The following is a 60948-nucleotide window of genomic DNA, read 5'->3' as shown; positions in this document are numbered from 1 at the left end:
AGACAGCTGCCATTCATTGTAGGGCACAAGGACTATTTACATATGTCAAGAGCATTTTAATGGAAAACAAAGAGGTATAGTTAGCTCTATCCCACTTCCCTAAATGTCAGTCTGGAAGTGTCATTCAGATGAATAAAAGTCAGAAACAAGAGTTTACTTCAGGGGTGGGGAGCATCCAGAATTTGCAAGATTTACTCCCATCAGCCCCAGTCAGCCTGGCCAATAGTCAAAGATGTAGTCCAGTAAGGTAGTCCAGGCTTCCTAGCAATGGTTTACATTGACATCCGAACACTGTGATCTTTTGGCAGAATTAATGGTAACCCTATGTGCTCCAGTACCTACATAAGTAGCTCTGCCTCTTGGAGTGTTATCAGTTCTCCTGCTTCAGATGTTAGGCGCTAAATGGCTCCTTAAACCAAGGTTACAGTCGCCAAAACAGAATGCCTAGTTGCCATTTTTGGACCAGACGAAATTCATTCTGCTTGTGCAGAGAAAATATAATGGATAGAGTTCTACAGGATGTGTTGCTAGTGTCTGAAAATAGTCAAGATCCAAGGATCCCCAGGCATGCACCTCAGCATGGTAGAGACATCAGGAGCTATCCAGGCATCTTCTCTTGGGTGCAAGTGGCCAGTAGCCAGGTACAAAATGCGCCTGGAGAATTTCTAATGCTGAACTTGGGTAAGCTTTTTATAAATGCCAATTTATTTATTATGTTTATTTCCCATATCTCATCCAAGGAGCTAAAGATTCTCCCCTGCTTCATTTTACTTTCACAAACCTCTGAGTTACTTTAGGCTGAAAAAACAGTAGGTTGTCCATTGTCACCCAGTAAACTTTATGGCTGGGTTGACATTTGAACTCAGCAATGTCTCCCTGTTGCTAGTCAAACACTCTACTAATGTCATTAGGGTCAACTAAAAATATCACAATACAGTGAACAAGCTTTTGAAGTTCCCAGAACCACCTTACTACGTAGTGGTGTTTTATTTACCTCTAAGGATGGTAAAGGTAAAGGTAAAGGTACCCCTGCCCGTACGGGCCAGTCTTGACAGACTCTGGGGTTGTGCGCCCATCTCACTTAAGAGGCCAGGGGCCAGCGCTGTCCGGAGACACTTCCGGGTCACGTGGCCAGCGTGACAAAGCTGCATCTGGCGAGCCAGAGCCGCACACGGAAACGCCGTTTACCTTCCCGCTGGTAAGCGGTCCCTATTTATCTACCCGGAGGTGCTTTCGAACTGCTAGGTTGGCAGGCGCTGGGACCGAGCAGCGGGAGCACACCCCGCCGCAGGGATTCGAACCACCGACCTTTCGATCGGCAAGCCCTAGGCGCTGAGGCTTTAACCCACAGCGCCACCTGCGCCCCCCTAATGATGGTATTATTCTATAATTCCTTTGGGCTGTTCCAGAATAAATTAACACAACTACTTACTACAAGTTAACTCTGAATTAAGTTCCACTGATTTAATTTGGGTTAACTCTGCAGCATTTATCTTGGGGACTGGTGTCTGTGATCTAGTACCCAACCCTGTTGGTGCCACTTAGCAACAATTTGCACTGATCCCAAGACAGCATTATAAAGCTAAAACCATTAGAGATCTTGGCTACAGCTCGTGGTTAGTAAGAAGAGCTCACCTGTGATGGTCATTTCAATCAACATGCTAACCCTGGAGTTGTCATGATCCATGGCATGGGCATAGTCAGGATTTTTTTTTGGGGGGGGGGCAGGCCTTATTGGTCAGTTAGTTAAGTATTTTTATTTAATTGATGGGGGTCTGCTGCCTACTCAGCTACACCCATGGGCCATGGTGACTTCCGGAAGTTGCTGGACTCCAACTCCCCTCTTCCCTAATCACTGGTCATTCTGGCTGGAACTGAAGGGAGCTGGAGTCCAGCAATATCTGAAGGGCATCACATTCTCTACCCATGTGGACAGTGCATGCGAGGAGGCAGCACAAACGGCAGGGAGCAGCAAAGTAGCTAGAGCACTCCTCGCACGCCATAGCTAGCCTTGTCCTGTCCTGCAACCCAGGCTACTGAATTTCAGAGTGACACAAAGCAAGTAACTGGTCTCTGTGCTGAAACATTACATATGCATCGAACTGTAGTAAAAAAACTAGGGCAACATCCTTAACGTAGACAGTCTACAAGATAACCATGTCTAGCCACAACGTCGCAGGCATTAAACTGAAGGCAGTGTGACACCGACGGCAGCCACGTGGCTTCCGCTTTGAATCCCAGCCCTTTTTTAAAAAAATGGAAAGGCGCATGCGCAGAAAGAACGCAAGCGTCGCCCTCCCCCCCTCGTTTCTAAGAGGGGCAATTTAAAGGGCCAGCCAAACCCACTTAAAAAAGTAAATTTAATAAAAACTTAAAAAATGCCGGGGGCGGGAGAGGATCAACAAGTAAAAGGATGGTGGCTTGTTGAGAATATGTGAGGCAAGAGATCAATTCAACGGGGGCGAGCTATCCAGGCAGCCGGCATAGCGCGCCCGATGGTTTTTGCGACTCACAGCCAGGCTTGGGGGTCAAAAGTGAGGCGGGCGGCTGCGGCTGCTCGAGACAAGCCCCTTCTCCGTCCCTGGCGCGCGCGCAACAACCTTTTCTTCCGGGGTGGTGGGGAGGGGAGAAAAGGAGCCACAATTCGGATTTCCACCATGGAGCTGCCGGTGACTGATCTCAGGGAGGGCAGTTGCGGCGGCAAGGGCTCGGAGGCGCCTCGGGAGCGACGCCCGCCGGTGTCTGTGGCGGCGGTGCTCCCCGCCGGAGGAAGCGGGGAGCGCCTGGGCGGCTGCACTCCGAAGCAGTTCTGCGCTCTGCTGGGGAGGCCGCTTGTTAGTTACACGGTGCGAGCCATGGAAAGGTAAATAGCCGCCGCCGCCGCCGCCGCCTCCTCTTCCCTCACGCCAGCCTGACTTAGCGCGGCCAACGGCTTTTCCCCTTCACCCACGCATGCGCACACGCTCTCCAGGGCTGACAGGAATGGCGCGCTTACTTCACCCGCCCCCCCGCCTTCTGAGAGAAATAATAATTGTCAATGTGTAAAATACAAAGCAAGCAGTGTGGGTGTATGAGGGAACCCCCCCCCCCAAATATCGCATTTGGGCAACGTTGGGGTCGGTCACAATAAGGGTTTTTGCCAAAAATGCGGGTCATAGTCATGGCAACAGCACTTCACGCATCTGAGATTTTGAACACGACGCAGCTCTGCCTGGAAGCTTACAATTTTACCTCCTTATAAATATTTTAAAAGGAAGGGGAGTCAGAAAATCAAATTCAGCTCTGTATTATCTGCACACGTGAAAAGACCTATTGATTTCACGAGAATTCGCTTTCAGAGTCGTGCTTACTTACCTGCTGAATACAGGGGTGTTTATTCTGATTAAACACTAGGAGTTTTGCAGCCTTGATTCCACGGCTTTATTGCTAAGATGAGGGAGATGTTCAAAGGCAAGAAGTTGGCTCAGCTCACAAGCCCCACCTGCTTGGATCCCTTGTCCTATGGAGCCTCAGCTAGTAAAAAGTATTTGCAGTTCTGAGTGCTCATGATCACTAATGGAAGCTTAAACATGTGTTGTACTTATTTATCTTACACTTACACCCCACCTTTTTTCTAAGGAGTACATGTTGACTTGGAGGTCCCACTAACTTCAGGGAAGCTCTTACTGTATTTTGAACTGCAGCTCTGGAATTTGATCCTATGCAGCTGGGTACACCTAAGCTGCTTGAAATGAGTAGGCTTTTTCAAAGTATTCACAGGTTTGGTCTGTAAATGATCTTGAGTACAGTATGTAGCTGTCTATATCCCAGGTCATTTCATATTCTAGGTAATTCCAAATCCTAAAGTTGTAGGTTTGATGGGAAGAAAAGAAAAATCATTGCAAGTGATGTGGTTTTTTTTTTAATTAAAAAAATTGAATTGGAATTAGGGTAATTTACACTGGAAATTTTTATGATGTCCTAGGGAGTAATCTAATTTAGCATAACTGTGTTTAGTAAATGAAGCTAGTGGCATTGCCTAATATTTACTTGTAGTTGTAGTTGACATCTATTTACTGTTACTAATGAAATTATGAAATGGAAAAAATTATGTGGGGAAAATATGGCACTGAAACCCCTACATCAGTAATTGTAAGCATGTAAATAATGTGATGAACGGGGCCATAACTCTTTGGTAGATCACATATTTTGCATTCACTGGGTCACAAGTCCTTCTCCCTGTCAAGTCCTGGTATGGCTGGAAAAAGAGGCCTGCCTGAAAAGTTAGAGAGACACTGTCAGAGCCCACAAAGAATAGACTCCATGCTGTTGTACTCTTTAACTCCACAGTTAATATTTTGGAATAGCTACCGTCCCCATCCTGTATTTCCCAGCTATTCATGGCAGGCCTTTATTGCTCCAGCTCCTCCAACTGTCATTTTTCCGAACTGTCAGAAATGCTGATGTCAAAGCCTATACCCAGTTGGTGCAAACGGAGCCATACAGTCATGGGGCAGTACTTTAGTCTGGACTGCTTTCAATTATGGATACCATAAAATTTGGACTGCCATGGGTGAATATATAAAATAGGAAGGTATCACTTGGATACATTATTGTGATTGGCATTAAATCTGTTCCATGGCCCTGATTACTTACAAGCATCTCCCCACTTACCTGTGTTCTGCTTGCACGGTGCTGGGAAATAAATAAATAAAATCATACTTTACCAGGAAGTGGTGGGAGAGAGCTGGAGAGTCCTCGCAGCTTACAAGGAGACCCTCCCCAGAACCTGAAGAGGGCGGAGGAAGCCCCAAAGAGACCTGTGGCACAGTGGGGTTTTGTTTACCTAATAGCTGACATGTGGGGTAGCACAGCAGCAGCCACCGCTGCCACTTTCCTGTGTGTCCTCCAACCTCCAGCTGGTCCCAGAGCTTCTACTATAGATATTTTGGTCTGGGTTGGAGAGGGAACTGGAGAGCAGAAAAAATAGACGTTTAGAGACTTTTTAGAGGGTGCTCTGCACTTTATGCAATTTTATTTACGCTTGTGGGTGAAGGATCATAACCCCTGCATAAGTGAGGGGACGCCTGTACTCTAGACTCTAGAGTATTCCATTGAGAATCAAGCCTACCCCTGTTTTGTATAGCTTTTCTCTTTATCTGCATAATCCAGTCCAGGGTTCTTAGCCCCACTAGGGCAATAGTCTTTCACTAGCTGGTCAGGACTCAAAGCTGGATTGTATCCTGACCTAAGGTGGATCAGCCCAGTGGCATTACAGCATTACTTGCATATGGAGGTAAATTAAGGATCAGTGCTGTACTGCATGTATGGGCTAATGGAGCTTCTGAGTCTGAAAAGGTTGAACATTCTGCATGAGAGTCTGTTGGAAAGGAACTGGTTTATATGTGACTGAGGCCATGCATGCTGAAAATAGATTCCAGGACTGAGCCTGAAATAACATTGACTTAGGTTAAGTTTATTGTGTTTTGAAACAACGCAGTGCATGCTTACTACCCCATCTGTTGAATTCAATCTTGCCTTCTCATGTTCATTTTTAATAACATTCTTTCTGTCCCAGTTGTGTCCCATTTATGTTGCCTACCACCTTTTGTGGCTTGCCCTTAGCTTTTGTTGTTCCTCATAGACTGAATGTGTTGTCTTAATAGTTTGGCAGGTGCATAAATTGTTTTTTTTAAAAATTTTATTGTTTATTAAACTTTTACAAAATACATTAAACAGAAAAAAGGAAACATCAACACGCACTTTAACAGACGAATACCAAATAAAAAAGAGAAAAGAAAAAAACCAGATTCAATAAAAAGGAAGAGAGAAGAATCACAAAGGAAAAAAGAAAAAAAAGAAAACAGAAAAAAGAACAGAATCAGCGTTACCATGTTTCGCCATACAACAAACAAATTTACATACACTAGACCTCCGTCCAACTCGGTTTAGATTAGAAAAAACTTATAATCTTACTGCAGTTACAATTTTACTAGTCCCGTACATCGCAGGTGTTAAATACCGTCTATTGTGACATTAGTAGTTCCCAGATTGACTTCAATATAGCTTAAATATTTATTCCATTCGTTTTTTAATTTTGCGTTATTTTGATGCCTAATTCTTTGTGTCAGTCTCGCTAGCTCTATATATTGAAACAGTCTCATTTGCCATTCTCTGACCGAGGGGGTGTTGGGAGTTTTCCAGTTTTGCGCTAATAAGATCCTAGCCGCCACCGTGGCATACTGGAAAAATGTTTGGTCCTCACTTTTAATCTCCTCTCCAATCATACCTAAGAGGAACGCCTCTGGTTTTTTAGGGAAATTATATTTCAATATTTTCTTTAACTCCTCATAGATTTATCCCCAGAATCTTTTCACCACATCACAGGTCCACCACATATGGAAGAAGTTTCCTACCTTGGTTTTACATCTCCAGCAGGTGTTGTCTCCGATTTTGTACATCTTCCCCAGTTTTGCCGGGGTGATGTACCAGCGATACATCATTTTTTCCAAATTTTCTCGGAGAGCGGCACAAGCAGTGAACTTCATACCCTTCATCCAAAGTTTCAGCCATCTGTCATATTCCAGATTATAACCAAGGTCTCTGTCCCATTTAACCATCACTCCTTTCACTTTTTCATCTTTAGTTTCCCAGTCCAGCAGTTGTTTATACATTTTGGAAAGAAGTTTAGTGTTGCTTTCTAAAATTTCCACCTGGTATTTCGACTTTTTTTCACTCATCCCTAATTTTTTGTGTTCTTGCCACAGAGCGTTGATTTGGTGGAATTGCATCCAACCGTTTAACTTATCCTTCACCTCTTCATACGGTCTAACTTTCCACCCTCCTTCTGTTTTAACTAGGAGGTCTTCATATGTCCATCTTTCACCTGTCAAATTTAGTTTTTTTATTCTTATAATGTCAATTGGTGAGAGCCACCAGGGCGTGCCTTTTTCAATCAGGTTCTTATTTCTATTCCAGACTTCGAGTAACAAACCTCTAATAATATGGTTAGAGAAGCCTCTGTGGACCTTTCCTTTCTCCTGCCATAAATAGGCATGCCAGCCAAACCTATTGTTAAAGCCCTCCAGGTCTAATAAATCTGTGTTCTTTAGAGTGGCCCAGTCCTTTATCCAACAAAGACAGACTGCCTCATAATAAAGCCTTATGTTCGGAACTGCGAAGCCCCCTCTTTCTCTTAAATCCGTAAGGAGTTTAAACTTAATTCTGGCCCTTTTCCCTTGCCATATAAATTTAGCTAAATTTTTTTGCCAGTTTTTAAAGCATGTTATACCTCTAATTACGGGGATATTCTGAAATAGAAATAACAATCTTGGAAGGATACTCATCTTGATCACTGGCAGGTGCATAAATTGTAATTTTGCACACCACTACCCTGTGTTTGATTGTGAAGAATGATTTGGTCAGTGACCTTTTTGCCATGTGCAAATGTGCAGAAAGGAAAATGACTTGGATATTTGAAGAATGGTTGGGAACGGAGCGATGCTGTCACCCACACAAAATCAACATATTGGTTTAAACTGACTGTGATGAACCCCTGCAAGTGTTCCCTATTACATGCCAATGGAGCCTGAGGAATAGATTTATCACCATTCTCTCCAACAAAACCCTGTGGTGGTAGTGGTGGAAAAACTAGTGTGTGTGGTTAACACTGACTAATATTCCATTATCTCTAATTAATGCATATGAATGAGCATTGTTTTGGCACCCCAACTTATGCTCATTCATTCTTAGCTGTCTTAGCCCCCTACTTGTGCCACCCTGCATGTCCCTTCTCTCTTTCCATCTGTATTGGGTCTTTCCAAGAAGCCTTCCCTGACCCCATCCTGGGTGGGTTGCTTTCATTCTTTACAGATGCCAGAGGATTACTGTGTCTTGCTTTGAGCTTTGGCAGCACTTTATACAGTGTCATGCTAACAATTTAATTGGCTCCTGCCTCAATCTCTGGGACTCATCAGCAGCTAGTACCCTTCTTAGAAAACATATGAAAAGACCCCCCACTCCAATCATTTGTGGCTTCCTTGCTTTCCAGTATATTCTAATTGCAGACTTTCTTCCCTTTTCAATAGCTCTTTGATGGCATATTGCCCCAAACAGGCATCATCTAGTCCTTGGTCAAATTTAAAAAGGTGTCTTTAGCTGGAAAGATCAAATATCCCATCACCCCTGAAAGGGTACCAAGTGATGTACCCTTTCTGAGAGCTGGCGTCTTCTAAAATAAGGGACATCTGGAAAACATTTCAGCACAAAGTTGCAAGTTCCATTATGTTCCAGAATCTTTTTTTCTTTTCAAGGAGTTATGACCCATGATTAGCTTTGTGATATATTTGGATCTACGTCTTGATGAAGTCTGCTAAAAGACAGAAATTGATTCCATCTATTACTTTTTGCTTCTTTGAATGAAGTTATCTGCTTCATCGTCTTGATAAAACTAGTTCATGAATTCTTTCATGAGCACCACACACTGTATTCTTCCGTCTATTTCATAAGTGAAGCGAGCACAGAGTAGTACTGTATTGGGTTAAAAAATAAAAATATTGTTTGTGCTATATTCTGCCTTTTGACCTGCTTTCCAGAGCTTAATATACTCCTTAATATAAAACATTCAATTTAGCTTCTGTTTCAAAATAGAATGCATTCTGAAAACATGCAAATGTTTTGATACATTTTAAAGGAAAACTAACTATTTTTTTATAAATATTCTCTTTTAGTGTAATTTTTGAGCTTGCATTTTGGTAGAAATAACATCTACTTAGAAGTTCAGCTCTATCCAGTGGTGGTTTTACCTTGGTGAAAAGTACTTCAGCTCATGCACGGTCCCAGTTTTCACCAATCCCCGTTACCCACCTAAGGCTTCCTAAAAATATGTTTCTGAGGGTTGGGTACCATCTGGAACAGCATGGGTTATGGCACTGGCAGGAGATTTCTGCTGAAAATGGGTTCTGTGAATGAAAACACTTTCCAGTACGGCAAACTCACTGGGAAGAAGGATTAATTGTTAAATCACCCTGGGAGCTGTTGCTGTGTGAGGGAAATAGGGGTCTCCTAACATGGTTGGCGCTGTGGGTTAAACCACAGAGCCTAGGACTTGCTGATCAGAAGGTCAGCGGTTCGAATCCCTGTGACAGGGTGAGCTCCCGTTGCTCAGTCCCTGCTCCTGCCACCCTAGCAGTTTGAAAGCACGTCAAAGTGCAAGTAGATAAATAGGTACTGCTCTGGTGGGAAGGTAAACGGCGTTTCCGTGCGCTGCTCTGGTTCGCCAGAAGCGGCTTAGTCTTGCTGGCCACATGACCCGGAAGCTGTACGCCGGCTCCCTCGGCCAATAAAGCAAGATGAGCAGCGCAACCCTAGAGTCAGCCATGACTGGACCTAATGATCAGGGGTCCCTTTACCTTTAACACCTCTTAGTACCCGTAGCAAACATTAAGTTCCCAGAATTGTTGGGGGGAAAGCTATGGCTATATAAAGTGATATCTCATTCTTCTTTGGTGATCACTCATAGCCGTGTAAGATTGTCTTCCATGAAAACAGTGACTGTGGAGGCCAATTCTGGATCCACACGTCCTTCCACAGTGGGGACATAGTTTTCTGGGTGGGAGTTGATCATGGTGAGGGTTTGCCAAATGTGCCTTCCTCTTAGCTCATTTCTCCTTATCACCCTGAGTTCGTGCATCTTCAAGGTCCACAACAGCTTTGGTAAAGGCTGTTCTCCAATTGAACACTCACAGGCCAGTGTTTCCCAGTTGTTGGTGTTTAAACAATACAGTGGTACCTCGGGTTAAGTACTTAATTCATTCTGGAGGTCCGTTCTTAATCTGAAGCACCACTTTAGCTAATGGGGCCTCCTGCTGCTGCTGCTGCTGCTGCGCCACTGGAGCACGATTTCTGTTCTCTTCCTGAAGCAAAGTTCTTAACCCGAGGTACTATTTTTGGCTTAGCGGAGTCTGTAACCTGAAGCGTTTGTAACCTGAAGCGTATGTAACCCGAGGTACCACTGTACTATATTTTTTTATTAGATTTGCCTTGAGAGAGTCTTTAAACCTCTTTTGTTGACCACCAGCATTACACTTTCCATTCTTAAGTTGGGAATAGAGTAGCTGCTTACGAAGACAGTAATCAGGCATCTGAACAACATGACCAGTCCAACTAAGTTGATGTTGAAGAATCATTGCTTTGACACTGGTGATCTTTGTTTCTTCCAGTACACGGACATTAGTTCACCTATCTGCCCCAGTGATGTGTAAATTTTTTCAGAGATACCGTTGATTGAATTGTTCAAGGATTTAATTATTTAAAGTGGTATGATACTGCTTTAAATGTATAGTGCAGATGGGGTCATAGTTGGCAAATTCACTACAGGTTTCCCTAAGGCCATACCCTATTATACCCCAGTCATAATAGGAGAGAATCTTCTTATGCCTCTAGTAAATAGTATATGTCTAAGAATATTTTGTGTCTTAACAAATAGATTGCAGTTGTGAGTAAATTCTGGTCACAAAGTTGGTTATTTAGTTGAGTAAATGAGAAGATTTATGATTCGATGATCTAATGTAGAAGTTTCTGTTGGGTAAAACATAGTTCACTATTGTTCTGAACAGGTGAATTGTGTCTTGCTTTTTTTGCTAGTGTTCCTAAATGGCCAACAAGTAAAATTAAAGAAACTCTGAAATATACTTTTACCATTTTTTTTTACATATTTAGAAAAAAAAATACTCAAATATTTAGACATGTGCATTAAATAATTTTATTCAATGCCTTATAGAATCAGCTGGATATCTGATATTGTTGTGGTGGTGTCTCCGGAGAACGTTGAAGTAATGAAGTCTATTATAAAAAAATATGGTCACAAACGAACAACAGTAGCCGAAGGTGGAATGACTCGTCATAGATCGATCTTCAATGGATTGAAAAAATTTGCAGGGAGCCACCTTCTCAGTTCACCACTTCAGAAACCAGAAGTAGTAATAATCCATGATGCTGTGAGACCATTTGTTGAGGAGGACATACTTTTTAAAGTAGTTATGGCTGCCAAAGAGCATGGGGTAAGTACTGTAAAATCACAGAACTCTAATGCTGAGATAGTAGGTGGTAACACAGAGACAACTAACAGTGCTCTGAGTTTGGATGATCTCAGTGATCAGACTGCGATATAAGGGCTCAGGCACTTCATAAGGTATCCTGGACCCAGGTTTTAAGGGTTTTCAGTATCCTGAACCTGGCGTGGTAGGATAGGATAGGTAGGATAGAGACAGCAAGTATAGATTTTCTAGGAGAGATGTCACATGCTTTTACCATCTGACCTCACCAGCAGCCTAGCTCCTGCCTTCTGTGCCAGCTGGAGCTTCCAGACTAGGCTAAAGGGCAAAGAGCACATTACAGTAACCCAACCTTGAGTTTACCAATGCATGGACTACAGTGATCTGGTTATGCTGATCCATACAGAGAAAGACTCTGGAAATTAAGCATTCCAAGATATCCTAAAATGAGTTAAAGAACATTTAACGCTTTTTTAAATTTCTATGAAAAATAATGATTTCCTCTTACATTGTGTGTGTAGAGACTTCCTGGTTTTCTTTCCTTTCTTTTTCATTAAAAAAAACACAACCTGTCTGAAACTTCATACTAAATCACTCATGCAAGGAAGATGATGCTAATTTAGAGTTCAGGTTCTGCATACCATAAAGATAGCATAATTGTATGAAGTTTTAATGTTCTTAAAGTGGCAATTGATCAAGTAGGATATTGCACTCCTTAATTCCACTTGTCAGTGGAATAAATTACTTTATTATATTTACTAATCAGTTTGTTATTTGCCTGAAGGATTCAAAATGTGCAGCTTTCCAGACCTTCCAAATTAGGCCTTAATAAATTAATTATGTGAAACAATCTCCTGATAATGTTAGAATATAATTTTGTAACCAATTAGATTCCATTTATGTTTCGAGGCAATTTATAATTAAAATTTTACATTTCTAAAAACCACTATTTTTGTTGCCAATACAAGTTGTGGAAAGTAGTGGAAACAGAAGAAGGCAGCATTCCAAAGCCCCTAGCAAGTTTTTTATTGCCAACAATTTAAACTGCACCACAAAGAAAAATGCTTGCAGCATGTTTTCTTTAAATTGAACTTGTCAGTCCAGCTTGAAAGATAGAATTGAGAGACAGAGTCTCTATAATTACAAGTATTGAATTAAGTCTGATTCTTTCCTTACAATTATTGCTGTTTATAAGTAAAAAGTGACTCAAAAACTTTCACGTTTTCAAAAGTTAGAATTTTCCTGATTGTTTTTTGGATTTGTATTTCACATGAAACAGGCAGCCAGTTGAAAGATGAGAATGATGCTTCTTCATGCTTTCAAATAAACATTTAGTGTTAAATGTGAAATTGTACATTTTGAAAATAAATATTGATTAGGGATATAACAATGTGATTAGTTTGAAAAGAGTTGACTGCCAGAATACCCAGGTGTAGAATCTAGCTTCTGTTGAGTGAGAATTCAGGACGTTGTGTTTGTGTTCAGTGCCTGTGTACTTTTACTTAGACCAGGTGTATGTGTATTCTAGGGCTAGAAAAATCACCTTCAGAGTTGCCAAACTACAGAATTACAGAATTTGGACTGAAGGATCACATAGATAAATGGAAGCTCCATTGCAGATGAGCACAGTATATAGTATATATTGGCCTTACATGGAATGGAATTGCCATGCCCATAACTTCCATGCTTTCGGTGAATGAGTTTGTAAGCATCTTAACCCCAAGTTTTCTTGATCTTATAATTTCATTGTATTTCTTAAAGGAAATTCACTGAATGACATAGATCACCTTGGAGGGAGGCATCCATCAAAATCTAACTTAATTGTGGCTCTATATTCATTAACATTTATACTGTGATTTGACGTGTTGAAAATATTTATTTAATCATAGTAGTAATCTCTACATCAGTACTCTAAGAGTATTTCTCTTAGTTTTTATTATCTTCCCGGTATATCTTGTAGTTTAAGAAGTGTACTTGGCATATTGTAATCTGTTGTTATCCTCATGTTATGGGAGTGGAAGGTGAGACAGAGTGTCTATTGCAGCCCTAGAATGTAGTCTGCTGCAGTTATCAAAGATTGCAAATTGAGAGCATGTGACAAAGAGGTGTAAAACAGGTCACTCAAGGAAGCTAAGCTGAGCCAGAAACAGCAAATCAAGTGAAGCCATAGCACATCCTTGCACACACAGACAAACACACAAAAGCACTCTAAGGTGCTCACATGCATCTGGCAGTGTTTCACATATAAAAACAGACACAGCACTAATGTTACCTACCTCCTGACTTTTGTTCAGCCTTTTAGCCTGATGATTACCTTTTTTCAGAGGGCAGAGGAGGGACCCAACTTTACCTTTGTTGTTGTTGTTTAGTCGTTTAGTTGTGTCCGACTCTTCGTGACCCCATGGACCAGAGCACGCCAGGTACTCCTATCTTCCACTGCCTCCCGCAGTTTGGTCAAAATCATGCTGGTAGCTTCGAGAACACTGTCCAGCCATCTTGTCCTCTGTCGTCCCCTTCTCCTTGTGCCCTCAATCTTTCCCAACATCAGGGTCTTTTCCAGGGAGTCTTCTCTTCTCATGAGATGGCCAACTTTACCTAGGCAACATCAATCTGGCAATGAGCATGTACTGAATTAACTTACACTTAACTTACTCCTGTAGTATCTCTTTTCTTTTACATAATTTAAACTAAAAAGGAAAAATGGAAGGTACCCAAAAATTGTAGAAAACATGGAATCCCCCTGCACTTCAATGATAAAAAATTAACTGCTTTAATTCAGTCATTTTCCTTTTTTCGCTTTCCCCCCTTTCTTTCTTTTTGGTAATGTGGCTAGCTTAAACCCTTTGCCAGGTAGATTCGCTATGCCAAGTTGCATAGTGATAGGATGAATCATCTTGATTTTATTATGAATGGAATTCTGAAACAGCTGTTTTAACTATACAACTGCTCCTAGAGCAGCACAATAAGAAATTTATGTGTATAGATTTTGTTATACTTCAGAATGAAATTTTGTTGTTGGATATCTGATTTTGGCTGTATAGGTGACTGACATGTAAGATGAGACATAGTTTGGAGACACTGTTTCAAAACCGGCTGCACCTGCAATTACAATAGAACACCAGAACAATTGCATAAGTGCTGCATTAAAGAAAAGGAGAGGCTTTGTCAACCTCACATAAAGATACCCTTGTGCATATGTTTAGGATGAAGTTTCTGAGAATGCTTACTAAGCTTGTGAAGACATTTTTCATCCCCTAATTAGGAATGCTGTATGTTGGTTGCAGCAGGCAAATGTGAAAAAACAACAACTGAGCAGTTCTCCACTGAGTCTGTGGGACAGTTACCACTATATAGCATTCTAGTGAAAGATGGCCATTCTGTCATCCCTTCTATCAGTTGTTTATAAAATGCACTATTCCCTGGAATAAGCTCTAGATCAGATATATACTCAACCTTTTTGAGCCCAAGGGCATGTTTAGAAATCTTAGGGTGGTGTCCAACAAAGTAGTTCTGCTAGGGCATGGACTTTGGCTGTGAAACAGAATTTAACCTCTTGCTCCTCTCCCTGCACCCATCTAAATCTGTTCTGGGGTTTCCCCCCAGATTTGCACATGGGGAAAGGTGAGGAGGGAAAGTTCTGTTACGCAAGCAGAATCCTTGTGCTAGCAGAACTACTTTGATGGTTACCACCATAAGAAACTGTCATGGGTCTCACAAAATACTAGTTTCCTAGAATCACAGCTGGTGATGCTCACAACCCTCTACAACTCCCCAGAAACAAAACAGACAAAAAAGCAATCAACATCCCCCAAACAGGCAATCAAATAACCCAATGGCTGCCATGTTGGGGGCCCTAGCTTTAGATCATGGTTGTCCTAGGGTGGTACACTGTTTCAGGCTACAGATGAGGGCATTTGATAAAAATAAAAAAAATCACCTCTGTGAAATGCACAAACAAACCACTCGCTTAAAGTAGAAAAGAATCTATGAGGTTCTTCTTCTCCCTTCTTTTTCTATTTGGAGAGATTAAAAACACAACAACCTTGACATGGTAGAGTTCACTCTACTACTTCATTTTGCTGAACACGTAGAATAATAACTAGATGAACTCTATAAGAGCCAGCATTTTCTGGTTGTTATGCACGTTACTGTTTTTCAGAAAGTTAGTGCTCCGAGGACTATTTGCTCCTGGGTTCACTTCAAGAACACCACTTAATATACAGTCTCAGTGAAGGGTTTTAAAAAAATTGCTTGTGGGTGAATTTCATTGTTCTTTTAGATACTATTTGTATGACTGAAGGTTCCTTAGAAGCAAGGTTTTCTGCTGTGCTTCTTTTTTCTTAAGCTGCTTCATGGCTTGCACCGCCCCCCTCTCCAAGCCATACATGGAGGCTCCAGGGACTAGTTGAAAACATTCCTAATGCAATTAGTGCATGTCATTTCATTGAGAAGTGCAACTTTGTAACTTAAATGATCAACATCCTTAAGGCATGTGCCTTTCTTCTGATTTCTAATTTGCCTTAGTGCTATCACAAAATGAGCTACTGTGCTTGCACATACCTGCAGCAACTTGTTATCGGATAGAAAATGCAGCAAATGTTCTTGTGCAGTATTGAAAACTTAGGGAAAGCTTTCCTTCTTTCTTCACCAGTTGCAAGAGAGACAGCAAAATTGCTCTGCTTTGGTTTTGTTTGACATAGCAGAGTGGGCCCCTGCAAAATCCTTGAGTGCTCTATTGCTCCCCAAAGCTCACTGATCTCATGCAATCCTTCTCGTGCAGTATATGTTATTCGGTGTTTAAATTTTCAGGTATGCTTTGAACCTTCTAGTAATGTTTTGATTCTCTTGACTTCCTTTGTTGTTGGGCAAGAAGCCAACAAGCTGTGGGTTGAGACGGAGGAGGTCTGGTACAGCCTCTGGATCCTATTCCTGGCTTCCTTCAAATTTTAGATATTTCATTATAGTGCTCATTAGTGAAATATTATTTCCCCCAAGGCAGTCTAAAGGACTCTCCCAGTGATTCATAACTTGTGGGACACTATACACCATTCAGCTATAAAATTATGACTACCTCAAATCAGGCTGCAGAAAAACAGTTTAAGTGGTACTGTTTTTAAGTTATGACAATTCCAATGTTCTAAGAAATATTTCTTGTACTTGGACTCTCCCCTCCCCAATAACTTATTGTGCACAGAGAGCACAGTAATGATACTCATTGTAGAGTTCTAAACCTTTACAACTTCAAAATTCCTAGATGCTGCTTTTTAAAAGATAATGAAACCCTTCCTAATGGACTTTATGAACTGAAACTTATTTTTATTCCATACTTTCACCTTTTTAACTGGTTTATGAATCAGTGGAGCAGGTAGTATTTAAGGAGACCTGAGTTTCCGAAACTTGTTACTGTAGAAAAACTTTCAACAAAGCTTCTTTGTGCATGAAAGGATTTTGTTGGGTAAAACTAGGCTGTAAAAGCCAAAAGGAAACATTGGTCAATTTAGACTTAATACAGTAGAAAGTTTGGAACCTTGAATCCTCAGGAAATAATGCAGCTACTGACTAGAATCCAGTTTGCTTGTGTATCTGTTTTTGATAGGAATAGGAATTCTTATCTATTATGAACAGATCTTTAGAAATAAAGTTATGTAGCTTAAGAAAACCACTGTTTCTAAAGAAATAATTACTGCTCCTTAAAATGAATGCTTTTTAAATTTAGGATTTGATTGTAATTTTTCTAGAGTAGCTTGACAGAATCAGGACATTTCAAGAAATTAGAGGTGTCTTTGATAGAAATAACAAGTGAATAGCCCTTTGTAGTTAAAAAAATAAAAAGGATTGTTTAACTTTTTAAAAAACAATTTAAGAATTTTAAAGAAAGGGACAATTTTTTTTGGCATCCTTCACTTAAATCCACATTTGGAAAGTAACAGAGTGAGAGAGAGGGCTTGAACTAAAGCCAGAAAATTGAAGCAGGCAGAACAGCTTTGTTGACCACACAATGTCAGATGGTCAGGCTTCTAGTATATGTACCTTGTTAATCCAGAGGTGAAAACTACAGAGGTTGACATCCCTTCATTTCTGGGCTGAACTCCAGCCTTCAGTCATGAAGTTTCTAGCTCAAGCCCTAGAGTTCCTGTTGGATAGTGATTCCTTTTGCTTCCCTTCCTACAATGAAGCATTAATCATTCACTACCCAGCAAATCCCCTTCCGCTAGCTCTAAGAAGCCAATGTGGGCAAGGGGCAAGGGATTAGGCTGCACTTCTCTAAGCACTGGTCCACATCCTCAGACCACGATAATAAAAATGATCCAGTAGAGATAGAACAGGCCAGGGTTCTGGACACTTCCATTGGACTTGCTCTAACTGGTATCTGACTGTCCAAATCTGAGTGATTTTATCCCTAGCCTAAAGTGCCTTGCAAGTATACACAAGGCTGCTAAAGGGTGTCATAGCAATGCTCTCTTGGTCATATGGCACAAGCCCATTCACCACTTGGAAGAGCTCTGCTGGACAGCTACTATGGACATAGTGATGATGGAGAAGCGAGCTTTCTCCATTGCCATCACCGTATGCTAAGTGCCGTAATGCACTTTGGCCTGTGCTCAGTTGAAGCAGGCACATGTGTGTGGAACTTTTTATGCATAACTGTAAATTTAAGGCCAAGAGAAAAGCAGTTTTAACTGGAAATTAGGATTAGGATTTTCAGAAACATAGTAGAAACTGTGTAAAGGAAGAAATTTTGAAACAAAGACTGCAATGCTAACCCCACCCACCTGAGAGTAAGCCCCACTGAATTCAATAGAAATTACTACTTAGTAGACATCCAATTTTGTAATTATGCATTATAAATTTACATTGTGTACATTAAACCTTTGTTTTTAAAGTCTGCTTAATATGCACCATGGTGTCAGGTATCAGGTCATTGATTCAAAGTTTGCTTTAAGCTTCTGATTATCTATTCATTTTGCATTTCGGAATAAACAGATTAAAACTTCCTTCCTGCTGACCTTATTCCAACAAGTTCTAAAACTGGCCCCTTCCAGCTGGGTAAACAGCCTTAAGGATCTAATTTGCCCTCTTCTCTTTAATTCAAAATTATGTTAAATGTTCTCTTCAGTGACTCATGACATCATTCTCTGTTTTCACAGAGTAGTTTACACAGGTTCAACAGTTCATTCACAGCATTACAAATTAAGGAATTTAAGACTCTGGGTTGTACTGTCTTTTTTAACATTCCAAAACCACTCTAGTGTGTAACCATTCTGTCTAGGCCTGTTTTGTAGTCTCAATTGAATACCATGGACTATTTATTTATCGCCCACAAGTTTACCTTTTTACTGTACAGTGGTACCTCGGGTAAAGTACTTAATTCATTCCAGAGGTCCGTTCTTAACCTGAAACTGTTCTTAACCTGAAGCACCACTTTAGCTAATGGGGCCTCCTGCTGCCACTGTGCCACCGGAGCACGATTTCTGTTCTCATCCTGAAGCAAAGTTCTTAACCCGAGGTAATATTTCTGGGTTAGCGGAGTCTGTAACCTGAGGTACCACTGTACAAGATAGACAGACAAATCCTGGGTCAGAGTCTTGATACCCGCCACATTGGACTCCAAACAAGCACAAAGTATTGTTACCGGAAAGACAGCTCAGTTTTTGTCCCCACACTGTCATTTTGTCTTTTAGTCCTTCTTGAACATTAGTTTGTAAAGGCCAGTAAAGGAGTATTTGTAGGTCCTTTGACAACCTCTCCTTGACATGGGAAAGAGAGTTTCCCATTCTTTCCCTCACTTGCCAGGGGAACACCTGGATGCATTTAAGCCAAATCTCAATTTCTTAAATTGATCAAGTCAACGCTGCACCGTTTATCAAGCCCTGAGTTCTTGTGTGACTTTCCAGTTAGTAAAACTGGGGATGGGGAGAAGCTGTGCACCTGACTACTGAAATGAGCTGGAGAAGAATTGTGGGGAGGTGGGTTTTTAAGAATCCTAGAAGCTTCTTTCCAAGCCAGATGTGGACAAATTTGTTGGCATCCCTGACATTTACTTGAAGATGGGATGGGTTTGAGGTCTTACAAAAGAGCATAATGAAAGCATCAATAACAGGCACACGAATTTTGTCATAAGTTTTGGTGATTAAGTTGCTGTGAAGTAATCTTGGATTTTGTTGGCTACTAAATTAGAATAGTTTTTCTAAAATCAGTTTAACTCTAAAAGAGTAGTTTAATACAGTATCAGTTTAATGCTAAAGAGTAGCTTAATACGGTATCAGTTTAATGTTCAAATATACAACAAAATATTTTTTGGAAATAGTTGAAATATTTTAATCTCATAATTGCTGGTGGTTGCTTTATCTTTGAAGGTGGTATTCTGTAAATTTAGGGTAAGTATTCTTTTAAGACAGTTCTGCTAACAGAAGCGGTAATTACAGTATGTGGCTGAAGCATGTTGATTACTAGAGATATAATTGGTGGGAGCGCAGATGTCTGAATAGAAGTACATGTTTCTACCTGTTAAAAACATAAATACACAGGTAATTCTTCTACTTTAGTTTAGAAAATACATGTGGTTTTGAATGCCCACTAATGGAAGTTGTTTCAATGGTGTAAAATAATATTTTCTGTGCAGTAATATGTGGAAAGAGTTTGATTAATTAGGATGTGAAGACATTAATCATATTCATTTACAGAGCAATACTATCCCTGAGTTTATTTATGCCTCCTGGGCAGGGAGAGGTTCTCTTCTAAGTTCCTGTGCATTTGCTCAGCCTGAAGATACACTGGGATAGATTTCAGTCTCAATATATCGCATCACTGCTGCCCTTTCCGTTGGCACCAGTACAAGGGACAAAAAGTGGGTGGAATAGGGAATGGCAAGGGAAGAGCAGAGCTTAATCAGTATTGTGTGCTTTCTCAGGTCACGCTCCTGTCTCCTTCAGTGATGTAATATTATGCCTGTAAGTGAGGAAGTGTATTATAATGCTACCATTGTTGTCAACGGTCAGCCCTAGACAACTGCCACATCTCAATTTCTTTTCTTCTGCAGTAGAGGACAAGATCCCAATTAAGACATGCTTATTTTCCTAAGCATAAGTCCTGACTATCTCCATGATTATTGCTGGCATTTGAAGCCAATCAGAAGGAAGTTGAGAACTGAGAATAAGACTAATTGGGTGAATAGCCAGGAGACTCTGACAATTCACCAAATGGTGTGTGTGAGAGAGAGGATGGACAAAATGAAACTAATTCTGTCAAAGTTGAATTATCAATGTTTATTGAGCAAGAGACAGATGTAAAGACTGTTGCTTAGGAGTGGTCTCTGCCTAAAGTTCAAAATACTTAATCACGCAGTACATATTCCAGTGTAGTGTTGTAGAATTGTTGGCTAAATTTAACCTATTGTGTCATAACTCTTACCTGATTGCTTGTCCTACGAATTCATTCACTACTTACCATCAACGTTTGAAACTAAGATATTTATAAGCCTATGAAGGCAACACAGCAGAATTTCACTAACCATGTTTATGAAATAGTATTAAATTAAAGTAATTTGGTTTGATTTGTAATAATTTGGAAAATTAATTAATTATTATTATTATTTTTAAAAGATGCCGCTAGAGTCTGAGTCATATTTAATTTGATGGCTTGGGTCATCTGATTGTTTTTCCACATTCCCATTGTCATGGTTTCAAATATAGATCTGGGTTTGGTGAAGTGGTCACATTAATACTTTGCCATTTATCCACCAGAGTATGGTTACACTCATTCCATATTTCAGAACAATCAAAATAATGTGTCAGTTGGTTCTTCAGCCTCCATAATGAAGTAAGTTTTTTGCCTCCCATAAATAGAAGATTCTGAAAATACGATAGGTATGTGTGTGCTTTAGATAGTTTTTCACAAATATGAAAGATTGGTGCTAAACATTTTTGGGAAAGGTTTTAGTGTTAATTTTCACTGTTTGCTACAACATGATAAAAATAATGCATGCAGCTGTCTATTCCGATAGTATGAGGCTCAACTTTCATCAACATCATGCAGAATAGGATGTGCAATATATATCAAGAAGAGTTCAATGGCTGTCTGGATCAGGCCAACAGTGTATGTGGAAGTCAAAATATTAAATTTGCTTGGACTTGTTCTTTAAGCAGAGATTAACTAAGGTAAACATGTAAATCTGTGTTTAAAATCTCCCCCCCTTTTTTTCTTGGTTCCCAAGGCAGCAGGAGCAATCTGTCCTCTTGTCTCCACTGTTATTGCATCCTCTGCTGACGGATGTTTAGACCATTCACTAGATCGTGCCAAGTACAGAGCAAGTGAAATGCCTCAGGCTTTCTTATTTGATATAATCCATCAAGCATATCATCAGGTAAGAATTTTGGCAATTAAAAAAGAAACTTACTCTTCTCCTCACACCCCCACCCCCCACCTCCATACTGTAAGAGGCAACTGACTTGCATGTGTTATTTGGGGAGTGAATTAGTAAATATTCATTTTAATAAATTATATTTTTGGTTTTTTGCCACCAAATGGTAGCATTTTGTATAATTATGTTATGTTACATAAACTTCCACACAAATATCCGCACAAAATGGACGAAAAGGTTTATGTGTTGGGTGTGTACAACCTACACCAGTCTTTGTAGTTGATTCTGCAGTCAAAATGGACAAATGCTTGTTCTTCTAAACGTGCCTTCTCTTTGTTTTGATTGGGGAAGGTGAAACCTGAAACCACCCTATGTGGGTGCATAGAAACCTCAGACTTGTGCATGGCTGGGATACAGCTTATTGCACAATGATAAAAGTCACAGCCAAGGCTCTGACCAGTTTTACCTCTGCCCACACACTCCACTGGCAGGTGGCTTCTGGAAATTTGCCCATGATGGAATTGCCCTCTGACTGAAAGAGGGACCCATTCAACCTGCCTTTAAAATAGTTTTTAAAATACTGGTTGGAGTTATCCTCTACTGAGTTTCTGAAACACAAGCTCACAGCATGACTGCTAAACCTATTTTCACATCTTGGCCACTGGATCACATACATCTAGTTTCTCTTTGGTCATGTTTGATTTTTGATGCGGTGCATCTTCCTTTCTTGTGGAAGCACACCATCTTGGTAACCAAATGTGAAGACTAACAAACCCTGCATTTAGGAGGAGGCAATCTCCTCTTTTCTGCTTGTTCCTATTGTAGCATCTCCCACAGCTACAGGAGAGTTTGACTTGGTAAACGACAGTATCAAACAAGAAATCCTGTTTGCAGGAAGCTTTAGCTTATTTCCCTCTCTTACTCCTGAAAACCAGTACTTACTGCTATCACAAAAAAAGAGGTATTGAAATTCTGTATTTGTTCCAGGTAAACTTAACTACTGCTCACCATCTCAATCTACCTCATACTGATTTAAATTTTCCTAGTTATTTTGATCTTAACAAACATTTTGAGGAATTTATGGACAGCTCATTTTCCTGTTGCTTTTCTGTTTTTCAACCCCCCCCCCCCCGTAGTTAAAAATGTGTAGAGGGAAAGCTACTAATTGCGACTGGTGAATTTGCATTGCTTTGAAGTATTCCAGAATGTCTCAGATGCATTACAGAAGGGATTCTACCATTTTAGTAGCTATTCTGTGCTTACATAGTATAGTCAGAATTGAAAGGGCTTTAACTCTGACAATTCTCCACTGGCACAGTTAACAAAGGACAGAATTACAGAAGATCTTGGCTCAGGAAATAATCTAGCCCTTTCTTGACATAACACTTTCAGTTTATTGAGAGTAAACTGGCAAAGTTACATAATGTTAGGTTACTGTCCTGTTGCTGCGAGGCATTATACTAGAAAATACATGTTTAGGAGAAGTACAGTTACAGCTGTACAGCACAGTAATACGGTCATGGTGTGTGCTTGCAATGTAGGCCGAATCTGAAACAGATATGATAATCTTAGTATTCATGCTGTTAGCTGAGCAACTGCTATCATCATCTGATGTGGCATATAACAGTATAAAGCAGAAAATTGTATGGATCAGGATGGCTTATTTGGACCTCTGCAATGATTACCATGGTGGCACAACCTGATGTTGGCAGTAACATTTCATCACGCAAATGCAACTGATATAGGTCTATTAGCCAAACATTGACTGCACCTGGACTAGGATGCTTAGTCAATCTGTACACAGTTGTGACTTTGTATATTTGTAAAGCTTGAGAAACAGTAATTTAAAGTGCCATGTTGTATATAAATTCCGTAGGCTACAATGATTTTTGTTTCAACATTGTCTACAGTGCAGTGACTATGACCTGGATTATGGAACAGAATGTTTGCATCTGGCACTAAAATACAACAAAACAAAGGCAAAACTTATTGAAGGGCCCCCTGACTTATGGAAGGTAGGAGCAACATTTTTCTTTAGTAAATGGGAAGCTTTGGAAAGTTGATGATAGTTACATGATTGCACTTCTGAAAAAATATTGTTCAAATGCTACAAACCATGAATGCAATTTAATTATAACAAGCTGTATATCCATGCTGGAGCTTTTAAGATGCCCAACTCGCTTTTCACTGCCACAGATGAATGTAATAAATCTTCTGCAATGTAGAATTGAGATGCAGGTTGTTCCTTGAGATGCCTGTCTCATCAGCCTGATCGAGCTTTTCTTAGGAAAACCCATTCTCCTCTGGTTTTAAGTAACTAGGCAGGATTCAAGAAAGGAAGTTTATGGAAATGGCTCAACTTTGGTAGACTTCTCTTTTAGCTCATACAGAATGATACTCTTCAAATATTCTTTTATATAATATTATATACACAACACATTTTGATGTGTTTATATCAAATACATCAAACATATATATTTTAATATGTTGAATAAAGGTAATAATACATAAAAGCACAAGTTACAGGAGAATTCAAGCCTCCCTGTTCTCCATCTAGTTCTCCTGGCAAAGTCAGCTTCCTGGCATGTCATTCTGTCCGTGTGCTACTCCATTCCACCTGCTGAATGTGTGGATGGACAGAAGTGTCAACAACAGCCTGAAACAAGTTTCCTGGAGGGGTTAGGGCTGGGCCGGCCAAGTATTGTTGGATCCCAAGCCGCTCTCACTGCATCCTATGATCACCTTGGTTCTATTTCAGGCCCAGTTGTTGCTTCAGCTCTAGGCTGACACAGGCTTCTCCCTCCACTACCTCCTGCGCTTGCCACCATGTAGGGGGATTTGGATTGTACCCTTAGTCTCTAAAAAACAAGGATTACTACAATATCATTAAAGTATGTGACATAATTATAAATGAATGGAGATACATTTTTTAATTAAAAAATAGTCTATACATCTTGTGTTAAAAGAATTTCTAGACTTATCCTTCCACATTTTTGTTATTATGTCTATGCTAAAATCATACTGTAACAACTGTTTTATATATCATTCTGTATCACTATGCAGTATATTCAGTTTATATAAGACATTTGTTACTACACACAATACACAATACTGTAAATAAAATCTGTTTTGGTAATTTCTCTTTATTTTCTGGCGTCAGTTTTAAGCATGTGAGGTTCAGAGCAACCTATTCATTTCACTACCAAAACTGACATAAGAGCTCTCCTCTATGAGGTGTCTTGTTCAAAGAACACTCCTGCTCCAAAGTACTTTTTAGATCAGAACTAGTAATACATTCAGAGTATTACAGCAAGAGGATTGTTGTTTTTTAAAATAAAAGATGTTAACTCTAGATTTTGGGAAATAATGTAATTATCATAGTAAGGGAAGCAATATAATTATCATAGTCATTTAGATGAACTTCTTGACATGAAGATATGCAAATGGTAAATTTACTATTTCACTAAAACAGAATAAAGGTGAACACTCTTAGAAAGAATATGGCAGACCTATGTGGGTAAACCAAATGTAGCCATTTTTAAAAAGAATTATAAAATTAATACTGAACAGATTTTAAAGCTTAATACAAAAACAGATTTGGAAGATCTTCTGATTTACATTTTTTCTCATGGCTTCTAGTGCTTTTTAAATATAATTTAGATATAATTAAGATATAATTAAATATAATACAGTAACTTGGAGCAGAGCTTTCAGTGTGGCTGTCCCTGTTCTGTGGAACAACATTCCTGTCAAGACACAACAGGTACCCACTATCTGCACTTTCTGGGAATAACTGAAGACCTTTTTCTCGCAACAAGCTTTCCCAGCTGAATGAATAGGTCTCTGCCTTATGCATACATTCTGTGTGTTTTTTAAAATCGTGTTTTGTGTTTGTGTGTGTTTTAACTGTTTTTTAGTTCATCCATTATGCTTTGTACATAGCCTTGAGATGGAAGGCTACTAAAAATAACAACAATAATAAAATGACAATATTATGTGTTGACAGTCTTTCAGTGTGTTATTGAAAACTTGTGGAAGAACTAATTAGGTTTATCTGTCCTTTAGGTGACCTACAAGCGAGATCTGTATGCAGCTGATTCTTTAATTAAGGGTATGTACTTGTCCTTGAGTCTGCCAGTTCATATAGTCACCAAGATGAAACCACATTTTGTGTGTGAAAACACTAGAAATCAAAGTTGACTGGTAAAATAATAAAACCACATAAATAGCTTTAGCTTATTCCTTTCATCATGTAAAGTTGCATAAAGGAACCAGGCAAATGGAAAATAGGCCTTGGGCACTGTCTCTGATTCAGGTCAGACAATGCTGACCTTTCAACCAAAATGAAAGCCTATCCAAGGGGAAAACAGAACTTCAGGAAGTACATAATCAAGACATTAGTGAGGACTTCATTGTTCTGTGTATGGGCATTGCACCAGTAGGGAGATGCAGTGTGAAAGATCCATATGGCTAGTGACAGTACACATCATGGTTGCTGCTGCACGGATTCAACTTGTATTGGCTTCTGTTTCAAGGCTCTAAAAGTGCCTTTACAGATTCTTTCTTAGTGAGAAGTGTAAACATTCACCTTGCCATCACCTTGCACCTTCACAGTTCACCATGACAGATTCTCATATCTCATTTAGTGTTGCACTCCACATTTATTTGAGACAGATCTGCAGCATTAGGGCTTTGATTCCGACTGCTTTGGCAGCAAGTCCCAACTCATCAAATCCCATCTAGCACTGTATTGCCAGCTCCATCTCTTGGAGGGACCTGTCTTTGGGGTGTTAGACTACATACAGCACACAGCTTGCTAAAGTCAAAGCAGGATGTCAGTCCACGTGGAGAATCAAGGCAAGCCAAGTAGGAGAAGCTAGGTTCAAATTCAGTAACTTCCCAGGGGGCAGTGCTGTGGAGCTGATCTAAGAGTCACAAAGGTCTTCAGCCAGGAGGAGGAAGAAGAGGAAGAAGTCCTAGCTGACTGGTTTGGATATAAAGAGATCTCTCTTTCTGTCTCCAAACTCCTCACAAGCTGCTGCTGTTCCTCATAGGATATGGTGATAGCAATCAGTGTAGCTTCTTAGAGAAACAGTGGAAGAGAACCAACTGAGCCTGCCTGAGCTGCTTTCTCATCTGCAGTGTCTGTAGGGACTTGTTCTGTGCAATTCCCTCTCCCTGCATAGGGAAACCAGCCCTAGGAGCCATTAGTCAGTGGATACACTATGGTTCTGCCACACTGCGGCCTTTTATTTTTTGTAACAGTGTATTCTGAAAACATTTGGACCTGATTCTTCAAGTGGTTTAAATTTTAAGTCTACTACTCTGGTTTTCAGTTGAATGGCCGTTGTTGAAAGTTAATCATCTGTGTGAAGGAGATACTCAAACTTCACTTACAAATTAGAAGCAAAATTGGATCCTGGCTCCTCATTTTGCATATATTTGTTCATTTAGAAGATTCACGGGAAAGTGTGATTTCTGGTGCACCTAGGTATCTAAAACAATTGTAGCTGCTTAAATATGGGGATTTCCTATGTCAAGGACTGATTTACAAATAAATATGGAACTAGTTACAATGAGATAAAACCACACTTCATCTTGTATGTTTACCTATGTATTTAGGGATATTCTGTAAGCAAAGCAACATTGTATTTGTTGTGCAGACTTGTTTCGCCCACCCACAGCTGCTGTGCAAGCTCAGACTAACAAGTTTTTAAACTGGTTAACAATGCCAAGACTAAAAAAACTGAATTTAATTTACATAAACAAACCAGTCTGAAGCGATATGGATTTTCTTATTCTCTACAATGAGCACTTCTTGGCACATGCTCTATTAGTCACTTTAGTAGAAACTAAAAATATCCAGACACATCTTATGTTTTCTATTTTCTTCTTTACCTTCTTCTTTTGGTACAATTGGGTAGTACATTCTGTTCAAATACTGACTCTATAAAATATTTTCTTAAGTCATTCAGATTTTTCTGCTTCTGTAGTATAAATGTTATACCAGTCAGTAATCTATGATGTCTTCAGACAAAGGTACTTGACTATTAAGACTATTGAATTTTGAATACAATTTCTTCTACAAATATTTCCAACAAAGTTATCCAGCTGTAGAATATTCAGTTTTCTCTGAACATCTTATGGAAGTTAATGACATTTAAATATATTTTTAATTGCTGAGAAATTATATGCTAACTTAAGTCAGTTAATTGCAGTTGATGTACACTGAGTACAGCATAGTAGGAGAGCACCCTTTGAAATTATGTGAATGACTTCAATGCATATAAAGTAACAGATGAGATTAATACAGCATATTCCCTAGGTTACTTGAATTATTCCAGATTTGTGTGTATAGGGGAATTTGTACATAGTATAAAAGGAAATTTGTATATGTCTCAAGCCACCTTTCCTCAATTATTCCGAGCATATGCCTATACTTATTATAGCTCCTTAGGTGACATTTTAAAGGGACGCAGGTGGCGCTGTGGGTTAAAGCCTCAACGCCTAGGACTTGCCGATCGAAAGGTCGGCGGTTCGAATCCCTGCGGCGGGGTGCGCTCCCGCTGCTCGGTCCCAGCGCCTGCCAACCTAGCAGTTCGAAAGCACCTCCGGGTGCAAGTAGATAAATAGGGACCGCTTACCAGCGGGAAGGTAAACGGCGTTTCCGTGTGCGGCTCTGGCTCGCCAGAGCAGCGATGTCACGCTGGCCACGTGACCCGGAAGAGTCTCCGGACAGCGCTGGCCCCTGGCCTCTTGAGTGAGATGGGCGCACAACCCCAGAGTCTGTCAAGACTGGCCCGTACGGGCAGGGGTACCTTTACCTTTACCTTTTTAGGTGACATTTTACATAATGGGAACTGTCTTAGAAATGACTGTACTTAGGTAGTATAGCTGCTGTTTATAAATCAGTAGGTGTGACAACTTCAGTAACTAGCCCAGCTGCAGTCTCACTGAACCCTTGATGAGAATTATGAAAATGCAAATATTTGCACAGCAGCAACGTTACATGCCCAACCCTAAATATAAATTGACCACAATGGGGCTTCTTTCCATGTAATATATTTAGGAATGGGATTTTACAATGGTATGCAAGTGTTTGAAGTTGACCCATTTCTGTAGGCTATGTTAATGCAAATGCATGCCACTGTTTTATTGATTGAATCAGTGGTTGTGAGCTTCTCTTACAGAATTAGGATTGTACATAGCCAAACTATACATCTTATCTTACAGACTGTATGATCAGGTATAATGAAAGGGGATGAGATTTGGCTCTCCACAACTTGGCCAGAACTTGGATAAGAGACCACAAGGAGAATGCCATATATATCATACCAGGGCCATGCTAATATGACACATCCATGTGTTTAAATCCAGCTTGCTTCAATCATGTAAAAAGTGAGGATGTGGGAATCCAATGTAAAAAGGGAGGTGCAGTTAGGAGAGGCAGGGTTAACATTATCTTTATAGATGTGTGATCATATTAACTTTGTGATTTAAGGTAAAGGTAAAGGTACCCCTGCCCATACGGGCCAGTCTTGACAGACTCTGGGGTTGTGCGCCCATCTCACTTAAGAGGCCAGGGGCCAGCGCTGTCCAGAGACACTTCCGGGTCACGTGGCCAGCGTGGCATCGCTGCTCTGGCGAGCCAGAGCCGCACACGGAAACGCCGTTTACCTTCCCGCTGGTAAGCGGTCCCTATTTATCTACTTGCACCCGGAGGTGCTTTCGAACTGCTAGGTTGGCAGGCGCTGGGACCGAGCAGCGGGAGCACACCCCGCCGCAGGGATTCGAAGCGCCGACCTTTCGATCGGCAAGTCCTAGGCGCTGAGGCTTTAACCCACAGCGCCACCTGCGTCCCTTTGTGATTTAATGGCCTCTTATTTTGCATAATATAGTAGCTGATCAGTTTTATAATAATCAAAGACTATTTTGTATAGCAGTACAGTGGATAAAACTTTTAAACATTAACCTGGTTTAAGTATATCCATTATCAGAAGACCAGAGCTGTCCAATGGTACCTAATGGGAAGCTAAGCAAATTAGAGTCTTACAAGTATCTGGCTGGAGAATGGCACTGCACAATTTCGTGAGTGTAAAATTTCACATATTTGGCAGGTTTGGCTTTAAATGCAAACTGAATCAAATTTCTCTCCCATTCCTGTTGGTGAGCCAGGATTAGGGAGAGTTATCATAGCAAGGATGGGAAACTGGTGGCCCTCCAGAAGTCCCTGCCAGTCATCCTTGACCATTGGCCATGCTGGCTGGGGCTGGTGGGAGTTGTAGTCCTACAACATTTGGAAGGTCACAGGCTCCCCATTCCTGTGGCTCTGAGCTATGACCCAGGAAATCACTGGGCTGAATCTTGTCTCTGCCATAAAGCCACTAGGTCTTAAGGGAGCCAAATTTCCGCTCAGCTACTCGTAATATGGGCATAATTATACATGGTAGTGGTTATAAGGATTACAGTAAGATACAGAATATGAAGTACTATGACCATCTGAAAGCGCCGTGCAAACATTAAGTTGTTATTCAGTAATATTTCCCTAGACATTTGAGCAGCAGTTTACAACAAATAAATGCAAATAATACCTTGTTGTTTCCCAATGTGATTGATCAAATCACAATTAAGATATGACATTAAAGAGTTTAAAAGAAATTAGTATATCATCTGCTTTTAATTATGTGAGCAGTATTTGGTGATCTGTATTACAAATGTAATCCTACCTATGCAAATACAGCTAACAAGTTCCAAATGCTTTAGGAAAGCTTAGCTAAAGTTTTGTGCTGTAGGCAATATAAGCTGTTGATAAAGGACACATTCCATTCTTTTAAACTGAGCACTGATGTAGGTAAAAATAATAATAATGATCATTCAAGTACCAAACAATGTGGTTCCAATATGTTAAACTTTTGATTCACTGTCTTCATAAAATGATTTCTTAAAGTGTAATGGTGTTCCATTTTTTAGCTTTGTCTTTCTTTAACAACCAATGTTGGAAAAATAATAGAACATGTTTAATAATAAAAAAAGCATTCCTAATGCTCTTGAAGTAAAACAGGTAAGAACTTGCTGGATGTGCAGACAATGTGGCGCATGTCTGTCTCTCTCCCCCCCCCTCTCATATTATTAGTCTGCAAATAGGGAAACCTCATCCTGCAGTTAGGATGACTCATTTAGAAAAGTAGTTAGAACCTGGATAGTACAAAAACATCCTGAAAAAAATCTCTTTAAGGATTTCTTCCCCTAGGGCAACTATATATTTGAACCTCCAGTTGAAACATGCAAAGCTTCAGTCTCCCTTTCAGGGATACCTTGAAATGTGCATTCAAAAATAGGTGAAGAATGAACCTATAATTTTTAGAACTATAGCTCTGCCTTGCACACTTGCTTGACTACTGAATTATGTGACCCCAAATTCTAGCAGTAATGGAAAATTAATGTTTAGAAATTAATATATTCACAGTGGGGCTGCCGTCAAGGAATAAATCACTTATTATGCCCTGCTTGGACTTACTACCTCATTGTGCAGCCACATGCTCCTCCATTCAAATGAACATACTCCTTTTATGTCAGTGGTATCTAACTTACCCCTAGTTGCACTTGCATTGACAGTAGCGCCCTTTCCCCCTGCTCCTTTACTGGAGTGTAGGTAGCTTCTGCTCTGCTCCCACATCACAGGAATAGAGTGTGGGTGCTCAAATCCCACTTGAATTAAGTGAGTTGTGTAACAAAGGATAATCATATATCTAAGTTTTTTATGCTAAATACACTTAGGGCTTTGCTCATTAGTATTTCTTCACATAGAATGCAATCCTAGGTAGCCAATGAACAGATGGGGTGAAAAATGAGTGCACTGAAATTATTATTTGTTGTAGCTGGTCATATAGGGGAACAGATCAGTTATCTGGGCTGCCTGTTTTTCAGTGATGGGATTCTATTAAAATGTCCTTTGATTATGTGAATGCTTTGCTCCTGCATGCACTGTTGGCTGCTTAATATTGCACCCAGTAGGTCAGTTCATATGCAGTGCCAAATCATAGTTATGCAATATGGGAACAAGCACACTAACTCTTCCTCTTGCACACTCTGTGTAATTGGTTACTTTCCTGGCTTGAGGCAAATCATAGTATGCTCTTTGCATCCCAACTGGTTGGTGCTTGCCTTCCAAACCAAAATCATAAAGCATGGTTTGAAGCTTGTTTGCAAGCCTGATTTTGGAGGGCAAATGCAAACAATTGTTTGCTGCAACAGAGGAAGTAATTAAGTGCAGTGTGCAGTAGAAGGGTGCATGGAACACAAGGCTTGATCATGGGATGATAGATGTAGTGGGAGAAATGGATACACAACTACACCAACAGAAATAGAACAAAGAAAGCTTATTATATTATTAAGTTCATTTTTATTCCAGAGTTACAGTGGCTTTTGAATCGTGGTTTTTACACATGCAGTGGTTTGCCAAACAACACAAAAGAGAAAGAGTAGGGAATACCCTTCCTCCCAATGGGACCCATGGGATAAAACACTGGGCTGTTTATGGTCAGTTCTTTTTTCACAAACGTGAGTTGTCTTTGAGTTGGATAGGGGTGGTATCTGTAATAGTAGCCAGGAAGTTAAATTTAACAATCCTCAGGTTGGGGGGAGGGAGTATTTTCATGGTAGTTGATGATATATCTAATCCTGTATTTACCCATATATAACCCTTGTCATAAAACCGTTTTTCCAGGTGCAGAAAACACGATTCCTCTTTCTATAAAAACAAACCCTGTCTAAAATAATTGTTTACTGAAATAAGTTAGAAAATTGATGATTATGATGATAACAACTGTTTTTCCCTGCCATTTTAAATTTTCTTTATTAGACACCATATCACAACAAGTTTGTGTTCTCACTAATATGAAGGAAGATGCCATGCAAGTAGGATTTCTCCTTCATGAAACACTGAAGAGCCATGTGAAAGTAAGTACTAGATTTTGATTCTCAACATCATCAACATAAGGAGAATTCCAATGTGAAAGATATGTACAAGTATTTTTTTTAGCATGCCACTAAATGCAGTGGCCTCTGGCAATTTTTTTTCCAAGGGATGATTATAGCTTGGGTTGAATTGGCATCCTGAGTTGGTTTTCCTTTTAGATTCCCAGAACACATGCAGCTGATCAATCACTCCTTGTACCAGGGTATTTAATACAGTGCTTCCTTCCTTGGGTCTTATTACAGTCAGTCAAGACAGTCAGATCAGACCAGTATTTTGAAAAGTGTTCTGCTTGGACTGCCTAAGGAGGCCTATAGCTGGGCATGAAATGAGTTTATGGCCTGGTTCCATTAAACCATAGTTTAGAAATTTCCCACAATGAACACTTCTAGTTCACATCAAACCATTGTGGGAGCTGGGCATGAGTATGCTTGTTCTGTTCATGAGTATGATGATACAAAGTGTTACTTACATAGTTTAAAAGTGGTAGTTAACACATGGATTCTTCAGTGGTTTGTGGTTTAAGATGTGCAGGATAACAACATTGTTTAGGGGAGTATTCATTAATACAATCTTAATTTCCCTTTTCAGCTGGTTAAAGCTATATCAACTTCCCTTTGTAAAAATGAAAGTCATCTACAAAATATATTACTAGGACAATGCTACAACTTTATTTGCATAAATGTAAGTATTATGGAAGATCAAAGGCAGCCTCCGAGCACATATTTTAACTTTACAGCATCACTTAGATGCATTGTCCTTGATAAAATTGGCTTCCTTACAAGCTTCATGGTCTGTTGTCAAACTGATGAAACTCAGGTCTGCAATTGTGAAGGACAGGTATTAGTTTAACAGAGCCATATGTCATATGTAGAAATCAGTTCTGTCAGTTTGATACTTGGACTGTTGACTCAGGCAGAGTAATGTTGATATATTTTACAACCAGATACATCCCATTTAAAGTTGTATTCATATTCTTAATACATTGTAGAAAGTTATTCCTAAATTAGAACAATTATTGTCTTTTAAATTTCATTTTTTACAGTATTTCCACTATATGTACTGCTTTATGTTCATAAAGCCATAACTTTAGGGAAAACGGTTAAGTACATTTGAAAGAGTATAACACACTTCACAAAATCTTTACTGCTTTTGATCCCAAAGTGTCTCTGTGATTACCTCAATTGTAATCAGTAAGACATTTTCCCCCAATCAGGCAATCCTGTTTTTTCATTATGCTGCAACTTGGCTTGTTTGTATGAGATTATTGATTTTTATCAGAAGTTATTTATATGATTGTTAACATATTAGACAGATTGCTATTTAAAAATACATTCTTCTATTTGCTCTGCCAACACATTTCTTTGATGCACCTGCTGTGTTGCCAAGGCAGAATTTATCTCTTCTACAGTGAAGTTACATTTGTTTGTGGCTCCATAAAGGCACTTTTCTTTCCTTATGGAAAAATGCGCTTAGATTATTTTTTGTTCATTACGAATCCTGAGATTCTGTAACCCTACAATGCACAGGAAAGGGGAATCCAGTTGTAATATTAGTGCAGTACTACAAATGTATTGTTATTTTATTGATCATATAGCACCACTTCAGTGGAGATCAACTTCATAAAGTACAAGGGGATAGGTCCTTCCCCTGAGGGATTTACAGTAACACAAAAAAGACAACAGAAGGAAGGGGAGAAGGTAGTAAATTAGGGAATAATATCCTTTTATTTACATTACATGTGCTTCATTTGTTACAGTAGGGTATAGGCTTGAGGGAGGTAGGCCACAGCCTCCCTGAGCAAGAGAAGTTGATAGTGTAATTAAATAAGTACATTATGCATCTTGAAAGCATTCTTCTTAACTGGAAACCTGTGTTGTTGTTTTTTTTAGGATAACCTGTCTAACTTCCAAGAAACACATCAGTTAGTAGAAATACTTGAAAACACAAATGCTTCTCTTTTATACTCTGTTGTTCTTATCTCGGTAGGTTAATATATTACATTATTATATTATAAAGTAACTTTTCTAATACATTAAACTACATATGAGATTCTGTTTTTAAGCATCAGTGTCACCTCTGTAACATGTAATACCAAGTAGAGGCATGGTAAATCAGAAGTAAGTTTCACTGTGTCCAGTCATGCTTGCTCCCTAGGAAGTGTGATTATGTTTGTATCTGTTGGCCAAACTAATCCGACTGATGGTGATGGTGTGAAGATCTGTGGCAGACCTGTCACACTTTACTAAGTCCAGGTGGCAGTGGAACCATCCTGTGGAAGCTGGTTGTGTGTATCCTTTTTGCTTCCTCCCATTTCTCCAGTTGATGGGCATTAACTATGCTAGATTCAAGCTCAGTTTAGAGGCATGTCAGTGAAACAAGAGAGCTTAAGATTCTATGGATCTTTGGTCACTCATGATGTACCTCTAAACCACCCCATTTTTCATTCCACCACTGGTGGAGCACCACCAGCAAAGCATCAGGAATAGGAGAAGGTTTCACTGTGATCCAGGAAGGACCTCCCTCTCTGCCAGAGGGCCTTTTTTTTTGCCTGCAGATACTGTTAGGACCATTCTTTACTTTTTTATTTGTTTCTTGGGAATTTAATTAATTTTTAAAAAAATTAGTTTTTCTCTTCTCTCCCTTTGTTAGGTATACTTGGATTTTTTCGAGAATGTGTCTTTTATCAGTGCAATGCAAAGATTCACTAAATTTGCAAAGGAAGTGGAAAATAAAAATATTTTGCTATATGGTCTCAGTATACATTACCAGAAGGTATGTAGCTAAATGAATGTGAAGTATCTGTGAATTATCTATTTATGAATGCATTTTTGTGACCCAACCACTTGATTTTTTAAAAGTTTTTAAGATTTTTTTTTTAAGTTTTAAAGAATCTGAAAGGTGACAAAAGTACAGCAACTGTTTTTTAGGTTGGAAAGGTTCCTGTCCATTTTTGTTGTTCTGCAGAACCCTTAATGTGGTTTACATATATTAGTAATAAAAAAAGTCCCTGCCCCTATGTTTACAATCTGAGAGACTTGACACAAAAGAAAAAGGGTTTAGGAAGGAAGAGAAGCCTGAACGTTAGGAGGAACACCTTAAAAGTGAGAGCAGTTCAACAATGGAACCAATTACCTGGAACATAGTGGGGTGGCCTCTCTTCACTGAAAGACTTTAAGGGGAGACAGCCAGTTTTTGAGGATGCTCTAATTCTGAATTCCCTACATTGAGCTTGGGGTTGGACGGGATTGCCTATGGGGTCCCTTCCAACTTCATGGTTCTGATTGGAATTTGTGATTAAAAGCCTAAGTAGGTTTCTGAGAAAGCCATGTAATTCCAGTATAATGAGGGCTACTGGAGTACAGTTCCTTCTGGCTCTGTTTATATATCACACTCTGCATTGGGAAATTGTCATTTTAAATGTCAGTCCTTGAATAATTGCCTGGAGCCATTCTTGGTGTCAAGTAAGTATAATTCCATGTATAATGCCAAGAACGTATCCCGTGTGTCACAGCAGCACTTTCTGTGCGTAAGAAACCAAGAAAGACAGATCTTTACTTAAATCTATGCTTTCAAATAAAATCAACTGCATTGCTGCATTTTCTTGTGAAATGCATGAGGGCAAATCTGTGATGAAATAATAGTGCAAAAGCGGGGAATAAATCCTAAAAGGATCCAAGATCAGCCTGACTTGATCACGTACATAGCAATATCGTCAGGGAGTGCTATAGGACTGGTTGACGCATGAGGCCCTTTGTGATTACGCTGGAAGGGAACAGGGTGTGAGGCTCAAAGCCAGGACATATGATGATATTTGTGTGGTTTATGTGAATTGGCACCTCCACATAGATGGCATATTGTCAGCTTGCTAATGTCAGAAATTGTAGTTCACAGAATTCAGCTATGCACATCCTAGATGTGTGACTGTACCAGTTCACAGAAATTATGCTTCCAGACAAATCCAGTTGTTACCTTGGCAGCTTCTCCACCCTCTCTTTCACAGTGAATGGTTGAAGTTCAATTCATATGTGAATCTAGTCTAAATCATTAGGTACTAGCTGAGCTCTGGGTTTCCCTGTGAATCTCCACTGCTTTTTAAAGGGCATGTTCCTACCATTCATGCTACACGTTTGCTGCAGGAATTTCCATTTAAAGGGTGATGTCAGGGCTTACATTTAACTGTAGGTAAACTTGGTTAAGAAGAATACCGACAGCAGATGTGTAAAAGCTTTTTGAGTACATTTTTCTTTCAGTACAAACTAAAAACTGGATGCCTGATTTAGTAGTTCTTGTAAATGAAAGCTCTAGAAAGGCTAATCTCATTAAAGCTTGAAATGCTTATTCTAAAAAGGCAAAGTTTCCCTTTCTCAGTCCATTTCCAAGCGAAGGCTGTGTTTGTCATTAAAAAATTCCGATGTTTCATCAAGGGTGGTATTTTGTTTTCAATTTGCATTTAAATTTGTGGTTAATTTTTGAAATTACTTGTGTGACTACTTCAGGCATTTAAATACTGGATAATTCTTCTCTAATATTACCTTACTTTTTCTGCTTTTGGCTGGGAAAACATTGAGGATTTTTTGTTCCAGAAAGATAAATCAACTAACTGAGAGAAATGTTTTGCAAATAATCCTTCTCCAAGTGGAGTATATGAACCTATCCCATCTTTTCTTCACAACAATCCTGTGAGGCATTTGCCGCAACATTGCCTACAGTGTTTAATGGTTTAATGGATATCTCTCAGGCCCATATCCAATGGTTTAGGAAACATATACAGTACAGGCAACTTGCATTCTGGGACATTGTAAGCCCATTCTGCCCCCTTCTGAGGCCAAAATCAGCACACATGTCAGTGGTTGTGCGTCAACGGGACACTAAAAATAGTCGCTGCCTATACTTTTATACAATAATATACAGTACTTTTCTACTGAATTGTTACAGTGTGAATGAGGTCTTCTTTCAGGGTATTTCTGACTCTTATGATTCAGTGCCCACATTTACATGTCATGATAAAAAATTGTTTATGACTATAAAGAACAATCCTAGCTCAAGCGCTTCCCATTCCCTCTCCTCCTCCATTAATGTTGGAAAGCTTTGCCAGCGGCGTAGCGTGGGTTGTCAGCACCCGGGGCAAGGCAAGTAATTTGCGCCCCGAACCCCGAACCTGCCGCCGCTGCCAGCTGCTGCCTGGTCTGGTCTGGTGTGGTTCTCTCCCACGCTCAGCGCTGCGCTGGGCGGTCGCTGCACTGTCCCTCCCCTAGATAGTCCCTCCCTCGCTCTCTCTCCGTTCTGCATAGTGGGCAGCGACCCGGCAGCTCGGATCGGATTCGCACAGCCAGCACTGTGAGAGAGAGTGAGTGAGCCAGGTAGGGGCAGAGAGCTGCGAGTGCGCCCCCCAAAATGTTGCGCCCGGTGTGGCTGGCACCCCCTGCACCCCCCACGCTACGCCACTGAGCTTTGCTTCAGATTAAGGCTAACCCCTGCTTAGTTTTGTGTTCAAACCTAGCCAAACTATGGTTAACCATTGGTTATGAAGCTGATTGTTTCAACCAACTACTGTTTAGGGCTTGGCCATAACACTAAACTGTGGTTAATTGAAATTGGAAGCAAACTATTCAATCTCATCATGATTATGCTAGCAAAGAGAGGCTTTGTGCCCAAAGCTGTTAAGTGCCAGCCCACTGTTTATCAGTACATGCAAACCATGAGTCACAGACTGTGGTTTGGGCAGTTACTTGGGCCATGATGCAGAGGAATGTGAGCAAGGCCAAGCAGACACATTAGCATGGCAAAACAAACCCTACTTTTCTAAATCTGCAAATTCTGGTTATTCAGGTGCTAGTTAAGAGCCCCCATCTACCTCTGGTGTGGCCATAAATCTCCATTTTAAGTGCTGCTTAATCCTTTAGGTTGGAATGACTGTTATAATTTGACATTTGGAACCTAATGTTATTTACTTGGAAGCATCTCCTATTAATATCTGTAGCTGATACTTGCACATGTGGCAGATCACCCATGCTTAGAAATCAGTTTAATGCACTGAGAAAGTTCCATTGTATGCAGGCATGCATGTGCATAAAGTTGCTTAGTGGTTCACTACAGATTTAGAAAAGTAGGGTTTGTTTTGCCATTTTATACAGATTGTTTCCCTTGCACCTGTGCTTGCTCCTAGAAGGGGTTAATCTTCAGAATTTTGAATGTAGTTTGTGGAAGAAATACATACTGGTCTGCAATTGTATTTGAGTTAGAGTGAGAAACATTTTCCTACCATATGGGTGGAAAAGAACAATCTCATAATGTATCAAATTTCCATTTTTGACAGTCTGAACCACTTATATTTGATTTTTACAATCTATCTGGAAACCTAATTTTGCTTTAGCCGCTAAATGCTTCTGTTTACTATTTCATTCCATGAAGTATGATTTTGTGCTAATTCTGAAAGGGGGTTCTTTCTGCTAGGTAGCAGCAACAGACAATATGTAAAATAAATATATTGTACTTGGTCCATAATTGCCAGCCTATAAATTCTTGAATTTTCCACCACAAATTCAAAAGGAATGCAATTACTTGCATCTGGCTTGAGTAAACCTGTGTTTACTCAATAAGATGAACATATCCTGGCAATGCTTCTGCCTTTGGTATTCTTAAGCTGCATCCTGCTAGAGAAAAAGCACAGAAGACTTACATATTCACTGTGTATTGTATATTAGAAGGATTACACTGTAATCCTTCACTGTAATATGTGCATACACCTCTGTCCTATTTACCAGTTTCTTAAATTTGTATCCTGCCTTTCCAACATTAAAATTCCAAAAAAATCAAATTACTTCTAGGCACTAAATTATTCTTTTTAAAAAATCTTTTTTTCTTTGCTTTTCTGTTTTATCATATCATCAATGCATACTGTATTATATAATAAGGATAATAAGAAAAATAACATAAAAATGACATATAAGTAAATATTACTAGTAACATAGCTTATTCCTCCAATTTGTTTTACTTACCTAAACTTTGTCTTTAATTCCCCTTCCACTTTTTCCTTGGTTTCCTAACTGCTGTCTTTTCAACTGCGTTTTCTTACTCTTCTCTTCATTATCTTATATTATCCCACATTATAGCCTCTACTGCTGAGTATTTCTGTCAGTCTGTTATGGTTATTTTTTTGTTATAATAGTTTTCCATATACCGTATTTTTCGCCCTATAGGACGCACCCCCCCCCAAAAAAAATGAAGGGGAAATGTGGGTGCGTCCTATGGGGTGAATACAGGCTTTCGCTGAAGCCTGGAGAGCGAGAGGCTCTCACTCTCCAGGCTTCAGGAAGCTCTGTGCAACCCTCCGGAGCCTGGCGCGAAGCCGCGCCGGGCTCCGGAGGGTCGCAGAGAGCTGCCTGCGCTCCCGGGCTCCGCGCAACTCTGCGCAACCCTCCGGAGCCCGGCGCCAAGCTGCGCCGGGCTCTGGAGGGTTGTACAGAGCTGCCTGCATTCCGAAGCCTCAGGCGCGCTCTTCAGCGCGCCCGGGCTTCGCACAGCTTTCCGTAAGCCTGGGGAGACCGGCACGGCTCCCTAGGCTTGCGGATAGCAGGCTGTTCTGGGGGCTGGGGTCGTGCCTGGGAGGGAAATATTTTTTTTTCTTTATTTCCCCCCCAAAAAACTAGGTGCGTCCTATAGGGCGGTGCCTCCTATGGGGCGAAAAATACGGTAATCTATATGTAATATCCAATCCTCTTTCAAATTCTTGTCATCTTTATCTATTTGTCATGCTGGCCAGTTCTGTATATTCTAATAGCTTAAGATGCCCATCTTTTTATGTTGGTACTTCGTCCAGTTTTGTGCTACCCGAACTCGAGCGTCTATGGTCGCATACATCCAAAGAGTAATTTGATTTTTTTATATTTCTGTTGTTATTATTCCCAAAAACATTTTGGGAAATGTTCTTCTAAACATTTTCTTAGGTTCATTATATACCATCTCCCAAAATTCTTTTATTATTCTACAGGACCACCATGAATGATAAAATGTACCTGATGTTTCTTTACACTTCCAACATAAGTCATCCTTAGATCTAGACTCTAGACATTTTGGCTAATTTACTTGGTGTCAAATACCACCTGTGGATCATTTTTAAACAGTTCTCTTTTAAAGCGTAACTAGCAGTAAATCTTAGGTTTATTTTTCACAATTGTTTCCACTGCTTCAAATGTTGTGACCCACATCTTGTAGGCACTAAATTATTCTTATAGTGATGAGGGTAAGTCACATTTGAGAGGTGAACACATTTTAACTGTACTCAGTGACTGATGAAACATTGCTTTCTCCTAGCTTTTTAAAAACTTGTGGCACTATGAACTACTCTGCTGTTTCCTCTTTTTTCTTGCACATTGCCATGTTTTGTTATGCAGGGTAGTCAGATGAGGGAAGAAAAAAAAAAAGAAAGTTCTGCTGTACCCCATCATTGTTCAGGAGAGTCCCTGATCCCAGTAGAGTATATTTGGTTGGCAGAGGGTGAATTGGTGAAAATTGCCTTTGCTTTTTCATTAGTAGAGATCTCCTCTGCATGTGATTTTTGTCTGTTTTTGGTTTTTATAAGTTTTCAACCAGTGTGCCGTGGCCCCCTAGGGTGCCTTGAATGATGGTCAGGGATGCTGCACGCAACACTGGCCTCTGTCCCTCTTTCCTTCCCTCCCTCCTTTGAGGCTGTCTTGCATCCCAAAGGCTTGTGTGGCTGTTTGTTGCAACAGCCCTGGCTACATGCTCCCCAGGCAAATGTTTCCTCAGGGGCTGGCCAGGGAGTGCTGGTTTCCAGGAGCTGAGGTGGTCTCAGAGTAAGTAAGCAAGTAGCTGAAGGAGCCTAGCCAGCCAGTCCCCCAGCCCCTGCTGTTGGGAACAGACAAACATGTGGGATGCTGGGCAGTCAGGCAGGCACCACACTGGCCCTTCTTTGGCTTGATGGGAACTGAGTGCCCGGTGTCGAAGGGGAGCCTTTCCACCATGCAGGCCCAGCGCCACCCTCTGCTGTCACTGCTGCCTGCCAAGGTGAATAAGGTGCTGGCCTCAGGCTTCTAAGGCTGAAGGCAACCTCTGCCCCTGTGGGGCAGCGTGAGGAGGCACCTCTTTTTGGGGCGGGGGGCAGTGGCTCAGAGACCAGGGGCAGTGGTGGCGTCTGCCTGGAGGACTGCCAAGGAGAGGGGAGAGGAGGCTGAGGGAACACTCTGTGGGAGGGTGTTCAAAAAGGAGCGAGGGGCTGTCAGCTCTGCAGGCAAGGGGTGACATAACTGGTTCGAAGAGCGCTTCTCCACTGGAGAGCTGCAGAAAGAGTGCAGTTGGTCAAGGGAGATGTGGACTCAAAAAAGTTGAAAGCATCTGCTCTAGCCACTCAATTTGGAAGTAGTGTTCCATATTCAGTCATTCTGTTATCTTAACTGCCTCTCATTTTTGGTGTAATTAAATTACTATTCATGGAGTTAGAACACAAAATCTAGGCGATGTGCGTTTAGTTTCTTTGGACTTTTGATTCACACATGCATGTAGTTGACTTCTCATCACTTAATGACTTGCAACTCAGTATGTGAATTGCTTCCTTTGAAAATTAGGGTGATGAGATGATATAAAAGCTCTCCCTCTGGAGTTTTATCTTTGAAGACTGTTTTGCAAATTCCAACCATCAATTGATACTGCAATTGCTGAGTGATGAATAACTATGTGTAATCAAGCAACTTCATAAAAGTGAAATAATGTCATGCTTTAGAACAGAATCTAGACCCAGTTATTGAACATATTTTTAGACAATTAGGATTGTTTCACACTTAAATACTGCAATCAGAGATACAGCCTCTTTAGGTTCGTTACAGAACGCTAGAAATCTACAAAATATAAATGGCATGGGTAAGTCTGGGTTCTATCCCTTTTTGTTTGTGATATCACAGGTACAATCCACACCATGTAGCACTTCCAATAAAAACACTTGTTGAGGAAATATTAATTTTTTCCAGCAGCACGATAATTGCATTTTGAATTTCCACCTGTATGCAGGAATAATGCCTTTCAGAAACAAAGTGATATTTCAAAAAGACCATGGAAATTGTTAATATCCTGTGTTTGCACTACCACAATACCCACATTATTGTGGATTTTTTTTATTGATATGAGATGCTAATAAAGGTTCTTTATTCCAAACATAAAAGGCCAGCCACAGACCAGGAATCTTATAACCAGCTCTTGAAATGAAACAAAACAAAAACCTCACCACAAATACATCAGGCCTCTTTGAAAGCTATTACAGACTTGCTGTTTTAAACATAACAGTGTATAAAGAAAACACTACATGAGTATGCTGCTAATGGAAACCAACATGTTTGCCAAAACAAGTGAAAAGTACACACTGTGTCAACTGATTCATGATCAGAGACAAATTGTCAAAGACAGGGCATCTGAATTACTCATTCCAAAATTGACTTAATGTATTTTGTGCTTCTTGCATTGTTTTATAAAACATAGATTCTGATGAATGTTTCAGTGTTGATTGTTATGATTCATATCTAAGAAATGGATTGCTAGTGAGGGGATAACTTCCATGCTTCTAAACAGGTCTGCAGTGGTGAGACTTCTGGAGGTACACTGAGCCAGTTCTGATGTAAGTGCATGAACCATGATGAGCACTGGGTTTGAGTGCTTGCCTTCTCTGGCATGTGCCAGGTGAGAAGTTCGGATACATTTGTTACTGGTTTTAAACTAAATGAAATTCCTTATTATGTCTGAACTGAGGGAACTCTAGTTAATGAACAAGCCAGGGTCATAAATCAGAGCTCACTGGGTTTGAAAGGCTGTGATAAAGACGAGTGACTAAATTTATCTTCTGTTTCCGCAGGGTTACCAACCCTGCAGGCACCACACACCAGCAAAGGTTTTCTTTAGTGCTCCCAGAATGAGCCATAATCCTCAGATAATTTTTTTTAAGGGATTTCTAGCATTTTTAGAACTTGGGATATAAGATTAAATTTACAGACACCATTCTTCTCAACTGTTGTGAGAAATTAGCTGGTAATCTCTTATATTATATTTCAGGTTTTTGTTTTTGTTTTTGTTTTTAAGGTGCTGAAACATTTAAAATATTCCATCCATGCTACTGAGTTTTGTGGATAGCTTGGTATCAAATATGGTCAGCTACTTAAATACCCCTCCATTATCTCTTTAATGGATGGTACTTCTGCCATGACTTCTCAGTTTGATTCCTTTTCAGAATAGATCAGTTACATCAGTTTTACAGATGGGCTTGCAGCCAGATACCAACTCTGAAGTATGTCCTGGTGATTCCTGTGGGTCTTATTCCCAAGTAAGGGACAAACTGCATGCTGCAACACCAGCATATATCCCCTTGTTTGCAAGATTTTGCACTGGCTGCCTATCTGTTACTGGGCCAAGTTCAAGCTTTTGGTGCTAACATATAAGGCCCTATACAGATGGATGCCAACAGCAGCAGTAACATACCATGGTGTGGGGGGGTAACTCCTAATGAAAGAATTTTTTTAACAATCCCACATGCAGACTTCAAAAGTTCTTTATAATCAGTTTAAAATTATTTCTGCTACCATCTATATTATTTTACCTTCTCTGGTTCATTTCCACACATGCCCTGATTCCCTTTAGTGATCTCTCAGTAATTTGCATTGATGTAAGAAGCCTTCTATCACTCAAGCAAACATCTTTTGCGGTTTAAGCCAAAATGCTATTCTAAACCCACTCCTTCATTAATCACATACGGTGAAATGTATTTTATAACCAAAGGTAAAAAACTACACTGCTCTTTGTTTTGAGTGTAGCAAGTGTTTGCTGTGTAAATAATGTCACTAATTATAAAAGTGCCAAAACATTTTTTAAAATTGCATTCAATTGCCATATGAACAAATAATAATTATAATATAATTGGCCTTTCAAATACGTCTTGTACTTGGAATGTAATGGTTAAATCAGTGGTAACTTGTATCAGAACATCAAGGCAAATGGAGCTAAATGCTATAATTATTGCTTTCTACAATAGATAGGCAATAATATGCTGGCTGCGGGTGTTTCATAATGATGTACATGTAGATTTAGTAAAAAAGATGGTGTAGTATAATTATAATTAACTAAATTCAACAAAGATAAGAAGTGAGCAATTTTCCTGATACATCAGCAGTTCCTTATGCAAATTTTGGTTAAATTCAATTAATTCTAGTTCTCTAAATTATATTTATTTACTTTGCATATCATTTCCAAAAAGATATGCAGTCTAACTTTCTTTCCCCAAGACAATCATTTAGGCCTGATCTGCGAACTAGCTCATAGATGTGCTTCTGATCCCACTGAAATTGTTTCTTCTTGAACCTGAAGCTATTTCCACCAGGGAAAGGGTGGTTGTTACTATTAAAAGTAATAAAGCTTATTGGATGACGGGTAGATGATGTGTGTACTAGAATGATGTGTGGACCAAATAAACACATATGAGGTATATGAGGTTGAATCCATTGAATTAGATTGTGTTTCTTTGACTTCCCTGCTGATCAAAGGTGATATTACACGACGTTGTAAAATTTAAAATGCTACTCATGCTGCTAACAACTCATGGACAGCAAGATGGATCATGACAAAAGTTCAGAAAAACAACTGTATCCAATATAGCAGAAGATATGGGCCACACAACTTGGTTTATTGAACCGTATGTAGGCAACTGTATCTAGGCTGTCTATGTCTGTTTGCAGGCAGGCAAGAACAGAATTAAGAACAAAACACAGTTTCTGACTGGGGTGGGGCCTAATCATTGGCTCTCCAGACACCAATAAACTCATAAACACCCATCAGCCCCAGCCAGCATGGCCATGGTAAGGTATAATGGGAGTTGTAGTCCAGCAACATCTGGAGGGCCACAGGATAGCCACCTCTGCTTTAGATTATTATAGGAGGTAACGCTGGAAAACATTTACAGCCTAATAAAGCCACCAATACAGTGTCCTTCCATGTACTCTGAGGTCTAGCTTACAGTGTTGATATTTCTTTGAGTAGCATATGCCACACAAAGAGAAGGGAAAGTGAGAGCAGAGTTACAGAAGAGAGATGTGGTATTGGTTAAAATGAAATAAAGTGATGGGAAGAAATGAATGTTTTTAAAAGGCCTTTAAATATGTGACCTACTTTGTGGAGTGTCCCCATGTTTCTCTGTACTTTTTGTTAAATTGTTTTCAGTTGTGCATGGTTCCATTTGCATACTGCATAATGAGCAAAATACAAAACAAACACACATTTTATTTGTGGCAATGTGTATTTGTAGCAATGTGTTCTTCCTAAATAAAGGGAAAAAATGATACTTGTCAGTGTCCCTTGACAAGTCAGTAAATTGAAAAAACGTCACACAAACCAGTGCCTGATGGGGGAGGGGACACATTTTTTATTGTCTTACAGTTATATCTTGACTTCCTTTCATCATAGTACCCAAGGCAGCATACATGTGATACCTCTTCATATGTAGCTTGTGAGAGTATCAGTCTGTCTAATTCAATTTGCTTTACCCCATGGAAAATTTAACAGCAGCAGCTAGCTCATCAATAGAAATAAAATACATTTTGTTCTTCATTGCAGATGATCCAAGGTGTCTGCATTGTAATACACAGGGTTGGGGGAACGCGGCAGTGCATTTTTTTTTCTTTTTAGAAATTAATTTGGGAAGTCAATGGCTAAAATAGGAACATAGGAAATTGCATAGTATCAAGGGGTCCATCTAACTCAGTATTTATTGTCTCTATTAACTGACCACAGCTTTCTAGGGTTTCAGATATGGGATGTTCCCAATCCTGTCTGGAGTTGCCAGGGAGCCAAGACATCCCTAAATTATTATTTTAATGTAAGAATGGAATGTTCTAAAATGACTCTTAAAATGAGGCAGATACCATTCTACTCTTATAAGCTGTCTTAGGTGTACTTGTACAGAAAAATGGGGTATAAATAATATTAATTTGCAAACAGTTTTCTAACACTATTTTTCAGTTTAAAGAAGAGTACAGCTGTATATACTGGCTAATTAAAACTCAATGGGGTCAAAGAGATTTTAGCACCAAACTGCTCTTGGAGTTACAACCATTTTGTATTTTTTAATGGAATTGTTCTATTTATAGTCACCATTGTTATATGTTATAATTGTAAGTTAGAGAGTCAATTACACAGTTGCCTGTGAAACGAGGCTGTCTAAAATAGGGGGCTCAGAAGAAACCGGAGTTCACGTTATCTTTCTAGTGAAATACCTCACCAGAAACTAGATTGCTCAACTATTTTGACCGTCAGTGATTTCTCATTTTTAATCCCTGGAGCATAAATATCATATTTCTTCATCAGTCAGCAGTGGTTTTATTAATATAATTACAGTAAAAGGCAATAGATCTTCATTTTGTCCTGATTATAATTATAAATGTATTGCCAAAATTATTACATTTTATATTGACACAAGACATGCTAACACATGCATTCTGACAATGCAATGCTGAAAAACACATTTCTTTCTATATGAATGTGTTCATGCTGTTTAAACGGTGACCATTCTTGCTTTCCAGCTTTGATCACAGAATACATATTTCTAATGGGAGTTTCAATGCTTAGTCCCCAGAGTGTGCTTTGACTTCATTCTTGGAGCCACCATGCACTATTTGTCCTGCAGATGCTTTTCTGGGTTGCATCTATTTATGGCTGATATGGAGAACCTGTGGCCTCACAGATGTCAATGTATTACAGTTTCCATCACCCCTGATGCTGGCTAGGGCTGATGGAAGTTGGAGTTCAACAGCCACAGCTTCCCCATCCTAGGTCCATGGAAAACTTTGTCCTGGATTGTGTTGCCTGTTCTCTCTGGACCTAATGGATTCAGGGTTCAAGGACATTCTTTTTGTACCCAGCTACTATGATTCAGTAATGTTTGACATTTTTTAAACAATATTTTAAGTGGGATTAGTAACAGAATCTTTTCAGCAATTGTGGGTACAACTACAAATATCCAAAAATCATTCATTTGGTAGTTTTAGGCTTCAATATTTGGTTATGTTAAAAAGGTAAAGGGACCCCTGACCATTAGGTCCAGTCGTGACCGACTCTGGGGTTGCGGCGCTCATCTCGCTTTATTGGCCGAGGGAGCTTCCAGGTCACGTGGCCATCATGACGAAGCCGCTTCTGGCGAACCAGAGCAGCACACAGAAATGCGTTTACCTTCCCGCCGGAGCAGGACCTATTTATCTACTTGCACTTTGACGTGCTTTTGAACTGCTAGGTTGGCAAGAGCAGGGACCGCGCAACAGGAGCTCACCCTGTTGCGGGGATTCGAACCGCCGACCTTCTGATCGGCAAGTCCTAGGCTCTGTTAGGGCACAATAATTGCTCCTTGGGAAGTATGCCCTTGTGATACTTGCATTTGCAATTATAGTTTACATTTTTTGGTATATTCTTAAAATATCCCTGCACAGTGTGTGAAACAACCCTTGAATGCATTTAGTTTACTGTAACATGTTTTAGATAACCCTTGTTTTATGCATCTATCATATTTATATATTTTTTTTAAATTTTTTTTAAGATTTTTTAATACAATACATAAGAATAAACAGTATAACATATATCTCAGCATAGTTTCACCACTTCTTTGGACTTCCTCTCATCTCCCGCTCCTACCTTCATTCCAATAAAATTTGCCAGCAATTTATCATCTTGATTCTACTCTTATATCTAATTTTCTGGTCTCCAATCCCCTTTAACCAAATCTTAGAAATTTAACTATAATTTAATAATTATTCAAAAAAATTTTTTAAATTATTTCAAATTGTTACATAGCTTATCTTCATTACTCCATCTAGTTTAGTGGTGCCAAATTATTTATGATCCAGCATCCTTCTTAACATTCAACCAAATTACAATGTTTTTGCAAATAAATCTTGAATTTCTTCCAGTCTTCTTCCATCCTCTCCTCTCCCAGGTCTTGGATCCTGCCAGTCATTTCTGCCAGTTCCATGTAGCCTATCAGTTGCGTCTGCCATTCTTCCAGTGTGGGTAGATCTTGGGTTTTCCAGTATTTAGCGATAAGTATCCTTGCTGCCGTTGTTGCATACAGGAAAAAAGTTCGGTCCTTCTTTGCCACCCTCTGACCGATAATGCCCAAAAGGAAGGCCTCTGGTTTCTTAAGGAAGGTATACCTAAATACCTTTTTCAGCTCATTATATATCATTTCCCAAAAGGCCTTCACTTTAGGACAGGTCCACCAGAGGTGAAAGAATGTTCCTTCATTCTCTTTACATTTCCAACATTTATTGTCAGACAAATGGTATATTTTTGCGAGTTTGACTGGGGTCATGTACCATCTATATATCATTTTCATAACATTTTCTTTCAAAGCATTACAGGCAGTGAAATTCAACCCAGAGGTCCACAACCTTTCCCAGTCCTCAAACATGATATTATGTCCAATATCCTGTGCCTATTTAATCATAACCGATTTGACCGTTTCATCTTGTGTATTCCATTTTAGCAGCAAGTTATACATTCTTGAAAGTACCTTAGTCCTAGGTTCTAACAGTTCTGTTTCCAATTTCGATTTCTCCACCTGAAATCCTAACTTTTTGTCATTTTTAAACATTTCTTTAATCTGAGCGTAATGTAACCAGTCTCACACTTTATCCTTCATTTTCTCAAAACTCTGCAATTTCCAGTTGTCTCCATCTTTTTCTAGTATTTCCCAATATTTTGGTCATTTGGCCTCCATATTGAGTCTTTCTCGGGCCTTAGCTTCCAAAGGTGAGAGCCACCTTGGAGTTTTGTTTTCCAATAAGTCTTTATATTTTATCCAGACATTAAACACTGCCTTTCTGACAATATGGTTCTTAAAGGCCTTATTGATCTTAACCTTGTCATACCATAAGTATGCATGCCAACCATAAGCATTGTTAAAACCTTCCAGATCCAATACGTCAGTGTCTTCGAGAAGCAGCCAGTCTTTTAGCCAGCAGAAAGCTGCTGACTCATAGTACAACCTTAGGTCTGGCAGGGCAAAGCCCCCTCTTTCTTTCGCATCAGTTAATATCTTAAACTTAATTCTGGGCTTTTTGCCCTGCCAGACAAACTTGGAAATATCTCTCTGCCACTTCCGGAAGCACTCCGCCATGTCCACAATCTGTAATGTTTGAAATAAAAACAGCATTTTTGGCAATACATTCATCTTGATAGCAGCAATTCGGCCTAACAAAGAAAGTTTCAGTTTTGTCCAACTGTCTAAGTCTCTCTTAATTTCTGACCAACATTTATCATAATTGTCCTTAAATAGACTCAGATTTTTTGCTGTTATGTTTACCCCTAGGTACTTTACTTTTTTAACCACATTTAGTTCTGTCTCTCTCTGAAACCGTTCTGACTCTGTATCTGTCAAATTTTTCCCCTGCACCTTTGTTTTCTGTTTGTTTAATTTAAATCCCGCCACTCGACCAAAGTCTTGAATCAATTGTAATACTCTTTTCGTACTAGATTCTGGCTCCTGCAAGGTCAAAACTAGGTCATCTGCAAAAGCTTTAAGTTTATATTGTTTCACTCCGACCTGAATTCCTTCCACCAACCGGTCCCCTCTAATCATATTCAAGAGCACCTCCAGAACCGAGATAAATAACAGTGGGGAGATAGGACAGCCTTGTCGTGTTCCTTTTTCAATTTTGAACTCTTCTGTAACCACATTGTTAACTATCAATTTAGCCTTTTGTTCTGAATAAATTGCATCAATCCCATTTTCAAAACCCCGTCCCACTCCCATCCCTTCTAAATTTCCCTTCATAAATTTCCAAGAGACATTGTCAAAGGCCTTCTCCGCATCTATAAAAATTAGCACTGCTTTTGTGTTGATATTTGTTTGCAAGAGTTCCAAAATATCAATAATGTTCCTTGTATTAGCAAACAAATGTCTACCTGGGAGAAAGCCTGCCTGGTCCTTGTGAATTACTTCATTCAAAACATTTTTCAATCTACTTGCCAAAATGTCTGCAAATATTTTGTAATCCACATTTAAGAGAGAGATGGGACGGTAGTTCTTAAGTTGTGTCTTTTCAGCTTCCGATTTTGGTATCAATGTGATGAAAGCTTCTTTCCACAATTCCGGCGCCTTCTTCCCCTCCATAATTTCATTGCTAACCTCCATCAATGGTTGTATCAAGTAGTCTTTCAATGTCTTATAGTACTTGGAGGTCAGCCCATCTGGCCCTGGAGATTTGCCCAATTTCATGTTCTGAATGGCTTGTTCGATCTCTTGGCATGTTATTTTACAATTCAGGATTGATCTGTTTTCTTGTGACAATTTTGGCAATCCATTCTTTTTCAAAAATTGTTTAATCTCAGCCTCATCTTGTGGCCCTTGAGTATATAATTTTTTGAAGTAACTCTGGAAACACTTTCTAATGTCCACAGGGTTCTGAATATTTCTTCCTTCAATCTCCAAGTTTTATGCATCTATCATAATGGCATAAAAATATTATTTTGGCTATTCGTCTCTGATAACTTTATCATTTTAGTTCCATAAGACCATAGCACTAAATTAATGTTTGTCAGAAACCATCAACACAATGTCTTTTTCTCTTTCACTATCAAACCATGGAATGTAGTAGAAAAGAAATAAAACAGTCAAATAAGGAGTGTGCATATACAACGTTGCTTTTTTCTTTTCTTTTTTGCAAGAATACCCCACCACTTCCACACAGAATAATTACAAATAATGATAATGGAAATGTTTAGGATCCATATTTTCAGATAGTTCTAGGCTAAGACCTTCACATGCATAGTAAGACATAACATTAAAACATCTTATAAAAACAAATCAGTCTAAAAACCACTGTGCTGGAAGTCAATGGTGAAGCAGCAAAGGTCTATATAACACTGTTCCGAAACCCCTCCCCATATTTTTCCCTTCTAAAGATCAACTATAAGGGAGTGTGGAGCCCATTTACAGCAATGGGTGAAATGGGAGCTTCAAGTAGTTCACTGCTTTTAGTTTACGATTTTTACTATGGCCTGGTTCATAAAACACCACAAGCTTTGTGTTTTTACCTTAGTGTACCTGAACCATGTGAATGTGCAGGTACCTGGAGAGGAGTTGATAGTCACTTTGCTCTACGCTGGTCATTCTTACTATTATGCTGCGCTAAAACCACAGTTTGGCTTCTAACCCAGGGCTCATGGTTTAGATTGCTAACCATGAGCTGTAGCCAAGAACAATCCTTATCGAGTAGAATCAAAGTTGGGGATGCTGTTCAGGCATGTAAATTGAAACCAGTGGAGCTATGTAGTATACTATGCAAATACGTCTAGTACAGACTGTTGTTGGTTGGTGCATTTTCTGTCTGCTTGAAAGCAAGTTTTATTGCTGTCTGACTATTGGAGGGGAAGCAGTTACTCATGGGTATTGTCATGTCATTTTTCTGTTTTAATCAGTAACATAGAGCATTCTTTTTAGATTATGCTGAAGCCTAGCTAGTTTTGAGGGTGAACTCTTAACAGAAAACACAAATGTACATTTTCCCCCACAGAGCAATTAAATATCTTTATTTAACTCTTTGCCACAATTAAAAACACAAATCTGTGTGAAAGAGACAAAATAATTTTGTAGGAACAAAAGTGGAAATGAGGAAAAAAGCAAAAACAACTAGATTATCTTAGAATTTAGTTGCTACTCAATTGCCCTTGTTTGTTGGCTCTTTTGCTCCTCTCCCACTGTTTTACTTGTATTTTCAACACAATCCTATACCTATCTACTCAAAAGTAGGCCCAGTGATTCTTGCTTTCAGGGATATGTGCATGGGAATTCAGCCTTGTTGCAGAAGATATATTTTCACTGCTATTTTTCTTTTATTCATTGTTTTTCAGCACATGATTGGTTTTAATTTGAATTTTCAGCAAAAGAAAGCACTGACTATGTTCCCAACTGAGGCTACAGATGTGTTAATGTAAAACTTAGACCGCACTGAGTTTCAAGTTGTTCGTTTCATTCATATTTCTTTGGGCTTTGGTTTTAAAATAATTCAAAATAGCTGTACTTGATTAACAGAGTGAAAATGTGAAGTTTAATCTGCATTATTTAGTGAATTGAAAAAACAAACATTGTAGTTTCATGGGTATAGCCAGGATTTATTTGGAGGGGGAAACAGAACCGAGTTATCTGTGATGCAATTGGTCAGTTTGTTAAGTATTTTTTTTATTTACTTGATGGGGGGGGGGAGAGACAGCTGCACACATCCCTGGCTACGCCTTCTCAAAACTGTGTGGCCTCCTTCTCAAAACTGATTTGAAGCAACTAACAGTAGGAAAACCTCCAATCATGATGGCTAACACTGATTTATAGAGTATAGATGAGCACTGTCACTATGAAAGTCTTGGCTTTGTAGAGCATAATTGTACTTAGAATTATTTGTTTCAAACTCCAAATTAGTGCTGGGCAATACAACTTTCATGAAACAAAATGGGAATTGAAAACATATTCAACTAGGATATATGGCATTCCAGACATTTGAAAATCTAGTGTTTAGAGGGCAGTGCAGAAACAGAAAAACCTGACAATCTTGGTTTAATTAAACCTCCAAAACCATGAGAACAGGGTGAAGGTGGAAAGCAAGCTGCACACAATAATTGCTGTCTGCATTGGAAATAAATTGCACGACTAACATTTCAGTGAAACAACAATGTGAAGTAGATAGCATAAGAAGCAGATTCTTAAAAAACAAATCAAAAGAGGAAACACTTTTCAGATGAGCTTTATGCAAAATTGAAAAAGGATGTTCTTGATTAAGTATGGTTGGTGGCAAATCTTAACAGCCAAGGCCTAATGAGTAGAACACTAGTTTATTGGTTTTCTGTTTATTAGTATGCTGGTTTTTATTAATTTACTTGATGTATTGTGGCAATATCCAGAGTAGACCTGCTGAAATTAATGGACAAGTTAGTTATGTCCATTAATTATTATGGGTCTTTTCTGAGTATGAGTCGCATTGGACATACTTCTAGGTTTTGAAGTCTGAAAGCTGAATTTGGAGGTTGTATTCTCAATATGTGTATGCATGGTGAACATAGGAAAACAGAAAATGAAAACATTGCTTTCTTCTTGATCTGCTTCATCACAAGTGGAACACTTAATTCTTCCCTTGCCCTCCTGCTCTAGATAGGCAGATTCCCGATGCAGTTTGAATGTATTCTGTTGTAGATGAGATGTTAAGATGCTTGAAAACAGGAAACAATGGGGCAGTTGCACTTTCTGTTTTTTTCTTCTTCTGCATCACTATCTTGTCCAAAGACATTCAGTTCAGTGAAAGTACAATACTATAAGGTAAGGGCATAAATAATGGCAAGGGTGTATTTTTTGCAGAGGTAGAGAAACTGCAACCTTCCATATGTTGTTAGACTCCAATTCCAACCATCAGCCCCAGTCAGTATGAACAGTAGTTGGGGATGGCAGGAGTTCTAGTCCAATAGTATCTGAAAGATTGTAGTTTCTGCATTCTTGTGTTTTTGGGTAAAGAGGTTTCCTGATCACAAATATTTTGTCTGTATTCTAGAATTCATCATCTTTTTTTGTTACGATTTGTCCACCTTTAGTGCCTCAAATTGTTAATTTACTTTCTTAGAATAGACTAGACATGCTATAAATGGATGTGAGTGAATGAGGCATATATATGAAACATATACCTCATATAGTTCAATCAGTCTGGAGGGTCACAGGCTTCCTGTCCGTGATCTACATCTTAAAGGTAATTTTGCATATTTTCCTTTGTTTTCTTTTGCCTTTCCTCCTGGCATGGTCTGGGTGAATGGTTGGGTGTTTTCCAGTAGTACAAAAATGTCTAACCAGTTTTCCTTAACACAGAAGTGTGGTGGGTCTTCTAAGCTGCAAATGTAACTCCTAGCAGCCATAAAAATAGTTTACAGACTATCCTTTCTCTTCTGTCGCCAACTGACAATCTTCTGTTTATACTGATACAGATGTACTGAAAGATGGGTATTCAAAATACAATGTATGTTTTAGTACATCATCCAGATTTCCAAGGGCTTTTGGAGCAAAACCATTGTGATGATGCCACACCTCACCAGCAAAAGGAAGTGAAGTTCGTGCATCTTAATAATGCTTTCACCCTCCCAAACGTGATACAGTTATAGCAGTCAGTCTCTCCCTGCCCCCTCGGTTGGAAGCAGGTGTGTTGTTGATTCTGTTAGACAGGTTATGGGATTTTATTTCAGAATTCTTTACTGAGACCACCCAAAAGAAATGCCAAATGTGCTGCACAGAATACTACCTCACGTTCTTGTCAGTTCTTTGCAGCAACTAACATCTGGGCATCTTTGATATAGTTACACACAGCTGTCAATATAAATATAAGCTTATTCTTCATTTCAGTTGGAGTGGAACTCAGCTGAACCCAGGGTGAAAAGATACAGTGGGCAATGATCCCTTGGCCTTCTGTCTCCAAGCCATTATTGTTTGCCAGTGAAATAGCATGGTTTTTAAAAGCTGGCTTAACCTGTTGCAGTCAGAATCGATCAACATTCATGGCAAGACAGCCTTAACAGGGTCACCTCAGGCTGTCATGGCTTCATGACAACAGTTGGGCTGGTATGTGTTGTTACTGGGCCTATGCATTTTCTAGGGTACATTCTGAACCTAGTATTTTTCACCTATCAAGTGGTTTGAAGGTGAGAGCCTATTGTCATAGTCAGAGCCAGACTATTAAATCTCTTTCTCATGAAATTAGGCAGCCAGGAAACATTACTCTGTGCAGAAGAGTTGGGCCCATTAAGTTTGTTCATCCTAGGAGACTTAGGAATCCCATAAATTCATGAATACCCTAGGAGTTTCCAGTTGACGTGGCTGGTGCCTCTCTTAAAAACCTTGTCTCACTATGAAATTGTGAGTTGTTTTGGGCTGTTAACATGATTCCTTCCACTGAATTGCTCACAGTTGCTCAGGAAGTTATTCAGCAGAGTTTTTTTGAGGGGTTAGTGGCCTATTGGGTGATATTTTAAAACCTTTGGAGGACTTCTGTGACATGCTTGTAGACGTTTTGATGATAAAATGGCTCTTATCTATGCCAACCTTGTCCCCACTGTATCTAGAAACAATTAATCAATTTGTAGTTGCTGTGGCTTGATGATGTAGATGAGGTGCTTGGAATGACGCAGATGACCATTTGTGGATTTGCCCTTTCCACATCTTCATTAATTACATCTAGCTATGGAATAATTACATCTAGCTGTAGAATAAGTACTATATATTTGTATAGTAGGCTATGCTTAAGCCAGGCAAAAGCTCTTGAGGGTGTGATGCAGAGCTGGGGAGTGGCATGGGCCTGGGAAAGGTTCTAAGGGTTGGATAAAGAAGCCCAGTTTCTTTCCCCGGTCAACAAGAAGGAGGACTTTCTTGGCAATGGAACCCCAATTGTAGAATGCCTTAAAGCGGCTGAGGGCAGACCAGAGTGAAGCCTGCTCCCCTCCAGTCTGTTCCCAAGGCCCGCACACTTGTCTAGGCAATGTTGTTTTGTGTGTTGTATGTGTGGTATCGCTTCATACGGTGGCATAGCTGAATGTATAGAATACATGTTACTGATCACCAATAACTCTACTAGAAAACAAATATGAGACTGCTTTCCGGCAGCGTATTACCATAATCCAACTTGTATTAAAGCAAAAGTAGACATCAGTGTGTGGTATGGGCGCCCACACATAGTGAGAAACCACTCGAATCAGATGTAGTAAGTGTGCATCCAAATCCATCTGGAGCTACAAGGCATTTCTTATTTAAAAGCAGAGGGTGCATATCTTTTTGTGGAATCAAACTTTTGTAATATGAATTTATAGACTGTATGACTGGCAAGATTCCAAAATGCTTTGTTTTCCAAATTACATTCACATGGCGCTGTAAATGTTTTGTTCTTTGGTTGGTATATTAATACAGTAAATCATCTATTTAAATAACAGTAAAAAAAACAGGAAGATAGATTTTTCAATACAGCATTAACTGTACTAGGTTAATGGATCCTGCGGTTCAACAACAATACAGTCTGCATTTTGGAGATGGCGAAGTAGATTACCACAGAATTTACGTGATACATAGGGAAGATCAATTACTAGGACTGCTGTTGCAGGTTTTACTGATGAGTAAAACAATTTTTTGTACATGTTCCATAAGCATCACACATTTGGGATGCCAGAACCATAGACGCAGCAGTGGGTGGTCGGTCGGTAATATGAGATAATTGGTGTGGGACAAGAACAAGATCTCAGCTACTCGTTTTGTTTTTCCTATCCTTCTGTGTTTAATGGTTTACAATATGACTAAACTTTTCAAGTATCTAAGTCTGTGATGTTTCCTGTTGTTGAATATTTGGCTTCCCTCAATGAGAATATTGAAAAGCAGGATTGTAACACTATAGAAAGAAAGCTGTATGGAAAGAAAGGCAGGAGCACTTGTAAATATGATTGACCATGACATCTTTTATTGAGTCAGTTTGCACTGCCAGTTTAATTCAGTAGAAACTCCAAGAAAGGTTCTTTGCTATCAAAATATCACTGGAACGAAGTACTCACTCACAGGTCCAGCTAGATATTAGAAAGACTGTCTGATTCTTGTTTCTATTTTTATTTGGGTTCAGTGAATCCAAGCCATAAAGCAGTCATTCAGAAACTAAAGGTTCTGCACATAAACATGTTGGGAACACAGCAAAAACGTTTAGCGATCTGTAAATTCAAAGGATTCAAAGGATCTGTCAATAGAAGAGACCCTCTTCCACTGACCATTGTCAGTCAAAAATGTGCAAACTGAATGAAGAGAACAGGAAATATTCAGCTAAGTTTATTTCTTTAAAAAATAAATTTAATATTAATGTTGTGCTTTACTTGTTGTAACCTGCTCTTCACTGTATTGTGCAAAGTTATTTCTCTGCCCTGCTACCTAAGATTCTTTTTCAATTGTAGATCTCAAAAATTGAATCTCTGGCCATCTGCAGCCAAAGGATGTCATGTGCTACTGAGATATGGGCCTATCTGCTTCCTACTTTTTCTTCCTAATTCCGACCATTTTCCCATTAATATTTTAAATTCATATTTTGATTTCCCATCCTAGAAATGAAAGCAGCTGATAATGGGTATCTTTTTGCTCTCTTTCAGGACAATTTGAAGCTTCAAGAGACCATGGATTCAGCTGCTGCTCTTATCATGGCATTAATAAGAGACAGAAATCCTGCCTACGTCGGACAGCTTCTAGTAGCATGAAAAGGAGATGTGCAGATATTTCAAGGAGGGGTCAATGCAGCCTTTTTAAAGTTGGAAGCTACTAAGTGTATATTTTGGGTGGCAGTTAAATATTTAAGAGGGAGGTCTTATTTGAAATATAGCTACTATAAGGTTCAGAATGTTATGCTATGTGTTACCTTGAGTGCCTTTGGGCAGCGAGAACTAAGGACTATGATAAATAAGGTTGTTTGTATTCTAAAGGGATATAACTGCAGAAGCGAATTGTTTCAAAGCTGTGTGGACATGATCTAACCAGAGTGAAGGGCTTTAAATGCAGCTATTCCACGAGGAAGTGCTAAGCATGTGTTACTATATTATTACACTGGCTAATTAAAGCCATAAGAACCACCCATCTAGTCCAACATTCTGTTCTCACAGGGACCAACAAGATGCCTGTTGGAAACCCAAAATCAGGATCCAAGCATAACAGCACCATCCAGCCCTGTGGTTTAAGGCAACCCTCACCTCCTCTCAAATAACTTTTTGGTTTAAATCAGGGGAAATCAATTATGGGTGTTATTTGAACAAAACATTTCATACTGACATTTATTAAATGGATTGTGTGTGTATTGCACTACCTTGCTGTGCTTTGAACCCCAGATAAAGAAGTAAGTGGGCTTTTCGCTCGACTTCAGATGTTCACCTTTTCATGTGTGGAGCTGTCCCTTGCAATGAAGAAAAGAAGAAAGCCCCTCATATTTCCAAGGCATACATTAGACTCCCTGTGCCAGCAAGGAAAGACCAATTCCTGGTTCTGTCTCTTGTCATCACTTAACCTTAGGCCAAATCCACACTTTGTGCAGCAGAAACTCTCTTTGTGGCTACACCAGTGTTTCCTGCAACAAATATATACGTTGTCGATGACATGACCCACATCTTTAAACATCTACAGAATGTGTTGAGAAGGGTATGTTTTGTGTTTAAAGATGCTAGTATATTGTTTGCACTTCATGTGTGATAGCTACAGAAAACAATACAGTGGTACCTCAGGTTACATACGCTTCAGGCTACATACGCTTCAGGTTACACACTCCGCTAACCCAGAAATAGTGCTTCAGGTTAAGAACTTTGCTTCAGGATAAGAACAGAAATCGAGCTCCGGCGGTGCGGCGGCAGCAGGAGGCCCCATTAGCTAAAGTGGTCTTCAGGTTAAGAACAGTTTCAAGTTAAGAACGGACCTCTGAAATGAATTAAGTACTTAACCTGAGGTACCACTGTATCCACAATATTTGAGCCTGCCAGGTGGAGCATCTCAAAATACCTAAGTTTAGGGCTCTTGTATTGGAGTAGGTGGTTAGTGCCTCTTGCTCCTTATCTGGGAAGCCTTGTATCTTGTTAACGTAAAATAAGAATGAGCAAACCCCAGTTATGTTTATGTTCTTCAACCCAACTCTTCATATAGTATGTCAGTAAATCTGTAAGGGAACTAAAACAATAATGGTTAATGGTTAATAAGCAGTGCACAGCTTTACATGCGTATTCATGCACAACCTCTTTGAGCGTGACAAGGAAATAAAAAGTGCTCACATTATGACCCTTGGGCCATATCCTGGGTGCAGCTTTGTGTAATGCAGCTAAATATAATCAATTACAGTAAGGCTGATTGAATCATCGAAACATTTTTTTGTGGTCATTTCAAACGCTCATGTCATTGTTGGCAAGATTATTTTTAGCACCCTCAAGGAAGTATAGTGAAGAGAACACTCAGAAATGGAGGTGAAAGAGCTGTCTTGCATGATTTGGCCATATAAACTATTATTTTACTTAAAACATTTTTATTTTGCTATTCAACCAACAAAAGATTACCAAAGGAGCTTACAAATATCTTTTTTTTTTTTAAAAAAAGTAATTTTTATTGGGTTTTCACATTTTAAAAACACACACAGATGAAAACAAAAACAAAACATGTATAATTTCATAACCTTACTTTCTTAACCCCACTCCCTGACTTCCCCCCACCCCCCCTTCATACATCCCAAATCCAATAATTAGCTCAGCAGGTTCTTATCTCTCTTCTTTAACATATTATTGTTATTTTAAAAATTAATTCTTATTACTTGGCCAAATTTTACTTGTCCAATTTTCTTATAAATATTAAGTCCTTTTCTAAGGTCGACCCAAATTCCCTTCCACGAATTTCCCCCTTTTTATATTGAATGTAGGTCATAATAGCCAAACACAAAAGTCATAAAAGTTTTAAAATTCTGTTCTCCCCTCCCTCCCTACCCCGGTTTCTGTCCCTTCCCAAATAGATGTCCACAAAACAGTTCTTAGCCTGGATTCCTCACATCAGAGGCCTTCAAATCTCTGTCAGTCTCTCTCTGCCGGTTTTGTTGGTAGCCCTCTTTGTTGGTCCTCAGTTCTCGAAGGAGCTCTGGCACAGTCTCATCAAATTTTCTTCCATCCAAAATACTTGGTAACAGCTGCTGCAACAAGCCAACTGATCTCCCATACTCAAAGAGGAAGCCCCAATCATATTTCTTGTTTCTTTTAAGTTCCAGTATTCCAAGTGTTCCATGGGCTTCCTCTTTCCACTTTCGCATCTTTCGCAGATTGGTAATCCCAAGATCTTCTTCTTTATGTTCTAGCAGTGTAGGCTTCAGATTGGTACTCTCCTGTAGTTTCTTAACTCCTTCTTCCCTCTCCTCCAGTTCCAAAAAAGTCTCCTCTGGTTCAGCTGCAGATTTTGTTTCAGTCAGATCCTTTATGCATTCAGCAGGGTTGCTTGTTTTAGAGTTCAAGGTTATAAGTTGTTTGTTCTTAGCCATGCTTTGCTCTTGCAGTATTCCCACGAGAAGAAACATTCTTTCTATCTCTGCCTGTAATTTTCCATCTGTAGCCATTGTAATGTTTCAAAGTTTCCCCTAGGGGGATTCTAGTTACTTAATAGTCCTTTCCCAACAATCTGTTGCTTTGTTATTTGTAACTACTTTGTTCCCAAGCACTTTAATTCAAATATAGCAAATTTAGTCCAGAGAGATGTTAAACAATAAAAGTTTTTAACTTTAACTGCCCGTTTGACAGCTCCTTTGACAGCTGTCAAACTCCTTGTTCCTTTTCCTCCAGCTCACACACAGGGGCACTCCCGGGTCGGGGGGGGGGGGTTAGACAAAAGCTTCTAAAGTTCGACTCTTACTCTCCAGCACAAATCTTCTTCTGTCAAATTCATGGAATTAATGTCTTTTAACTCATACCGAAAAAAAAAAGATCTCTCCACCTTAGTTCTCCGATCCTTGCTTTAAATCTTTTGTAAATAGAGGGGGTGCGGACTTCCCTTTAGC

General features: G+C 39.5%; 1 protein-coding gene across 3 annotated transcripts; it reads left to right on the top strand.

Moving 5' to 3' along the window:
* The first annotated feature begins 1376 nt into the window (after nt 1-1376).
* Nucleotides 1377-58012, top strand: CRPPA (CDP-L-ribitol pyrophosphorylase A). 3 transcript variants are annotated; one of them, XR_013832207.1, is made up of 11 exons: nt 1377-2863; nt 10760-11039; nt 21247-21396; nt 23304-23408; nt 25459-25504; nt 32255-32352; nt 32960-33052; nt 34261-34353; nt 35021-35143; nt 42950-43057; nt 57542-58012. XR_013832207.1 is itself a non-coding variant. In XM_079947922.1 (11 exons), the coding sequence occupies exons 1-10, from the start codon at nt 2496-2498 to the stop codon at nt 42992-42994; spliced, it is 1401 nt and encodes a 466-aa protein (XP_079804048.1). In that variant the 5' UTR covers nt 1377-2495; the 3' UTR covers nt 42995; nt 57542-58012. The 3 variants fall into 3 exon arrangements, 2 of the variants coding, with proteins under 2 accessions (XP_079804048.1, XP_079804047.1); XM_079947922.1 differs by having other exon boundaries at nt 42950-42995; XM_079947921.1 differs by lacking the exon at nt 42950-43057 and having other exon boundaries at nt 1378-2863.
* Nucleotides 58013-60948: the final 2936 nt, after the last annotated feature.

The sequence above is a fragment of the Podarcis cretensis genome, assembly GCF_951804945.1.
Source record: "Podarcis cretensis genome assembly, chromosome: 12".
Lineage (NCBI taxonomy): Eukaryota > Metazoa > Chordata > Lepidosauria > Squamata > Lacertidae > Podarcis > Podarcis cretensis.
The sequence above is the reverse complement of the archived record's forward strand: the minus strand, read 5'-3'. Positions and strand labels throughout refer to the sequence as shown.

What these genes read in the sequence shown, in the direction of transcription:
- CRPPA (XM_079947921.1), top strand. Translation starts at nt 2,496, where the DNA reads ATGGTTTTTGCGACTCACAGCCAGGCTTGGGGGTCAAAAGTGAGGCGG. An exon ending in GGCCCCCTGACTTATGGAAG is followed by an intron (nt 23,409 to 25,458) that starts GTAGGAGCAACA and finishes TCTGTCCTTTAG; the next exon opens with GTGACCTACAAGCGAGATCT. An exon ending in ACTCTGTTGTTCTTATCTCG is followed by an intron (nt 34,354 to 35,020) that starts GTAGGTTAATAT and finishes TCCCTTTGTTAG; the next exon opens with GTATACTTGGATTTTTTCGA.